The 72,089-nt window shown below is 35.8% G+C and overlaps 2 protein-coding genes and 1 pseudogene across 6 annotated transcripts; 2 read left to right on the plus strand and 1 right to left on the minus strand.

Annotated features, from left to right (window-relative positions):
- Positions 1–4,469: 4,469 nt before the first annotated feature.
- On the minus strand, positions 4,470–4,586 carry LOC136225335 (5S ribosomal RNA; annotated as a pseudogene).
- An 8,920-nt stretch (positions 4,587–13,506) lies between these two features.
- On the plus strand, positions 13,507–19,528 carry LOC136222294 (nucleolin 2-like). Of its 3 annotated transcripts, none has more exons than XM_066009888.1 (19): positions 13,507–13,669; positions 13,758–13,803; positions 14,002–14,174; positions 14,373–14,447; positions 14,536–14,634; positions 14,893–15,033; positions 15,236–15,376; positions 15,615–15,719; positions 16,282–16,386; positions 16,459–16,563; positions 16,970–17,083; positions 17,472–17,546; positions 17,634–17,725; positions 17,803–17,920; positions 18,043–18,140; positions 18,231–18,306; positions 18,395–18,486; positions 18,884–19,173; positions 19,256–19,528. In XM_066009888.1, the coding sequence occupies exons 1-19, from the start codon at positions 13,637–13,639 to the stop codon at positions 19,282–19,284; spliced, it is 2,007 nt and encodes a 668-aa protein (XP_065865960.1). In that variant the 5' UTR covers positions 13,507–13,636; the 3' UTR covers positions 19,285–19,528. The 3 variants fall into 3 exon arrangements, with proteins under 3 accessions (XP_065865960.1, XP_065865961.1, XP_065865962.1); XM_066009889.1 differs by having other exon boundaries at positions 14,005–14,174; XM_066009890.1 differs by having other exon boundaries at positions 13,508–13,669; positions 16,474–16,563.
- Positions 19,529–43,820: 24,292 nt separating this feature from the next.
- LOC136223050 (uncharacterized) lies at positions 43,821–69,039 on the plus strand. Of its 3 annotated transcripts, none has more exons than XM_066010835.1 (12): positions 43,821–44,956; positions 47,438–53,418; positions 55,374–56,884; positions 57,291–57,554; positions 57,968–58,182; positions 60,771–61,048; positions 62,759–65,786; positions 65,869–66,001; positions 66,572–67,095; positions 67,201–68,103; positions 68,284–68,460; positions 68,594–69,039. In XM_066010835.1, the coding sequence occupies exons 1-12, from the start codon at positions 43,874–43,876 to the stop codon at positions 68,789–68,791; spliced, it is 14,295 nt and encodes a 4,764-aa protein (XP_065866907.1). In that variant the 5' UTR covers positions 43,821–43,873; the 3' UTR covers positions 68,792–69,039. The 3 variants fall into 3 exon arrangements, with proteins under 3 accessions (XP_065866907.1, XP_065866908.1, XP_065866909.1); XM_066010836.1 differs by having other exon boundaries at positions 44,818–44,987; XM_066010837.1 differs by lacking the exon at positions 43,821–44,956 and having other exon boundaries at positions 49,246–49,421; positions 49,586–53,418.
- The last annotated feature ends 3,050 nt before the right edge of the window (positions 69,040–72,089 follow it).

Consider the following 72,089-nt stretch of genomic DNA (forward strand, 5'->3'; position numbering starts at 1 on the left):
GAGAAATAAAGACTAATTTAAAGGATGGGGTGGATCGTAGTAAAATACGACAGTCCTCCACAATCATACCAAATTCCGAAATGTCCTGCTTTTCAGAGAGAATAGCATCTACCACTACCTTGGCATCAGATTCAAAAATAACAGCAGAATAGCCCAAATTAGCAATCCACAACAGACTTGTGCGAATTGCCAGGGCTTCAATGACGCGTGGCTCCTTGACACTTGGGATAAGACTGCTACTACAAAAGAGAAATACTCCCCTTTCATCCCTAACAACTGCTCCCATACCGCTGCTGTTTAAATCTTTGAAAATGGCCCCGTCAATGTTACATTTGATAAAGCCTGGACTAGGCAAGGTCCAACTATGTTGGGGATTTGGCGGAAGTTGATTACCTCTCGGCTGTAGTTGCGTTACTTGCATCTGTCGATTGCTTGGAGTCATCTGTTGATAGGCTTTCCAATCTTGAACATCCTCCAGGCTGATGCGCCATGCCGTGTCTGCCGGCCACCATCTCATATGCCACAAGACTCTGTTTCTGTGGTCCCAAATTGCTTTTAGTGCACAACAGATTCTAGCAATTTCTTCAGATTCTGAGTTGCTCAAGACTTGGAGAAGCCACTCGTCAAGGTATCTGTTATCCACTCTAGGCACAGGCATACCTGTTACACGCCAAATGTCACCTGCGAAACAACAGTCAATAAATAAATGGTTATCCGTCTCTTCCTGTTCCACACATACTGGGCATTCAGTTGAAATAGGAACCCTTCTCTGGGCCAACCGGGTTCTAGTGGGTAAACACTTTGAACATAGGCGCCAAATAAACTGCTTTAGTTTTGGAGGTATCCTCAACTTCCATAATCTCTTCCACCCCTCTTGGGTACTGCTGGCTTCAACAAGCCCTATACCTGCCAAATAGCCAGAGTGAACATTGTAGTGTCCATCCCTTGACCAATGCCAGATCCTCATATCTTCCCCTACATTGTATGGCAGGATAATATCACTGATAGCCTGCACCTCTATTTCGCTAAAGCAGCCGTTTAATCTCTGTATATCCCATCCTCTCCCATTTTCAAGAAACAAGTCCGCAACCCTCAAGTTTTCCGTTCCAGAGGGCAATAGGGCGAAAATCCTTCAGCATTCTAGGGTTGTCAACCTTTGGAATCAGAACAATTGTGGTATCGTTTATACCGCTTGGAAACTCCCCCTCATTTAGCCACTTCGCACAGGCTGCTCCCACATCTGCTCCCAATGTATCCCAAAAGGCTTGATAAAATCCCGGATTTAGGCCATCAGGTCCAGGAGATTTATTAGGACTCATGGAAAATAGGGCATGTTTAAACTCTTCCTGGTTAAAAGGGGCCACAAGTGACTCATTCATATCAGGGCTGATACACGTATTAATTACCTGCACAGTATCACTCCTATTCAACATCGAGGCCGAGAAAACATCTTGAAAGTAAGTCTGTGCAAGGTCCAGTAGATCGGCTTGGTTAACAATCTCAGTCCCATTTTCATCTGTCAGCGAGGAAATAGAATTCTGCTGACGTCTGGCTTTGACACTGGCATGGAAAAATTGTGTGTTTCTATCCCCTTCTGACAGCCAGAAGATCTTAGCCCTCTGTCTCCAATAACTTTCCTCAGCTTCCAGGGTCTCATTGAGTTTACGTTTGGCTATAAAGTAAGCGGCTATAGAGCCCCTGCTTCTGCTACCATGCAATCTTTCCATTTGTGTCCTCCATTTCCTAATCTGGCTTTTGAAACGCATATTGAAGTTCTTACCCCAAATCGCCATTTTCTGCACACAATTCTCCAAATTTTCCTGAACTGGTTTGTTCCTCTGGCTTCTCTAGTGACCTCTAACCAGATTACTAAATTCCTGCTCTTTAAGCCAAGCCTCCTCAAAAAAGAATCTCCTTTCTCTACCTCTGCTTCTCTCCCTTACCAGATGAAGGAGAAGCGGAAGATGGTTAGAATAACCAGTCATACAAGTTTTGAGGTGGTGATTATCAAACCGATTCAGCCACCCAGCCGACGCGAAGCCCCTGTCCAGTTTTTCTCTAACCCAGAGATCGGACCCTCTACCTCTTTCCCAAGTAAAGCGGTTACCGTTCAGAATCAATTCACTCAACCCACATTCCTCGATTGTCTTAGCAAAATTCTGCATTAAGGGGGTGGGATAAACTGCTCCACCCACTTTTTCATCAGGGTTCAGAATACAATTAAAGTCCCCAATCACTAGCCATGGGATTGAATCATCCCTAGCTATCCTTCTCAGTAATTCCCAAGACTCTCCATGCCTACTGCGGTCAGCAAACCCATAAAAACCCACTAATCTCCAGTCCCCTTCAGAGGGCTCAGTGATAATCGCCTCGATATGATGCTCAGAGAAACTCTTGATCACTACCTGAATCCCTGCTTTCCATAACAAAGCTAATCCTCCACTACGGCCTCTTCTACTCACTGGGAATGCTCCCTCAAACTTTAACTGTTGTTTTAGCCACCTAACTCTCTGATCCTCTACTAATGTTTCCATCAAGAATACAATGTTAGGGCTTTGGGACGAAACAAGCTCCTTTAGGGAGCGAACTGCCCGGTGGTTGCCCAGGCCACGACAGTTCCAGCTTAGGCAACTCATTCTCCCCGGCGGCCCTGTTCTTTAGGGCTTGCCGAACCAATATCTATGGAAATCCCCTTATCCTTTCCAAGAACAGAGACTTCCCCATCCTGCCTAATCTCTTCCTCCCCCTCCCTTCCCTTTCCCTTTTCCTCCCTTCTTCTTTTCCTGACATCATTCAATTCCATCTCAGTATCCTCCCCCTTATCTTCCTCACCCTCACCCCCCATCCCTTTTCCTTCGTCGTTTTCTAAAGGCTTAAAGAAAGGCCCTGAGTATGGACAAATCAGCACTTCTCTCTCCCCCTCCCTCGATTGTTTATTCCCCCTCCTCACTTCCTTCTCTCTCCCTGTATTTGTTATATTCCTCAAAGCGTACAAAGCCCCTCCCCTACCACCTCCAAATCCCCTCATCCCCCCACCTCCCTTGTTATCAACCAACCATTTTGCTCCACTATTATCCCCACCCCTTCTGACTGGGGCTTTAAGCCATTCCCCCCACTCTCTCTGAATCTCGCCCCCCTGCATATTGAAAACTCTCTCGCAAAAGCGTTCTGTATGCCCCAGACAACCACACACATAGCAGAAAATACCCAATCGTTCATATTTGAAAGTAGCTAAAGACCACACATTTCCAGTGCTTCTTAGTTTTTTAAACCTTTTGATAGGGCGTTCACTGTCCAAACTGACTCTGATACGCATAAACTGTCTATGAATTCCAGAATTATTGTTTAAATCATACTCCTCATAAGTCCCTAGGAAGTTTCCTAGTTGTTTGCCAACCAGTTCAGACATAGTCCCCACAGGAAGACCATAAATTTGCACCCAAATAGAGTAATTTAATAAATTCACATCATCTATGTGCACACCCCAATTCCAGACATTCATAATCAGTATATAGTTATCAAACGACCAAGGACCTCCAGCAATAACCCTATCTCTATCCATCGGGTGAAAGAATTCAAAAGAATATAGGTTGGAGCTTACCTCCTGAATATCGACCCCTCGCATTGGCCTCCATAAAGCCGCCAGTCTGTTTCTCATACTCAAGAAATTGAGAGGCCTGTCAGCCACAAATCTTCCTAAGAACCGAAGACCCGTGCCAACCTCCACTTCTGGCCCAGCCGGTGGGAGCAAATCAAGCAACCCACCTTCATCTCCTTCAATACTAAGCCTTTCTAGATCCCTCTCCATTTGCTGTGATATTTGCAATGAGAATTCCTGTCAAATTAAATTAACAGCAGCCAAATGCCCTTCAATGTTATTCAGCACAAGAATCCCCAATTCTGAATAGCGCCAATCACAGCCAAAAGAAACCGCACCGGATTACCGGCAACATTACCCAATATCCAAGTGCCCTGCAAAATTATAAAGCACAAGGAAACCCAAATCTGATTACCGCCAATCATATTAATCCCTCATATCCAAATGCCCTGCCAAATTATATAGCACAAGGAACCCCCAAATCAGATTACTGCCAATCACAGTCGAGAGACCCGATCCGGTTCGACGGCGAAAATAGCAACGCCGTTTACCAGGAATCCGCCTCCCCCCCTCACTGCGCGCCTCCCGCGCCTCCCTCGCCCCTATCCACGGCCACCACGCAACCCACCTCTTGAAAGAATAACGATCGGAAACCTAGCTCTTCAAGAAATCAAAACCCAACAAACTAACCGCCACCACTGATCGGAAACCAGACACCTTCACCGGCCGCCGAAAAGGACAACTCTCACCGTCGCCGCACACGTCGACCACTCTTCACCGAGGTAGCGCGGCGTCGAGCGATGGACGAGACTTTTTCGAGAGAGACTTTTTATATAAATTTCTTTTGATGTATGAAATGGTCTAAAGTTTGGGGGTGCAACACGAGGACTTCCCAAGAGGTCACCCATGTTAGTACTACTCTCGCCCAAGCACGTTTAACTTCGGAGTTCTGATGGGATCCGGTGCGTTATTTCTTTTTGATGTAATAAATGATGCAGTGGGTTGGAGAAAAAATATGATTTGATGTATAAAAAATAGAAAATGGAGATAGAAATAACGTAATGGGTTGGAGATGGCCTAAGGCAAGCCCAATTCCGCCACTTCCATATCCAAGTTAAACATTCAGGCCCATCCTCCATGATTAATTAATTTGATTAGTTTTTAATTTAGTTAAACAGTTGATTTAACATCCTCCATTCTTTTTTTAAATTCTTATTAGTTAGTTAAAATTAATTTTCATGGATTAATTCAATTTTTCATTTACATTTTAGCCTCAAACTACTCAACTTAGATCAATTTATTATCTCCTAGCTAATTTTTTTATATTAGTTAGCTTAAACTCAATCTATGTGTAATTTCAATTAATTAGTATATAGAATTAGAACATAATTATGTGTAGTTCTAAAAAATAAATAAATCAATTCGAAATGTTATTTCAGATCAACAAAATTAACCAAATTAATTCGAATCGATGTGAAAACATCATTCGAATTCATAAACCAAATTAATTCAGATCGATGTGAAAACGTCATCTGAAGTCATAAACCAAATGAATTTGGATCGATGCGAAATGCCATTCGAATTCATGACCGAATTAATCCGAATCAATGTGAAAACGTCATTCAAATTCATAACTAAATTAATTCGGATCGATGTGAAAACTTCATTCGAATTTGTAAACAAAATGAATTCGGATCGATGTGAAAACGTCAATCGAATTCAAAACCAAATTGATTCGAATCGATGTGAAAACATCATTCGAATTCATAACCATATCAATTCGGCGATGTGAAAACGGCATCCGAATTCATAACTAAATTAATTCAGATTGATGTGAAAACGTCATCCGAATTCATAACTAAATTAATTCAGATCGATGTGAAAACGTCATTCAAATTCAAAACCAAATTGATTTGAATCGATGTGAAAACGTCATCTGAATTCATAACTAAATTAATTCGGATTGATGTGAAAACGTCATCCGAATTCATAACTAAATTAATTCGGATCGATGTGAAAACATCGTTAATTTATAACCAAACTAATTCTTTTTTTTTTTGAATAAAGAAAACATCAATTAAGAATCAAAAGGTAAAGAATCAATACAAATGTCCTCCTCTAACCAACTAGGGAGTAAAAAGACACATAAGAGCTAGCATAAGAACAAGCATTGCGAGCAATATTGTGCGCAACCTTATTCGCTAATCTCGGTACAAACGACACAGAAAAATCAGGCCTAGAATGTAAAATGAGTTTACAGTCAAGAATTATCTGACCAAACTCAGACAAATCAACACGATTTGAATGAATACTATACGCAACAGATTTAGCATCAGTTTCAAAACAAACCCGCTGATACCGCATCGAATTAATCCATTGAAGACATTGACGTAAAGCTAAAGCTTCAAGAAATTTCGGTTCAGCTCTCCCCTCGCAATGAGAACTATATAAAGCCATAAAACCACCATCAGAACCCCTCAAAACAGCTCCAAAGCCACATTTATTAATATCCATGAAAATAGCAGCATCCAAATTACATTTCCAAGTACCTACAGGAGGTGGTCTCCAAATCGCTTGCCCTCCTCTTGATCCAATGCTGTGCGCCGATGATGACAGAGTAGAAGAATTCTGCGCTTTCAACCATTCCGTAAACCAGCCCCTCATTCTTCGAATTAATATAGCCCAATTCTCCTCTTTTTGGTTCCAAATCAGCATATTCCGTTTTTGCCAAATACACCATAGGACAAAGACAATTTTACGTACCTGTTCCTCGGATGCCGTAGAACAGAGATTGAGAAGCCAATCACTAAAAACTTCACTTCCACAAACAAGCGTAATAACCTCTGTTGTCTCCCAACATCGGATAGCATCAGGGCAACCTAAGAAAAGATGAGAATCATACTCTATTTCCGACGAACAATAGATACAGGACGGCTCAATCGGAACATGTCGACTAGATAAACGCCAACGAGTCGGTAACAGATTAGAACACACTTTCCATATGAACATACGAACACGAGGAGGAACTTTTAACCTCCAAACAGCCGCCCAACCATCCTGATAAACCGAAATTTCATTCTGAACTTCAATGGCTCTATAACCAGATTTCGCGGAGTAAATGCTGTCTTTAGTCCAATGCCAAATCAATTGATCTCACAAGCTTTAGTCAGTTAAATCATTGGTTGGAAATTGAGGAACCAAACTAATTCTAATTGATGTGAAAACGTCATTATAATTTAATATTAAACCCAATAACCCCAAAGCACATATGAATACTTGGTTTATATTGACAATTCAAAGCAAAACAAATAGCAAACACGTAATATCACGATAAAACCGATACGTCGGGCGGGGTAGAGTGAGATCATATCTCTTCCCTACACGTAACCGGAAAAACAAACTTTGAATCTCTCCGAAGACCATCCTTATCAAAACCAAACCATACAGAGTCAATCTGAATAGATAGGGCGACCAATCACGCCCATATACATATATTTCCAAGTGATGATTGGTGGCGACTCGAAACCTTAAAACACGAAAAGGCAAATCGAGTCGGCCACGCACCCCGACCTGTGAAAACCGAAAGCCAGGGTGCGACACCATCGATGGCCAAAAGCCAACCTGGGTTCTCCATGTACAATTTCTCCATGTCAGAAATTACCTGTTCGTGAACAATCGCAAGGGGATCCATTATACAATGTAAGTTTTATGGGTTGAATGTATGGACACTGAACGATTGTGATGCTTATTATTTATACTGATATGATAGTGGCTAACTGGAAGGTCGTGAAATGGGAAAGGTCCTTAGTGCGTTTAGGGTTTTGTATAATGATGCTAGTGTATTAATGATCTGCTTTGGGTTTTGCGGATAGCAAGACTTTGGGATTATAAGCCTAACAATGACTCCAAGATATGGAGATACATCAAGGTCGATTTGTTTCAGAATTTGGATATGTATTGGTTATTTTTTTTAGTTTTAATTGAGAAATTTATGTGTACAAATGTAAACAGATTATGAGCATTGGTCTCCAATAAAATTAAAACCATTGATATACATAATTTCATATTCATTTGAGTATGTTTCATTATTCAGGTAAAAACCATAAATTCATACGAAGAAGAAGGCAAAAGGTGACATTTTATTTTTAAAAAATGTCATCTAAACAAAAAAAAAATACATTAAAATAAACGAATCTGTCATCTGAAAATAAATCATTTGACATGATTGATTAAAACCTATGCCATCTAAAACAAGCTATAACAGCAGAAATTATTATACAAATTGTCATCGCAAATTCAATATGCCAATTTCCCACACGTCAACTTGACGGTTTTAATTATTAGTATGTCATGTGATGACATTAAAGGTGACTATAGTAATAAATAAGTTGCATCGTAACAAGAGTAAGATGACAGTACGCAAATAGGCTAATGCCATGTGTCGTGCCTTCACATGACATAACCTAACCGTCGTCTGAATGTGCAACAGACAACAGCGAACCCCGTGACAGTTTTATATCTTGCGGGACGACGGTTTTTAACCGTCGTCTAAGAGGCTATTTGGCGTAGTGTGTGCATACAAGATTTGTAATTGTTAAACCCAACAAGACATTACTTGATCAACATAATGATTGGAAATATGGAAATATTTGATATGCATCAAATATAATCAGCTCTTAAGCCAGATTAATTGGTAATTAGGGTTAAGACTCGATTATCGACTATAAATAAATGGGAAAATTACAAAATCGGATCAAATTGGAGGCTCGTTTACATATTTAGACAAATTACCCAACATATTACATGTCTAAACTATTTATTTGTGTCGTTTCCAAAACACGCTTCATATATATAACAACTTAGAAATTTCTCACTTTGTCTTCTTTATTTCTTCGTTTGCGAACTTGGCACTCTGTTTGTAATTATCGACTCATATATACGTAAAATCTTTCTTCTTGTGATTGGTACTCTGTTTTTTAGTATTTTGTAAATTTTTTCCCATGATAATACTTATCGCATATGATTTTACTTTGCATTTTCGCAAACTGCGAAGCCTGCAAAAAGTTCGTAAAATGAGTTTGTTTCGCAGTTTTCACAAACTACGAAGCAAATTCATGTACTGAAATAGTATTTACCTTCGCAATTTTTGCTCAGGATTAACATTTTGGGGAAAGTGTGAAGTAGTATATTTTGTTATTTACCTAAAATATACACAAGTAAACATGTATAGCAAAATGACATAAAAAAACATAACATTATCAAAATTTACAACAAGATTGCAATAATAATTCAAACTTTAAACCCTAAACCCCAACAATGGCATGAGCACTAGTGTACCACAGTAAACCCTAATTGGAGTGCTTATAGGCTTTACAGAAGCAAGAAAAATTGGCAGCGTCATATAGAATTAATGGCTTTTGGGAGGAAGTTCAGAAGCAAAAGGAACTAGAACATTTGTTCTTAACTTTCTTCATCACATCCCAATCACCACTCACTGTGATTGATGTCTATATATTCAAGCTAAACGGATACTTGAATTTGATGCCTTTGTATTCAACCTTCACAAAAATTAAGTCATTTTAGGGAAATAATGAAAGAAACGCTTCACAGAAAGCGAAACTGCGAAGTCTGTGAAGAGAAATACAACCTGACAAAGGATGATTTTGCTTCGCATATTGCAAAGTCATTTTCTGGAGAAAATACTACTTCAGATGATGATTTTGCTTCACATGTTTCGCAAAATGTGAATCAAACTTATTCTGCGAAGTCATTTTTTGGAAAAAGAGAAAGATGAACGCATAAATATAGTAGATACTTAACTTCTTTCCACCTTTTGCCATTGAAACCAACAACAAATATGTGATAAATGCAGAATAACATCGAAGAACTATATGCCTTCGATTCGCATAAGAAGAAAGAAACAAAGAGAGGAAGATGAAGAACTATGCATTCGATTCGCACAAGAACAGAGAAAAAAGAGAGGAAGAAAAGACATGATAATGAAAAAATGGCCTCGATTCGCACAATAAAAATAAAGGAAGAGAGGAAGATGAAATGACTGGGGCATTTTTGGAAAGTCATAAATAAATAGTCTTGATATGTAATGTGTTAGGTAATTGGTCTGAATATGTTTATGGGCCTCCCATTTGACCCAGTTTTGTAATTTTCCCTGAATAAATAGTTATATCCATAACCTAACTCAAAGATATGTAGCCTCTCTTTCACCTTTATCCATGTCTCTCTCTCTTCTCTCTCAACGACTGCTCTTAGTTCGTGGATCTATCGTGTCTTCCTCCGACTAACCTCGGCGTAGTTGTGACCGTAATACAATTATCGTGGTTTTTGTTCTTCTGTTGTTCTTCCACAGCAATCAACTCAACGGGGTTTGGTACTATAAGAGGTAATCTGATAGCATGTATTCGTATTTTTTTATATGAGTGTTATAAACCTTCATTAGTGTCAAAGCCATAAATTTCTTTATCTGTCAATCTTGATCCACGGTTTTGAAGAAAAACGTAGTTTTTACATGCTAAGACTAATATATATATATATATTAGATCTGTGTTCATTGGACATGTATACGTATTTTTCGGACTATTTTTTTTTATGAAAAACGACACTATAGTCGCATATAATAGTGTGTTTTTGCGATTTAGGGTTTTTGATTCGGAATAGTGCGAATTCTAGTTTCAATCGAGAATGCATATGCCCCAAACCTAGTTTTTGTTCGTCGTATGGACGGACAAACTTCACCAATGTGACTAGCGACATCAAAAATCCTAGACCGGACAAAGTTCGGAGAGCAATGAATGGAGGGAAGGCATGTCGTGGGCCCTAGGCGCCACCTTCGGATCCTATGCGCCTGTAATTAGGCGTCTATCACGTGTCGTGCGTGTGACACGTGGCAATCTATGGCATGTCTGGGTGCGCCATATGACGCATGTGGGCTGCCCTGCAATGGTCCTTTAGCCTCCAATTTTTTTAAGATGCTCCTTTTGCAATCTTTTTTTGTGTGTGTATTTTGAGTAATTTTTGGACAAACATGATATTTATTTTTTTAATATTCTAAAATCATTTTAAAGTAAAAAAAATTGTTTTTTTATTATCGAGAAATTGTGAATTTTTTTAAAAAAATTTTAGAATATCATAAATATTTTTTAGGAGATTTTATATGGATAAAAATTGATGTTGATTATATATGTTAGTTATTTGTATGTGTACAATTAATAATGCTTGTGATTTTGCATAAACATGTGTACTATAAATCACCCAAATTAGCTCGTTTTCCACATCAATTGGTTAAGTTGAAGAACTTATTAAGGAAAATTGGGATGAATGGTCAAATGGGAGTAATTTTGATGAAACTTGAATTGATTAAAATGTGTTTTGATCAATAAAAGATATTCATATACGTAACCTTTTGATTGTTTATAAAAAAATATATTCATATACGTACGTTAATCTTTTAATTATTTGTAATATGTTACGATAATTAGAAGAGTAATCTGAGTTTCGTATATTGCTAGTTTTTCCTTAATAGTTAGCAAAAGTGTAAAGGAAATTGAAAACTATGAAATGGAATAGACTATCAAATGAGACAATTTTGAAGCAATAAGTGTTTCCAAATAACTCAAAATGCAAAAGCTGATGTTCTAGAGCATAGGACAAGATCAAAGATGTTGACGAAATCCATTCAAGCACCAGTGCTCACACACTTGTTAATTTCGTGATGATTCAAAAGCAAAATCATTATAAATGAGTTGTAATTATATTTGTGAAACGGTTGAGCAATTTAAGACATACAACTCTCTTCGGTCTATCTTGCATGACATTTAAACAATAGAAAATTTATGTTTGCACCTTGGTACAAATGAGAGTTTATCTGTTTCTTGATGGGTTTACAGAGTAAGGTTAATACGTTGGTCTAGGTCAAGATAAACGTTATTAATTAGTTAATAACATTAATTTATTAGTTAGTTCCATTGGTGAAGAATTTTGCTTTGGAAACTTTTAGTTAGTTTTTTAAAGTTGTTATTGTTGCTTACATGTGTTTTTAATGTGGTTTATCATTTGTAGTTTATTATTTAAGAATAATTAATCTCAGGATGAAATCAATAAGAATTGAATAATAAACCCAAAGTCCACACAAAGCTATCACAACACCCTTGTAATATGTTACGAGACCAGTTATTTCCCATAATTTGGTTCTTTATACCGAGTTAGGTGGTATTATATTGGACTGTAAATTACTTAGTGCTATTATAGGTGCAAATTGCATCACTTATGTTTATGTTTATAGGCAAGCTAACCGAGTTGCCCATAGTCTAGCTTGGGCGTCCTGTTTTAATGCTAGCTCTTCTTTTTAGCCTAACAGTCTTCCCATGTGTTGACCTTGAACAAAAGATGATGTAATGCTCTATGCTTGATTAGTGAAATCCTTTGTTAAAAAAAGAATATTAAAATTTGATATAATTTTTGTTTTCTAAATACGAAACACTCATAATATTTTGACTTAACTAACCCAAAAATGGGCATGGGCATGGCAAGGACGGGCTCGAGGGAGCCCGGGCCCTTCCAGTCGCCGAAACCACCATGACCAGGGGTAATTTCGGCCTCCTGTCTCCATAAAATTTGAGGGTGTGGTGGTTCCAGTCCATTTCTCCAAGAATTTTAAATGGGGTGTTGAATTAGCATCCCAAAATTGACAAAGGTCCTATTAGGCTCTTTCTAAATCCAAAATTTAAATTTTTTGGTCTGTTAGGCACTCATTAAATCCAAATTTCTAATCCGATTATTTTTATTAGACGCAATGTTTTTTACATGTTAAGAATTTTAAACAAAATGTAGTTTAATTTTAAGAATTTTTTTCATTGTTACTTAAAAATTAGTTCTTGTACACTCAGATTATAACACATACATATGCCTTACTAATGGTAGAATTGCTACAGGAGGAGTCTTGAGAGATGATGGGAGTGCTTGGTTGTCGGGGTTTACTCATAATCTTGGGTTAGGCTCGTCCTTTTTGGCTGAGCTGTGGGGCATTTATTCTGGCCTTAATCTGACAATCAAGATGCTATCAACATGATTTCCAGTAATAAAGCTATTTGCTTAAATAGCCAAAATTTAATTAAAGGTATCAAGAGGCTCTGCCATTCCTTTGTTTCCATTAGTTTCTGCCATGTCTTTAGAGAGCAGAACCGGGTGGCGGATCGTCTGGCGGCTGCTGACCATGAAGAGATGTGGGGAGTCACAACATTTTCTTCTCCTCCTGCGTTTCTTTTTTCGCTCCTTTTGGAGGATGTAGTGGGGGTTAGCTTCCCGAGGCTAATCCCGGGTTAAGGTTTTGTTGTGTTTGTTTTTATTTTTCTTTTCCTACAAAAAAAAATAACACATATATATGCGATAAAAATCTGAACGAGTTCGATTTAACAATTTTTTTTTACACACACGTGTAAAATGAGCCCCCCAACCGACTAATTTTTTATTCGCCACTGGGCATGAGCCAGTCAGATGAATACTAAGTAACCGTTTGTTTTCAATTTCCGAAATTTTTATGCCTCTTAAATCTAAACAGGAATAAAAAAACATGTGGTAAAAATTTGAAATAACATCTACTACTATCAGTAACAACAAATAATAAATAGCTAACAATATAGCAGCAAATGAAACAAACGGCTCTAAGTCAAATTTTCCATACAAATTCAATCGAACCAAAATTAGTGTTTATTTGGTTCAATTTTTAGGTCTGGTTTGAGTGCAACCAAGAAGAGCCTTGGACTTCTTAAACGAAACGGGTGAGCAGAAATAGGGCGCGGTTCCACCGAATCATAGCGTAGGCGAGTGGACACGCTAAAACCCTAAACCCCACTCATGAGGACACGCGTATAAATATTAGCTTCAGCGCCTCTATTCTTCCTCAAAACCCTACTTCATCAAAATTATCTCTGAACTAGGGTTTAGCAGAGGCCGCAGTTCCTCGTTTATTTCTTCCTTTCAATCGTATTCTATCTCAATTCTTTGTTATTTTTTTTGTCAATTATGGGGAAGTCTAGCAAGAAATCAGCTTCCAAAGTACTCTCACTTGTGCTCTACTTTTTCTTTATAGTTTGGTTTTGGTTATTCCTTTGAGTTTATGTTGTTGTTTTTTATTCTTCTCTAGGTTATCGACGTTCCTGCAGTTTCCCCGTTGAAATCTACCAAGAAAGGTATGTTCTTGGGATGTTTATAACTTTTTGTAGGTTTGTTACGATATATGATTTGCTTTTGCGGGATTTTTTTTAGAAGCCTGCTTTTGCTCAAATAGCGAAGTTTATTTTTCTATGCGATGGGCTATATACTTTATATATTATTGTGCCCTGCGTATTTGAAATCCATATGTTTGTGCTTGTTGAAATTTGGATTAGCAGGTAAAAGAGAAGCTGAAGAATCTATTGAAAAGCTTGTTAGTGCAAAGAAACAGAAGAGAGGTCAGGATATAAAACCGGCTGTTCCTGTGAAAAAGCCTGAAGTCAAGACTCAGAAGAAGAAAGTGGATTCCAGCAGTTCTGATGACTCTTCGTCTGAGGAAGAGCAGAAAGTAAAATGCTTTCTATGCTTGAACATAAATTTATTGTTTTTTATTGTATCATCTCGTATGTTATCTTGTTTTTCCATTATTGTGCTATTTATTTTGTGGTTAAATTATAGTACTTGTGAAACCCTTAGGTTGGCAGGGCTTCCCATCTTTTCTCGTCCTGATTATATTGTTTGAGGTAATTGAATTCTTTTTTTGCAGCTTAAAGTTGTAACCAAGAAGGCAGCAAAGCCACCAGTTGAAGTATCTAGTAGTGATGAATCTTCTTCAGATGAAGTAAGGATTAGACCAAACTGAAATTTATTGTTGCATTATTTTCATCTTTTTTTTCTGGTGATTTAATTTGTAGCTTGATTTTTCTCAGGAGCCTCCTTCAAAGGCTACTGTTGTTGTGAAGCAAACACCTGCTAAAAAAGGCAAGGTGGATACCACTTCAGATTCTTCAGACGATGACTCTGATGAGGTAAACTTTCTTGAATTTTGAACATGATTATGAGAAAATGTTAATACTAGTGACAACATGCAGCAAATATTTTTGTTGCAGTCAAATTTTAGGGGTTGCTTGATAACCTAGATTAAAAGGCTAAACTTTCAATAAACGTTGTAGTGCCTCCTAAACCACATTTTGCTCTTCAGTTTTCTGTTCATTTGCATTCTATAAAATTTTCACTGGTGCTGTTTTTGTTTTATTTTTTCATGATATTTTTGTTGTGTAATTCAGGAACCCCCTGCAAAAGCTGCTATTCCTTCAAAGAAGCAGCCAGTAGGTCTCAAGAATGGCTCAGCTATAGCCTCTGGTAAGAAAGTGAAAGCAGAAAGCAGCAGTTCAGATTCTTCTGATGATGAATCTGAGGAGGATGAGGTAAAATTAATATGTGAAGTTATCATGAACAATTTAATTGGCCCTTTTAGTGCAACGAGGTTAAATAATATTTGTATGTTTGTTTGCTGTTTGATCAATCATTTGATGAACATTGAGAATATATTGCTTAAGCCTCAGGAGAGAATTCACATAAATGCTGCTTACTGATTTTATGTAATGTTTTTGTTCAATTTTTGCTCAGAAGCCTAGTGCCAAAACTGCTGCTCCGGTGAAGAAGCAAGTAGGTGCCAGGAATGGGTCAGTTGTAGAATCTGCTGCGAAAGCCAAAGCAAAAAGCAGTTCAGACTCTTCTTCTGATGATAGTTCTTCAGATGAGGAAGCTGTGAGTTGACTTCAACAATCAAACATTGAGTTATATTTTAGAACAAGATTATTCATATTACAGATTTACTTTAAAAATGCTAGAGTTCCAAATATATTCTTTGGCTAGTTACTGTAGTAGTGTCTGTATATCTCATTTGGTGTAATATGTATGTACATGACCTTACTATTAACTGTTGATTGTCTTATGTCAGTCAGAGTTTCCTATGAAAATATCACTTAAATATTTTAATTTGCAGGCATTACCTAAGGCTGCAATTACTAAAACTGTTCCACAAGTAGCAGGCAGCAAAAAGGCTGAATCAAGTGAGAGCTCTGATGAAAGTGATTCTGATGAAGAAAAGGTATATTTGTATATTATTTTTTCTTGTATATTCTTGATTGCATTGAAGATCTGGGTATATTTTTGAATTCTGTTATTCGATTTGATGATATATTTGATTGAACTTTTGAACCATCAACTAGCCTTAATAAGGTTCAAGCTGTGTTTTGCATCTCTTATTTCTTATGAATATGTATACAGCTCCTAGAGATGCTTCCCAAACATGAGACATAATTGGAAAACATGAAAAATATGTTTGGGACTTGTGGTTTCTGCACTTTTGTGGAAGTTGCTTATGTTTTAACCTGTTTGTGGTAGTTTTCTACACCCATTGTTCTTGTCTCTCTTCTCAATGTAATACCTGTTTCACATGTTTGTAATTGTTTGCTCAGCACTATGTTCTGTGGGTCAATTTCTTGGTTCAAAGGGTTTATTTTCTAAGAGACTATAAAGTGTATCTCATATGATACATCCTGCTTAAAGATATTTTGGGGGGAAAACTCTTAGATTTTGTATTATCTAGCCTGATGGATATACCACTAGTGTTGGGATACTGAACTGGTTCCAATTCCTCTTGCATGAAGCTCCCAAATAAAAATACGCAACAGAATAAAATGGCCATTGATAAGGTTGAAAGTGATGATGAATCTTCTGATGAAAGTGAAGATGAAAAACCTCAGAGTAAAAAGGTAACTTTTCTTACTTGAAGCTTTTTTTTAAATCTCAGCATGCCACATATTTCCTGTCCTATAAGCTCTTAGACTTTTGTTGTGCAGACAAAAGTTGCTCCTAAAAAGGAAAGCAGCAGTGACGAAGAGAGCTCTGATGAGAGTTCAGATGATGAAGGGAAGAGTGCTAAGAAAAATGTAAAGTTGCCTTCTCCCATGTATAAATAGAGTACTATGCTTTTGTTAGATTCTGAAAATGAAACAATTTGTTCATGGAATTGGCTGCATTTATTTAATGTTGTTGTCAAATGGGGATCCAATGGTGTTAATTATTCCTAACTGATGATTGATCCAAGCTTAAGAGTATGTAAAGCTTGTGATGCCTGCTTATGCTTTCATTTATGACCTGGGCTGAATGCTATAGGTGATTTTTATGAAACATATATCCAAATGGTGACTTAACTTTGACTAGTTGAATTTTGAGGCTTTATTTCATGCCTGATCAAAATCTTGGCTAGTGAAACTTGATTTGGATGGCTGTGAAGCTGTTGCCTTGGGCTAAGTCCTATAAATGCATTTGGTGTAATGAAATTTTGTTCTTCAGGCAAAAGTAACTGCTTCTAAAAAAAGCAGCAGCGATGAGTCCAGCTCTGAGGAGAGCTCAGATGAGGAAGAAGAAAGTGATGATGAAAAATCTTTCAAGACCCCAAAGAAAAACGTAAATTTCTCTTCTTTAAATTGGTTGTTGTTGTACCTGTTTTTATTTTTCAATGAGATAATTTTGCTTCCTAATGCTGATGTTAAAATATTTCCATTTGAGCATTGTGCATCAATATTACTGCACCCACCCCATTATAGATAACGAAACTGGTGATGGATACACCCGAGTTCTTGTAAGGATGGTTTTTTGGTCTCATTTTGTGACTGAGGATGAATTCTGCAGGGATGTTTGGAATGTCATACTTAAAATTGATGACCTCTGCTTGCGTTTTTTATCAGTAAATTTTTATTGCATTGTTTCATGCCCAGTATCATGATTATGGGGCAAATTCCATTTGATGTGAGGCTGTGAGTTAATCACTAACCCAATTTCTGTATGAAAACAGGCAACTGATGTGGAAATGGTAGATGCTTCTCATACAGCCAAGAAGATGGATGATTTGAAATCTGCTAAGAAAGCTGTATGCCTTCATGCTATATGTTTTTTTATTCTTGTGCATGATTCTTTCCATAATTGTGAACAGTAACTTATTTTACTTATTTTGCAGCATCAAACTCCAGTTTCTCCACAGGTTCATTCCACAGGTTCAAAGACACTATTCGTTGGCAATCTATCATTTCAAGTCGAACGTGCAGATGTGTATGTGTATCTTTGTCTCAATTTTTCTCCTGTGACTATGGGAGCTTCATATTAACTCTGTATCTATGATTCCACAGGGAAAATTTCTTCAAAGATGCTGGTGAAGTTGTTGATGTTCGCTTTTCTGTTGATCAAGACCAGAGGTTTAAGGGCTTTGGGCATGTTGAATTTGCAACAGCTGAAGGAGCACAAAAGGCAAGTTGTCTCTGCTGTTTTTCTTTGGACATATGTTATTATATAGAAGCTTGTTTCCTCAGTTTTGGAATAGTTTTTCTTCCAGATGTGTTACATGTGGTTAATATTGTTTCCTTTTCCAGGCTCTTAAACTCAATGGTCAAACCTTAAATGGACGTGATGTTAGACTTGATTTGGCTCGTGAAAGGGGTGAAAGGACTCCATATACTCCAAATAGCGGGTGATTATTCTCAACCAGAAAATTGAGATTGCTGCTGTAGTTAGCCTCATGAATATTTTACACCTTACGTTTGCATTGTTGTCTATGCAGCAAAGATAACTCCTTCGGAGCCCAAGGTCAGAAGGTATATGTTCGGGGATTTGATACAAACCTTGTTGAAGATGAGGTAATAACACGTTATTTCTTAAGCTGGATTTTTTTTTGCCACTTATACTTTATAGAATATTCAGTGTGCATTTGATTCATATTTACAGATAAGAGGTTCCCTTGGGGAGCATTTTAAAGCTTGTGGAGACATTTCAAGAATATCTATCCCAACTGATCGTGAAACTGGTTCAATTAAAGGGTAAATATTTCTGTTTGTAAATGGATCTTGTCTCCAAGAAAGAAGAGAATGTTTAAAATGCAGCGCATGGGGCTTGTTCAGCATATAATTTTTTGTGCTTTGGTTTTTGTCTTGTTTCTATTGTGGTTCGACAGTATTTCACTTTGTTTCATTTCAGTGGCTTGCTGTTTAATGTGATCCAAATAGTTCGCTGTTAGCTTAGAATTGTTCTTGCATGTCGATTTTGAATAATGAGTGAAATCTGTGTCTAGGCTGTTTAAATGGTTTGTCTGGAGAAGTTGTAGCTGTTTATATGGCAATTAAGGAGTAACAAACATGAGAAATTCTAAATTATGATTTTGAAATGGTAACTAGTCGTCCAGTATATGCTGGGTAGTGATTGTGTGGCTTATTGCAGGATGGCTTACCTGGAATTCCAGGATTCGGGTGGATTCAATAAAGCTTTGGAGCTTAATGGCAGTGAATTTGGAGACCAGTACTTAACTGTCCAAGAGGCAAAACCACCAAGAAGTGATAGCGGAGGAGGTTGGAGTAACAGAGGAGGCAGTGGTGGCAGGAGGGGTGGTAGGGATTTTGGTCGAGGTGGTGGTAGGGATTTTGGTCGTGGCGGTGGTAGGGATTTTGGTCGTGGTGGCAACAGAGGACGTGGACGATTTAATAAGCCTAGTATCACCACAGCTGCGTCAGGTAAATAAGCAAATTATTGTTGTTTAGGCATGGATTCAAATATCTTGTGGATATCTAATTGATTTTACCTTGACAAATGCAGGGAAGAAGACAACATTCGGCGATGATTAGTAAAGAAGCTCGCTAGCGGAAGATTATGTAATGTCATCTGAAGTATTTTTGGTAGCTTGGTCACAGTTTTTTTTCCCTTCCTGTTTCAGTACTTAAAAAGAGTAGTTATATTATTTTGATTTATTCTGTATGTTGAGGGCGATGCAACTGGCTAATTACGTTCTGATCCTTAAATTGCACTATTTATAATAGTGTGTTATCTCTAAATTATTTCCTTGTGGTTATTATGGATTTGTTCTTTCAATGCTTGCTTATCTTGTGCTCATTGATTATTTTTTTCAATTGTTTGAGTTGTCCCAATAGTAAATTATGTTCTTGTGCTGAGTTGAATTAGGTATAACACTCATTTGGCTCTTTACAAAGACTGTTGGGACCTTAAATTATTAAAATCATCAATATGGTCCAATTGAGTTTTTTATTCTATTTTAAAATAAAAAACTGGGACTATTTGATATTGATTTTTGTATTGGTTCAAAATGAGTTTTCGATGTTGATTTTTTGCTTTGGAAGAAGACTTAATTAAATTTATGTTATTTTATAATAATTAACACTTCACCATTGAATTTCTTCAAAAAAAAAACACTTCACCATTGAATACATTTTTAATTCGGAAACAAATATTTACTCAAGTTTATTTTTGAAAGGCCAAACAAATTTAGTTGGTAGGTGGATATGGAATTATTTTTTGTAGTATGTTCTTATCACATTGAATAAGTTTCAATAAGCTGGAAATGTCTAATAGTGAAGTTTGTGTTTCATTGTAAAGATAGTAGCAATGACAAGCACTAGTCATAAGAGACTTTCCAAAAGGAGAGATTACAATCTAGAATTGGCAAAGATGAATGTGCCTTTTGTGGAGAAAAAAGATACGGGAAGAAAGATTGTTTGAAGTTGAAGAGCAAATATGGTAATGGGAAGGTTGTTGTAGATTCGAATGTTGCTGAGTATAATGGCAACTCAGACTTTTCATTGGCAACCATGGCATTATCAAGTGGGTCGTAAGCTTGAATTTTAGATATGGGTTGTAGCCACCATACGTGGCCTAATAGGGAGTGGTTCTTTGACTTCAAAGAGATAGATGATGGGGTTGTTCATGCAGCAGATCACAGTCCTTGTAAGACTGGTTTAATTCAGTTGAGGAATCATGATGGAGCAATTGGAACTTAGACAAATATCAAATATGTGTCGAGTTTGACGAAAAATCTTATTTTAGTGGGAGTTTTGAGCAAAAAAGGTTTCATTCTTGTTATAAAAAAAGATTCTATGAAGGTCATGTTTGGCGCACTTATGGTAATGAAGGGAGTTCAAAGAAGCAACAACTTGTACTATTATCATGGTAGTACAATTAATGGAGCAACAGTAGCAGTTTCTAGTGATGATAAAGAGCTAGAAGCAACCATATGCTGTTGGGACATGCAGGTAAAAAGTCCATGAAAGCTTTGGTGAGTCAATGGTTATTGAATGGAGTTCAGATTTGCAAGGTAGATATTTGTCAGCATTGTATCAAGGGGAAGCAGTCGAGAGTATGACACTGCAATCCATTATACTAAGGGACCTATGGGGACTTTCCAAAACAGTTTCGTTGGGAGGAAAGTCCTATTATGTTACACTTGTTGATGATTTCTCTAGAAGAGTGTGGGTGTTCACTACGAAGTCGAAGGATGAAGTGTTGGGAGTTTTCCCACGTCGAAAAAGATGATGGAAACTCAGACAAGAAGAAAGATCAAATGTCTCCGGTCAGATAATAGTGGAGAGTACAAAAGTGATTGAATACTTTCATTCAAGTTTGTTAAGATGAAGGAATTGTCCGACATTTCACAGCTAAAAACACACCACAACAGAATGGGTTGACAGAACGGATGAACAGAACTCTACTGGAGTTAGTTCGATGTATGTTGTCTAATGCTGGTTTGGGCAGACAGTTCTGTAATGAGGCTGTAATATATGCTAGCCATCTCAGTAATCGATTATCGTCATCTGTTATTAACGGTAAAACACTTTTACAGGTGTGGCATAGAAAACCAGCTAAAGATTATAATTCCTTACGTGTGTTTGGTTCCACTTCATACTGCCATGTTAAGGAATTGAAGTTGGACCCGAGAGCAAAAGAAACGATATTTATGGGCATTTCCTCTGGAGTCAAAGGATAGTTTATGGTGTTGTGAGTCTAAGAAGATAATTTTAGTGGGGATGTTACCTTTGATGAATCCACCATATTGAAGAAGGTAGAAGATAAGCAAACAGATGGTACTCCACAGCAGGTGGAGTTTAAGGGAAGTAGAAAAATTGATCCAGCAACGAAATATGATACTCCTACTGTAGAAGGATCAGATCAAGAAGGCGAGGTTCCAGTAGAAGAATCTCCACAGCAACAGATGCCAATTGCATTGAGAAAGCCATATAAAAATAGAAAAAGCCTGATCGTTATGAAGATATAGTGGCTTGTGCATCTTCAATTGAAGAAATTCTTACCTCTTATTCTGAAGAGTTCAAAAGATGAAAGATGGAGGAATGTTATGAATGAGGAGATGGGGTCCTTTGAAAAGAATCAGACATGGAAGCTAGCAAGTCTACTAAAGGGAAAGAATGCAATTGGGCGCAAATGGATATTTGCAATGAAAGAGGGATTTTCTGACAAGTCTAATGTTAGCTGTAAGGCAAGATTGGTTGCTAAAGGCTGTGTTCAGAAGGAGGCAATTGATTATAATGAAGTATTTTCTCCAGTTGTAAAACACACCTCCATTAGAATATTGTTGGCCTTGGTAGCGCAATTTGATTTTGAACTAGTTCAATTGGATGTAAGGACTGCATTTTTTCATAGGGGCTTGGAGAAGAAAATCTATATGACTCAGCTAGAGGGATACAAGGTTACTGATAAAGAAAATTTAGTGTGCAAGGTGAACAAGTCGTTGTATGGATTAAAGCAATCTCCAAGGCAGTGGTACTAGCGATTTGATAAGTTCATGATGGGGCATAAGTACACCAGAAGCAAATACGGCCACTGTGTATATTTGTGTAAGCTACAAGATGGGTCATTTGTCTATCTTCTCCTTTATGTTGATGAATGTTGATTGCGTCAAAAAATAAAGGAGAGATTGAAAATTGAAGGCTCAACTGAATCAGGAGTTTGAAATGAAAGATTTGGGTGAGGCTAAGAAGATTCTCGATATGGAGATAAGCAGAGATAGGAAATTGGGTAGACTTTGTTTGACTCAGAAAGAATATCTGAAAAAAGTACTGAGACATTTTGGCATAGATGAGAAGAGAAAATCAGTGAGTACTCCAATTGCTCCTCATTTCAAGCTCAGTGCAGATCTATCTCCGGAAAGTGATGAAAAACAAGAATATATGTCAAATGTTCCATATGCGAATGCAGTTGGTAGCTTGATGTATGCAATGGTGTGTAAGCAGTTGGAGTTGTGAGTAGGTATATGTATAATCCTGGTAAAGGACATTGGCAAGCTGTGAAATGGATTCTACGGTATATCCAATATACTGTGGATGTTGGTTTGATGTTTGAGCGGGATGAGAAAGTTAGCAAATACGTAGGATATTGTGATTTTGACTATGCCAGTGATTTAGATAAATGGCAGTCAACTACTAGTTATTTGTTTACCATGGCAAAGACACCCGTTAGTTGGAGGTCTACCTTACAGTGGACAGTTGCTTTGTCTATGACAGAGGCATAGTACATGGCAGTTACAGAAACTGTTAAGGAGGCAATTTGGCTTCAGGGGTTGCTAAAAGATTTGGGAGTTGGTTAGAAGCATGTCAAAGTGCATTGTGACAGTCAGAGTGCTATTTATTTAGCAAAGAACCAAGTCTATCATGCATGGACGAAACATATCAACGTTCTTTATCATTTTGTAAGGTAAATTATTGCAGCAGGTCAAATATAACTTTAGAAGATTCCGACCACTAACAATCCTGCAGATATGACAATGAAGGTGGCAACATTAATCAAGTTTCAACATTGTTTGGACTTGATTAATGTCATCTCTACTTGACATGCATTTTGAAGGCACTACTGAGTATGGGAAATGATAGAGAGATAGTTTGGTTGGGGTTTCTTGGAAGTTCGCCAAGGTGGAGATTGTAGAAAAATTGGTTCTCTTTGAGGAATCTCACATTGAAGGCCAAGATATAAGAAGAGGAAAAAGAGATTATATATTTTTATCCCACATTGAAAAAACACAACTTATTAAAGTTTTTCTAATGCTATATATTGGGTTTTGGGGTTTAGGCTTAAAGCATCCCATAACAAGCCTCCTCTAATTCTAAGGTTTAGTTGTTTTCTATTCCTTTTTCTATTGTAATATTTGCTCATTTGAAAAATTATTTGGTAATGCCTAGGAGATGTAGGCAATATCGACCGAACCTCGTTAAATTCTGGTGTTTTCTCTATTTATTTTATGTTTTAGCTTTCAATTTGTTAGTCGCTTCCGCAACATTTTATACCTATATTATTAGATTAATTTCACTTTTTATTTTTATTTTTATTTGATTTTATTTTTTTATCTTGAAAATATTTTTTATCAAATTTTTTTCTTTATATAATAATAATATCTAGTTCTAATATTTATTTTTAATTATTTTAAAATATATATTTTAAAAAAACATAATGTATATATATACATATATATAATATATTATTTGATTAATTTTATTTTAGTTTTCCTTGTTCATTCTATTTTGATTGTAATGGTCGAAATAATTGATTTATTAATATATATATATATATATATATATATATATAAAATAGCGGAAGCAGAGAGAAATGAGGAAAATTGTTTTAGAGGCATTTTTTATGAGGAGAGTGACGAGAAGATGAAAAAAACACAAAGCAAAGGAAATCCATAAGTCACGAAGAAACTTCTATATAAAGCATGATAGATAGTATTCCACCATTATATTCATTTGCCATTTTAGATAGTATTATATTTCTGAAGGTAATTTTCATATGTTGTAGTTATTTTGTTCTTAATTGTTTTGTTGTTTGATTTTTATTAAACAATAATTGTTATAATTTCATCTTTCATATCCATTTCTGTCGTTACCCATGTTCTATACCTCTCGCTGCCTTATCCATGTTTTCTTTTTTATTTGTCTTTTTTTTAAATCTAATATCTCCAATTGAAGAAATCCAATAGAAATAAAAGATGCATGGACAACTAAAACCGGGAATCACAAAAGTGTAAAAAATTACAAGAAATTCATACGTTTCTCAAGGTAATTATTCAATATTTTTCATATGTTTTAGTTATTTTTGTTCTCAATTGTATTGTTGTTATATTTTTTATTAAACAATAGTTGTTATAGTTTCATCTTTCAGAGATGAAATTCCATTTCTGTCGTTACACAGGTTTCATACCTCTCGCTACCTTATCCATGTTTTATTTATTATTTGTCTTTTTTTTTTCAAAATGACTAAAATAAAGATTTTGTATATTTGTATTTTTTTAGTATATATTGCTAGGTGTTATCGTTTCGATTGTTAACTCTAACTAAAATTTAGAGTTTTGGCTTTATATAAATTCAATTTTTAACTTTAATTGAAGTTAGATTATTTTTTCTAATTCGGAACCTGTTGAAATTCATTCATTTTTTTTAGTTTGAGTTTAACTAACCGATATGGATTGTATTTTTTATGCATTTTGGTACAAATAGATATAAAGTTTCACATAATAGTTGTTCATTGAAGTTGGAGACATATTGAATAAAATATTAAAGAGGTATTGAAATATTATGAGATATTGAGATAATTGCTTTTGCAACATTGGCTTATATAGTTTTTAACTATTATATTATAGTTTGTACAAAATTGTTAATATTTCAAGAGTTTTTAACACATGAAAATGAAACATGATCATAGGACAAGTTGTTGGAAAATATTAATTAAAAAAATATTATTATTTGAATCTCTTCAAATTCTCAAATGTTGAGCATAATAATTCTAATTAATAGAATTAATTTCATATATTAATTATAAAACGTTTTTTGTACTGAGTGGACTTAATACTTCATTAAGAAAAAATAAAAAATTTAATTAATAGGCAAAAAATATTTTCACTCTCCTCTTTATATGCTTATATATTGACATTCTCTCTTATTTTGAAAAAAAAAACGAGAGGGAGATAGTTCTCTACTAATTATCTTTTTTGTCCCTCCATTTTTGTTTTCTATTCTTTTGTTTGTTTTTCTTGCCTACGAAATTCAAGAGTATATAATTATTAGAAAATATTAATGAAGTCAAACAAGTGATATCTGCGAGCGTCACTGATATTCTACACAGTTAAAGAATAAAGAAGAAATTGATTGAGTGTCTTGATGAGATATTACGAGATGAAAATAGGAGAAATCATCATCTTAAGCTGATTCAATTGGATATATTGGGTTATTGTAGCAGAATGAATAATTGAATTCGAATACTTGGTGATCATGAAATTTTATCAAGCAAGATGGTTATAATCAAGATAAATTTGTGACTAATTCTTATGAATTTTATTTTTTTATATGTAACATATTGAATTGATAAAGTTTCTTCAGGTATAACATTAGAAAAGTATTGATTGTAATAGTTTAGAGCATAATATATTGACATTGCTTCCATTTTAACATAGATTGTAATTCTTTTATATCGTAGATATAATATTTAATTTTAATTGTAGTTTAATTCAATTTTTGTTTATCATATATTGTAATTCTTTTGTATCGTAAATATAATATTTAATTTTAATTGTAGTTTAATTCAATTTTTGGTTTTTCATTATATTCTAATATATTTCTTAATTAATCATCTATTTTATTATTATTGGTTTTTCAATTTTTGGTTTCGGCTAGTTATTGTTAAAAACAATCTAGAATTCTGAAATCTCATTTGATCCGAAAAGTAAAAAAGGAATTTAGTTTTATAGTGGTTAGTCACAATCAACACTATCAAATTGATTTCACATGTTATATAATATTTTATTTTTATTATTGTTTAATCAATTAACTTAATTTATAATAATATAAAATTGATAAATGAATTAATATTTATAAATTGTTTACAAAAAAATTACTAGATTTTATAGCATTTAATGGTGACTTTTTTTCTCCGTAGTAAAAAATGAGTCGCATGCTTTGTACTCCTCCTTTCTAAAACTGCAGATATTTGTTGTCCAGACACAATTATGAAGCTTTAGTGGTTGCAAGTCCCTAGTTAACTACAAATTGATCCTTGTATAGTTATTCTTAATTAATGATAGGTGTGTGTTGAAAACCATGACTAATGAACTGAGTTTAAGTCACCAAAGATGTTTTTATAACTGGCATTCAATGGTTCATATGCCTACTTGACGAAGGGGATGGAACTTTGTTTATTGAAATTTTAAATACTATAATTTAGAAAGAACAAACGGAAAACTACAAAGCAAACGTGACAATAATCATAGACTATTTATCATATTTTCTCTTTTATACTTCTCGTCCTTTTAGGCTAGGAGTTGTCAATTTCTCTTCTTCTTCTTTTTTGTACCCAATACATGTTTACTCATTATTATAATTGTATAATATATTATAAATTTTTAAATTTGGTTTAGCCTATATCTATCATTTAAAATATTACTATTACACTAGTGTTACTTAAATGAGAAATAGCTTTAAATAACCGTTACTAGGAAGGATAAAAGAAAGTATCAACTAGAAAGTCAACCATCAACTATCTAGTAGTGTGTAAATTATCATTATTACAAATAAGAAAAAGGTCAATTTCATAGGAGTCTAAGTAAAGCAAGCCATTAGCCTTCTGTAAACTAGAATATTCAGTTTCCGTCTGACCTCCGGTTCTTTATTACAGGTTAATACGAAGCAAGTTCAGACACACGGTTATCATTGGTGTGATGAGCGTGGATAGAACTCAATGATAAATCAGATCATTCAAAGATGGCTGCATCCAGTCAAGTTCAACCAGAGATTCATCAGAATCAGGAAGCAGATGTCAGGCTCAACTTGATCCTCAATACCAACTTCTGGCAGAAGAAGTTTTCCAAAGGTTTAGCCAGAAACTGGTAGCGATGCAGAAGGAGATGGACGATGCAAAAACGGCTCAAGTAGATGGTCGACCTCAAATATCAGTTACAGAGGGTGAATGAGGACCTTCGAAATAGGCATGTTCATACCGCTGAGTCTAGTCGGGAATCTACTAAAACTCCAAAGGAGCGTTCCCAAAACCCTTCTCCCACTAAAAGATATTCTCGATCAAGGACTCCTTCTCGATTTCTGGAATAACAAAAGATCCGAAGGAAAATCAGAGAAACCAATCCAGAGAACGCATCGGGATTAGGTGTCGATCCCCTTCAAAACCCTCAGACAATCAACGTAAACAACCAGAGGTGGATAAGTTAAAGGCAGAGGACGAAACACCACTCAGCAAACAGGATATACTCGAGCTCCTTAGAAAGGAGGCGTTAAGCAGACCGAACCCATGGGATGGATATTCGGCTCTATCTGAGATGTGTACACCTTTGTCTAAAGAAATCCAGTGTCAACCAATATGGCGGCACCGGATGTAACATGTATTGCCCCGAATATAATGATGCCTTAGACTCTTCAACTTCATATCTCCCCAACTTCCCAAATCATTGACTACTCATCAATTCCAATTGGACTTTTGAACTATCTATCTCCGAAACTTTCCAAATCATTGAATACTACCATCAACCTCTACTAGGCTTCTCCACTTTATAATTTACTCTTCACACTTTCCATCGAGACAATTTGAGAGATGGGAAATGCTAAACTTATAGAAATCAAAATTCGTTTTTACTCTTCTTTTGTCAGAATCTCGGTGCCTTCTCTTTTTCCATACATTATTTGTTCCTAAATTATTACTTAGCTTCACAAATCACTAAATGCGAACTTCATTTATAAGCAAGAAATATTTTTATTTCATAAAATGCGAACCAAAACCATAAAATGAAAACCCAATATAGGTTCTCATTTAATAAAATGCGAACCAAATTCATAAAATGCAAACCATTTTGGTTCTCATGTTGTGATTTTGGTTCGTATTTTATGAAATGAGACCCATTAAATTTACTCTAAACATTCAAAGTTATGCAACTTTTCTTATTGTTTCTATAAGCATCTTTATGTAACCTCAATATATGTATTATAATTCTTCCCATTGTCTTCTTCATTGAGATTATAGGGAAATCGAGTTTCGATTCTATTAGTTTTTATTTCTTCGTTGTGCTTAGTTTTTGTTCCTATTTTTTTTGTTGTTCTTAGATTGAAACATGATCGTTTTAGAGTGTTATTTACTCTTCTTCATTTTAAATTGCTTACTAGATTGGGAAGAAGATAGGTTGAAGAAGAAGATGAGGGGTTTGTAAGGGTACTTTGGAAAAATGTATTGAAAAAGTCTAGTTTGGTAGCATATATTTAAATGAGTCTAAAAATATAAATAGACCTCTCTATTAGGTCAATTTTATAAATTTCCCATAAGTTTTGTCTTTTTGGTCCATTTAAATGAGTAAAACAATTTTTTTATTCATAATATTAATTAGAAAATTGTTTTTGATTTTTCTATGCATTGAAATAATTTTTCGTGAGTATTTCAAATCTAATTTCGGTGTAAAATGGCACTCTGTTTGTGTTTAGATACTGTTAATTTTGATTTAGTCTTTTCTGGTACTGTTTAGTATCTGTATCACTCCCACTAGAAAGTATGTGATGTGCAAATCCTCGCTTCTACTCTTCGTATGAACAAATGGATCACACCAATGAGACAGAAGACCCTAAAAATCTTAGGCCTTACCAATTTCGAGTTGATTTGGAGACAGGATGGCGACATGTGGCCCTCACATGTGGCACTCGAGCGCGACGCGTCAGACAAGTGGTATGCCGTGTTACACCACATGTCCTATACGGATTGGGTGAGCCAAGTGACATGTCAGGCAACACACTCTATCAACATATAACACGTGTCACGCGAGCACTGCACGTGCCTAATGTGTGGGCGACGTTTGTTGAGAAACCCTCAATTGTTGTTTTATACCAAACTCCTAATTTACAATTTTTCTGATTTTTGGCGTGTTTTGTTTATTTTATTTTTGAATATTATGAAAATCATTTTAAACTGGATTTTTTAATTACCAAGAAAATATAAAAATTAAATTCCAGAAAACCAGAAATTAATTTATGATATTTTTGAATTGCATTTTGGTTAATTTTTATTATTTGTATTTGTACGATTAACCTTTTTGTTGCTTGTGAATTTGCATAAGCATGATTAAAATACTTAAAATTCCATGTTTTTGTTATCAGTTAGTTAAGTTTGATGACTTAAGAAGGAAAATTAAGAATTGCAAGTGGGGGGGGGGGGGTGGTATTATAAGGTTTTGGAATCTATTCTAGTAATGGTTAAAATTGTTTATTTTTTATGTTTAAGTTATGTTTGTTAGATCAGTTATAAGCCTATGAATAGAGGCTATGATCATTTGTAAAGGCATTAGATGGCAAGTTAATTTCCTTAGCGAGAATACTTGTAATCTTAACCTTTGAAAGCATTTTTTATATTAATAAAGAAGTTATTAATGACTTCAATTTGTGACAAGATCCTTTATTTCCACTTTGCATAGTCCAATTTTGCTTAGAACTAGCTAGCAAGTTCGGGAAAGGCTGACTAGTAATTGGACGGAGAATTACTAGTGCCGCACAATCAATATGTGATAAGGACTATGTTCGTTCTTAAGTCTCAAAGGTAAAAATAAAAAACCTTGTCTATGGGAGAGGTCCACATACGTTGAACCCTACTGTAACAATTCATAAAATTTATACATTAACCGAAGCTAAGTATTTGTCTTTGAAATTTATAAAATATTGGGATGAAAATCTGTTTGTTCGGCATTTGGGGATTTTATTATTTGCGATTAACATTCAAATCTTTGGTTAAATAATAAAAAGTCTCAATGTTTGCATTGGGTGGGAAAATCCGAGCAAAAGAGCAGAACACCGGGACTGAGCCCCACTTAGACGTCAAGAGCTTGATAGGGAATTAAGGATTTCATAAATAAAGCCATCTCAGGCTCTGTTGATATAACAGAAACAATGTCCATTAATCCAAATTAAGTCAAAGCCACTTGTTCAACAAGGGGAGACAATTGAATGGTGTTGTCTTACTATTACAAAAATAAGTCCTTAGTTTAGTTTTCCATTACTCAATGAGTTTAGCTAAGGGGAGTTTACCTTTGGTAAACAATGAGAATGAACATAGTGCTTTTCACTCTACTCTCTATCTTGAATTTCTAGGAGAAGCGAGTTGTTTGCCTAAATAAAAGCTGAGGTCCACCTAAAAGTCAATCAGCCTGTTGTCAATAAAAAAAGTTGTAACTGATGCACTTGTGATTCTGCAAATCACCGTGTCCAACGCGGATAGGAGTATGTGTGACATTAAGGTCTCATTTGACTAGTCTACGTATGGCGGTAATTTTTAGGGGAAGAGGTGTCTCATTGTTCCACGTGTATTTATGTTAAATTGTGTTATACCAGATCCCCCCCCCCCCATCCGAACTCTCCATATTGAAGTGCTTTAGGGCTTCTTTGTAGTGGATGATCGAAGGTCGAATCCTTTTGGATGTTGGCTTGTGTGAGGACCGAAGACAATATTCGGTTGACAATTAGCTTCATTTTTTGTTTGGACAAAATTAACCTTTAGTTGGATATCTATTTAGAGAAATCTTTTGCTGACGTGTTTCACCTTTTTCTATATAAAGCGATAGCAGGTGGAAACATGTTACAGTCTATGTGAATATTGAAACATGACATCATTTTACTGCTTTTACAATTAATAAGCTAAATTATTGACAAGTGTCATTTTAGTGTGTCGTTTCTCATCAATCAATGTCATTGTTACCGTTGTTATAGACTTTTCAGTTTCTTTGGGACTGTTTGTGAGCGCCAAGACCTTTATTTGAAAAAGGTCATTTTTTACAATACACAGTCACTTTAACGTTTTTAAGGACGACACTAGGTGTGTCCCTTCCCGGGCATGCATTACTTAGTTTTTTTTATCATGTTTTAGGTGACATGTTAAATACAAACTTATAGCAAGTGCACTAGATCGTGTGTAGTCGGATAAAGCCAAATGTCATTTCCACATGGGTTGAGTTTTAAGTATAATGAAAAGTTACATTAACGACTAAAGTTCAATAAGTTGAGATTGTTTTAGTGACGATAACATAGGCAAATAAATAACAAGATGTATAAAAATGTGAATATCAGATTTGAACAAGCGCATGCCTAGCACTACACCAAACAGGCAACTGTAAGCACAACTGTTCCATAAAATGAAGAATAACCAAGTTTATTGGTTCGAGTATCTCTGTCTATTTTCACTAAGGCCTGGTGTCCCATTTCCAAAGATTCTAAGAACATAGCTTAACCAAGTGTCCCTGCGTTAAGGATGTTCCAGCATTAGGCAATAGAGAACATTCACAAGTGAAACTTCGATATATGGTCATTTTCGTGTCCGTCCACAACAATACATATCAAATGGTTGTTTCCATAACGTTGGAGCACCATTATGTCATCCATTATTACTAACACATAGATTTGATCTTAATCTAAGGATTTACATATACCATTGATAATAATTCATGGATAGAAATACTTCATTAATGAAACAATAATACTTACAATCACCATTTATGGCTGGCTAGACCGACAAAAGGAAACTACTCACTCATATTCATGAGTGAACATGATGTTCAGACCAAAATATTCTCTAAAAACAGAAACTTTAAGAGCTATAATAAAAGGTGGCTGAAAAAAGTCCACTTCACCAACCACAAAATAAAGTATTTATAGGACAAAGATTTAGCCTTAAACAGTGAGGGCAAAAGAGTAACTAACTACATATCATAACAAAACAATTAAATCTCAGTCCTTCATTGGTACAAGGTGGATGCAAGATGTCATCCATGTTTCCTTCTCTCATTCGTCTTGCTTGACCACCCGCGCTTAAGTCCGTAACCCATCTGCTGGACCCGTTTCTACTGCTTATAATGTTGTTCTACCCTTCTTCATAGCTGTTCAAAAGAAATCCTTGCTAAATTGTTATTTATGGTTGTTTCTCCCTTAAAGGGTTGGACACTTTGTCTTTGATGCTCTTTTCTATGAACGTTTTGCCTCGCAATCTTGTCCATATTGCTCTCATCATTAGCCTAATTCGATATGTTCGGAGTCGCTACCCTAGATTAAAGTCCAGGAACATAAAAGTTAGATGACATACAAGCTCACACTATGCCATCTCTTCAAAGATAGGTTCGTGAATCAAACATTTTAAAGGGTTTGATTAATAAAATCGTAGACTACCAAATATTTCTAAGTCATTTTCATTTTGTACACATTCACCATAAAAATTACAAAAAACGATAAATAAATTCGGAATTATAAATTAAATCCCAATTGAATATTGAAATCCTATACAATTGATCTAGCCCTAAACAAGTCCATTAAACCTGCAAAATAGATAAATATTAGCCACGAGACACTGGGACCCGTCTTTCGAATTTATTCTATGAAGCCAGACTCGATCACATAAGACTTAATGAGATCCTATAATTCTATCAAATTAGCATGACATTTCGATCCGTGAACTATGTCTATCTATTCTAACATATTTAATTAAATAAAAAAACACCTCTTAACTCGTAATTAATTACATTTTATATGTTACACATTTAAACACCTAAATATGCTTACTGGAACGTGAATTTACCGAAACTGTAACTACAAGTAAACCCAACAGAAGCAACGAATGAGGATTTCTGGGTTCCTAAACTTGTAGCCGATCGGCTATAGGTGTGGTGGTCGATCAAGCATAGGGGGTGGTTGATCGGCTATACGTTTATCGATGGTTCTTTACCTATTCCGCCATCGAATGATCCTAATCATGCAATGTGTGAAAGATGTAACACCATGATTTTCTCATAGATAATTAACAAGGTGAGTTATATCTTCTGTTTCTCAAATTGTCCATTGGTTTAATACTTCTTATGAAGTTTGGGAGAATTTGCACAAACCTTTTGTTGGTGTGCCCTAGTTCTTAGGCATTGGTTCATGTATATTGTATTATGCTTTTGACTATTCTTGCATAGATACACTATATGTGTTACATTAATAAAGGCATTAATCTAGTTCATTTATATCTTGTGCTATAATATGAATAGAGAATCCATTGATTGATAATCGTAAAACCATATCCCAAGTCTATTCTATCATGGGAATGATTAGGACCACATGCTTGTATATTCGATGACTGTATGGTAGTAATTGGTACTAGCCATAACACTTGATAAGTCAGTTGTGAATATGGGTACATGTTGTATACATGTGACTGGATCGATTCGCCCGAGAAAACTACATGGTGGTTGTGTCATTAGTTTTCTTAAGCAGGTCTCTAACTGTCTTCAGACCAGATTTCATTATAATATAAATGTGGGATCCGGTTCACTTTGACATACGCCTAACAGGTCTGTAACAGGATGCCAAATACGGGTATGATTGGGTGAGCAGGTGAACACGTTGGTATTGATATTGAAGTGATGGAATTACCGCTCATGTAATAGTGAGATGATATCACAGACCACTTGATAAGTGAGATTGATAAGCGTGTGGCCACACCCTGATAAGTAGTTTACTTATCTGTTTCACCAATCTACTTAAGATCAAGAAATATCATAAACATTAGAGAGGATGACAGCCGCCATGCCTCTAGTTTATAATATCGATATCAAATGGTAAAAGAAGTTAAGAGATAACTACATGGTCTCTGCATCTTTAGACTGCTGAAACTCTGTCTTGGTTAGGGGCAGTAATGGTTTGCTAGAACCCACTTACTGTCTGTGGGCCGTGAGCCCACTGCTAGCTAAGGACAGTCCCATAGGATCGTGCACATCGAACATCTGAGTTAGAACTTTATAGAACGATACATTGGAGAGATTGAATAAATTAATTGATTGACAGTAAAATGTCAAGTTAATTAATTGGTGGTTAATTAATAGATTAATTGATACTTTGTATCAAGGTAATTGATTAATGGTCTTAAGTGTTGAGTATTTAATTGATTAATTAGTTTGCGGGATGTGATTAATTAATTTGTAAATTAATGAAATTGCATTCAGTGAATAATTAATTATATTAATACGTCAATTTATTAATTAGTGTTATTTATTTAATTGGAGTAATTAAATTTAATCTAATCATAATTAATTGCATAGAATAAATATTATTGGTATTTATTTATGTAATTGGATTAGGATTGGATTAGTTTTGTAATTAACCAATTAACCCTAAACTAATTAGGTTTAGGAACACACTATATATATAAATTAAAAACACTAAAGACCTAATTAACTAATGTATGATTTCCGCCACCACTAATCCAGGAAAAAGGATTTTCGGCCACACATATGAGAAGGTGAAGGAATCTTTGGATTTTTACATAATCTCTCCAGTTCTTCATCCGTTTTTCGGCTAGCACCGGTTCTGACTCAATAGCTGTTCGTGCACCTGACTACGGAGATCTTACTACCTTGTGGATTCTTCAGTCGTCTCTAGAAGAGACAGTTCGCGTATGTTTATATCCCTAAATGGATCAAAAGGTTTTTATTCAATTAATGGTTGACGGACAAAGATCAAACTAAAAGGGATTGAAAATAAATTTTAAACCGCAATTCCGCTGCGCTACAGTCGATTAACTGGCAATAATCCCTAACACCTTTTTCCCTAGGGGATTCTTTGAAATTTTTTAAGTTACAAGATGAATTGTTTTCTTTTACACAGGTTTTTTTTTATTGTTCCCGATTATTATACGAAGCAAATGACCTTATGGGAGGAATTACTCAATTATAGGCCTCTTAATGTTTGTTGAAATTTACCTATGTGCAAGTGTGCTAAGTTGCTTAAGAAAGCAAAGGTATCAATAACAAAATTATATGATACATTTTTTTTTGAAAGGATTGAATAAGGAATTCGCTAGAGCAAGGTCATAAATCTTCATGATGAAACCAGTGCAAGATATAACTACTCTTTCTCTGATTTTACAACAAGAGCGTCAGAATGTAGGGAATGGCATGATTGAATCTTCAATCAATTTGGCGAAAGGTCATTTTCAAGACAATAAGAAGCAAGGACCAAAGTGAAATTACTGTGATAAACTAGGACACATAGTAGACCAATGTTACAGAAAGCATGGATATTCCGACTAATTTCAAGTTTACTAAAAAGATAAATCAAGGTTCAAATATAAGAAGTCATCATTCTACTATTATTGCTCATTTTGAAGGAATGGATAAAGATGAAAATATTGGACCTGCTTCTGATGATGTGTCACAAGATGCTACTAGTTATGGTATCACTCTTACTAAGTTGATGTGTCACAAGATGCTATTAATTATGGTATCACTCTTACTAAGTCATAATACAATGGTTGTAAGAACCGAATCGGGTCAGTCGGTTGGTCCCGGTTCAACTGGAACCGGTCACTACTCCAATCCGGAGAGTGCTCTTTTTTAATATCTCTAAAAACCGGTCAGAACCGCTCGGTTCAACAGTGAATCGCTTGAACCAGCCACAGTTAAGTGATCTGACCGAGTCACTTCTAGGTTGATAGGTAATTTTAAAAAAATAGAACTTGTGCAAGCAAGGGTTCAAGCGTAGGACCTTATAGTCCTAAACAAACTCCTTAACCATTGGACTAGCAGACAACTTATGATATTTATCCATAATTAATAAATATATTATAATATTTATAACTTACATATTTGAAATTAATAAAGTTTTTAAACTTTATATATTTATATAAAATAAAATTTAAAAGTATAGTAAAATAACTATTTAATTTAAGAAATATACATGCAAATAATATTATTAATATATAACTAGTCGAAAACCCGTGCGATGCACGGGATATGAGAATTTTATATAATTTAGATAAATAAATAAATTGATATATTTACTTATAAGTAATTTTATATCATGTTATGAAAAAAATTTATATTTTCTTTTTTTAATTTATTACTGAGTTATGTTTCTGTTTCATTGTTACAATTTTGCCATGATTTGGCTCATTAATGCATTGTTTTTTTATTCAAAAAAAAATTAAATTAAATTAATTTTGAAAATAATTGATTAATTTTTTATAGAATTTTAATTAAAAGTGAATGATTTATTTATTTTTTCAGAATTCAATGATTTATAATTTTTAGTAATTTTAATACATTTTCATATTTTTTTATAATTGGAATCCTGTAAAACAATAATAATAAAATAGAAAATTAATTAAGAAATATATTAAAATATAATAAAAAAACCAAAAATTAAATTAAACTACAATTAAAATTAAATATTATATTTACGATACAAAAGAATTACAATCTATGTTAAACAGAAATTGAATTAAACCACAATTAAAATTAAATATTATATCTACGATACAAAAGAATTACAATCTATGTTAAAATGGAAGCAACGTCAATATATTATGCTATAAACTATTAACATCAATACTTTTCTAATGTTGCACATGAAGAAATTTTATCAATTCAATATGTTGCATACAAAAAAAAATAAAATTTATAAGAATTTGTCACAAATTCATCTTGACGATGATAATCATTTTGCTTGATGGAATTTCATGATCACCAAGTATTCGAATTCAATTATTCATTCTGCTATAATAACCCAATATATCCAATTGAATCAGCTTAAGGTAATGATTTCTCCTATTTTCATCTCGTAATATCTCATCAAGACATTCAATCATTTTGTTCTTCATTCTTTCACAGTATATAATATCAGCCACACTCACAGATATCACTTATTTGACTTCATTAATATTTTTTAATAATTATATATTCTTGAATTTCGTAAGCAAGAAAAACAAACAAAAGAATATAAAACAAAAATGAAGGGAAAAAGATAGTTAGGAGAGAACTATCTTCCTGTCGTTTTTTTTTTCGAAAATAAGAGAGAATGTTAAGATATAAGCATATAAAGAGGATGGTGAAAATAATTTTTTCCCATTAATTAAATTTTTTATTTTTCTTAATGAAGTATTAAGTCCATAAATTAATTTTAGTTAAATAGAAATAAATCGCAATTGTAACCACTCAGTACAAAACAAAACGTTTATAATTAATATGTGAAATTAATTCTATTAATTAGAATCATTATGCTCAACATTTGAGAATTTGAAGAGATTCAAATAATAATATTTTCCAACAACTTGTCCTATGATCATGCTTCATTTTCATCTGTTAAAAACTCTTGAAATACTAACAATTTTGTACAAACCACAATATAATAGTTAAAAACTATATAAGCCAATGTTGCAAAAGCAATTATCTCAATATCCCATAGTTAATGTATATTTTTACGATTTTGAGCATCAAAATTTATTTTTATTCACCTTCATTTTGAATTAGCATAATCCAAATTCTCCAAGAATAAACATCTTATTTTTTTTTGGTAGGAAATAAACATCTTATTAAGTGTATTAAACGTTTACAATCTCTTTGTCTACATATCTGGGAAAAAATAACTTCTTAATAATTATAATAATAATGTAACATAATTTATAATTGAAATAAACTTGATCGTAAGTATAATATTTCGATACCTTTTTAATATTTTATTTAATGTGTATCAAACTTCAATGAACAACTATTGTGTGAAATAGTATATCTATTTGTACCAAAATGCATAAAAATAAAAAATACAATCCATATCAGTTAGATAAATTCAAACTAAAAAAAATGAGTAGATTTCAACAGGTTCCAAATTAGAAAAATTAATTTAACTTCAATTAAAACTAAAAATTGAGTTCATATAAAGCCAAAAATCCAAATTTTAATTAGAGTTAATAATCAAAATGATAACACCTAGCACCATATACTAAAAAAAAATACAAATATACAAAATCTTTATTTTAGTCATTTTGAGAAAAAAACATGGATAAGGTAGCGACAGGTATGGAACCTGGGTAACAATAGAAATAATTTTTTTTTCATCTCTGAAATATGAAACTATAACAACTATTGTTTAATAAAAATAAAACAACAATACAATGGAGAACAAAAATAACAAAAATAACTATAACATATGAAAAAAATCGAATAATTACCTTGAGAAACATAAGAATTTCTTGTAATTTTTGATACTTTTGTCTTTCCCGATTTTAGTTGTCCATGCATCTTCTATTTCTATCGGATTTCTTCAATTGGAGATATCGGTTTGAAAAAATAAATAACTACAACATATGAAAAAAAATCGAATAATTACCTTGAGAAACATATGAATTTCTTGTAATTTGTGACACTTTTATGTTTCCCGATTTTAGTTGTCCATGCATCTTCTATTTCTATCGGATTTCTTCAATTGGAGATATCAGTTTGAAAAAAAAAACAAATAAAAAAGAAAACATGGATAAAGTAGCGAGATGTATAAAACCTGGGTAACGGCAGAAATGGTTCTGAAAGATGAAACTATAACAACTATTGTATAATAAAAATAAAACAACAACATAGTTGAGAACAAAATAACTACAACATATGAAAAAAATCGAATAATTACCTTCAGAAATATAGTACCATCTATCATGGCCAATGAATATAATGGTGGAGTACTATCTATCATGCTTTATATAGAAGTTTATTTGTGACTTTTGGATTTCTTTTGCTTTGTGTTTTTCATCTTCCTGTAACTCTTACTTTATTTTATTATTTGAATTAATGGGGTATTAATTGTTTAATATATTATAAATATAAATATGTTATTTTTAATTAATTAATTTTTTTTAATTTTGATTTTATACTACGTTGACAACTCATTAAAAAAGCCTCTAAAATACTTATTTTTATTTCTCTCTGCTTCCGATATTATATATAGTATAGATAACTATTTTATTATATTTACATGCAAGTAATATTAACAATAATAACTATTGTTATGGTATTAAGTTATTTGGGATTGTGTTAAGAAAGTCCGTTATGACTTAAGGATTTTGGATGGGTCCTGGCCTATTTAGGAGAAGGAGGAAGGCTAGTCTTGATCGAAGCTTGGATTGAGATCAAAGCTTCAGTCATCCTAATATGGCTGAATGTAGCCTCCAGAGGCGCATTTGCGAAGGACATATGGACCAATCAAAACACTAGAGTCCAAATGTACGCGCCTCACTTTCATAAACATATTGGCACGCAAAGATAAGATTCATTGACCTATCATAAGCCGCCACGTGTCTAAAAAACAATTCTAATTGCCTATAAATAATAGAAGTATCCCATAATACAATATCTAATTTCTTAATCACTATGATATAGTTCATTCAGTCTTTGATATTCTCGATTATCAATTGACTTTAGCATCGGTGAGGTTCGCCAGTCTATAATCCCTTTTCTAACGGTTATTGTGTTTTCAAGTGATCGGAATTCCAACCGGAGATTTATTACACAAAAGTACGATAACAACTATTTAGTTTAAAAATAAATATTTTATATTTTAAAATTGTTTTGTATATTGAATTGGATTATATTTTTAATTTATAAATTTAATATTTTTAAAAAAATTTAGTTGATATTAAAAAATATTTTATGCTAATATTTCGGCTCAGAGTAGGTTTCCTGGTGTGACAGTTTTAAATCTCCCCTTCCGTCACTCTGATCACTGTCCTATCCTAGTCAAACTAGTCAGAGGTCATCGTACGATAGGGGATAGACCTTTTAGGTATCAGGTGGCTTGGGAATCTCACCCTGAGTTTAAAAACTTTGTTCAGGATAATTGAAAGCTTCACTCAAATGTTTTAAAACCTGCTGAGGGATTTAGTAATAAGGTGATGAGCTGGAATAAAAACATCTTTGGCCACATTATTAGAAGAAAGAATAAGATTTTGAGCAGGATTGAGGGCATCCATCGTACTTTGGAGTTTAGGTATGATCATAGTTTGGATGGTCTTCTTAGAACCCTCCAGAAGGAGTTATAAGTTGTGCTGCGACATGAAGAGTTACTTTGGTTTCAGAAATCTAGGCATGGATTAAAGATGTAGATCGCAATACTAGGTATTTTCATCTGTCTACTGTTATTAGAAGGCAGAAAAATCGGATTGATGCTATCAAAGACCCAAACGGTGATTGGGTTTATGAGGATGAGGATATCCGTCACTTGTCCCTTAATTTCTATAAGGAGTTATTCAAAGAAGATCTTGTGGATCTGGATAGAGCTCTTTCTAGGACTTCGTTTCCCAGATTGTGTGAAGATAAGGCTCTTGAAGTCTTCCATCCTATTGATCAGAAAGAGATTGATCAGGCGATCTTTAGCATTGGGCCTACTAAAGCTCCTGGAATTGATGGTCTCCCTGCCTGTTTCTATCATAAACATTGGGATACGGTTAAGGAAGGTATTTATACCTTTATTAAAGGAGTTTTTAATGGGTCGCAGAATATTAGGCTTGTGAATAAAACTCTTTTGGTCCTGATTCCTAAAGTGGAGAAGCCGTCTTCTTTCTTACAAATGAGGCCTATTAGTCTGTGTAATGTGCTTTACAAAGCCATTACCAAAATTGTGGCCAATGGACTTCGGTGTATTCTCCCTGATATTATTAGCCAGAATCAAGGCAGTTTTATTCCGGGGAGACAGATGGTGGATAATGTAGTTATAGCTCAAGAGATGGTTCACTCTATGAAAGTAAAAAAGGGCAAGAGGGGTATTGTGGCTCTTAAGCTGGATTTGGAAAAAGCTTATGATCGGCTTAACTGGAGTTTTGTCCTTGATAGTCCGAAGAAATCTGGGATTCCGAATACTTGGAGGAGTTTAATTGAGGTTTGTATTACTTCTCATGTGTTTCAAGTCTTGATTAATGGGGATATGTCAGAGGAGTTTACTCCACCCCGGGGTATCCGTCAAGGGGACCCTATGAGTCCTTTCTTATTTGTTATTGCGATGGAAAGATTGACTCACCTTATCCAAGAAGCTGTCTGCACTGGGAATCTCCATCCAGTTTCCATCAATAAATTCTGTCCCCCGGTTACTCATTTGTTATTTGCAAATGATGTTATGATTTTTGTGGAAGGGAGTGAGGAGCAAATTGGTGTGATTATGGATATCCTTAATTGTTTTTGCTCTGCTTCTGGTCAGAAGATTAATATCCAAAAGTCTCGGATGTTATGTTCTAAAAATATGGATCAAAGAGTTTGGAAAAGGTTGAGTGATATCTCTGGTATTCCTCTGACTAAGTCTATGGGTAAATATCTGGGGATTCCCCTCCATAGTGATAGAGTGCCTAAAGTTTCTTTTAAAGAGATTTTCGACAAAACTAATAGCAAATGTGCCAATTGGAAAGCTAAAACCCTTTCTCTAGCGGGCCGTCTTACTTTGATTCAGTCGGTCAATTGTGCGGTTCCTAATCATATTATGCAAGCTTGTCGACTGCCTGAGCCTGTTCTTAATGATCTTGATAAAATCAATCGTCGGTTCCTATGGGGGGACGCAGAGGAGGGGAAAAAAATTCATCTTGTTCCTTAGAAAGAGGTTTGTCAACCTAAAAATACGGGAGGCCTGGGGATAAGACAAGCTAGGGACAATAATAAAGTGTTATTAATGAAACTTCTTTGGAGGATGTGGCAGCTTCCGTCTTCTCTTTGGGTTCGGTTATTGTGCGGGAAATATAGAAAGGATAGGATTTTTGGGGGTCCTAAGGAGAGAGTTGTTAATTGTTCTTTTTTATGGAAAGGTCTTAGTGATGTGTTTTGAGAGTTTTGCTCTGGGATTGGTTGGTCGGTGGGTAATGGAAAATCAATCAGCTTTTGGAATGTTATTTGGATTGGTAAAAAACCTTTATTAGAAGTGTGTAACTCCCCGCCGCCTCTTGAGATTTGTAATTAGAGGATTGCTGATGTTGTGGATTCGGAGGGTGATTGGATTTGGTCAAGGTTCGATTCTTACCTAAGTTTGGAAACGCCACTGAAAATTAGGGAAGTTAAAATTAGTAGTAAGGAGGAAGATGTGGATAGTCACTGTTGGTCTTTGACAAATAACAATGCTTATTCTTGTAAATCTGCTTTCGAGGCCTTCAATCAGAATTTGGAGGCTCCGCACTTAGTTATTTGGAAGAATATTTGGGCCTTGAAAGTTCCGTATCGTATTAGGAGTTTCCTGTGGTTTGGTGTCAAAAATAGATTGCTTACGAATATTGATAGAAAAAGACGTCATTTGGTGGAGTCTGGTGCGTGTAGTAGATGCGGAGGGCATGAGGAAACCATTTGCCATGCTCTTAGAGATTGTGCTAGGAGTAGAGATGTGTGGAGGAAAGTTCTCCCTAACCAGTTGTTGTCGGCTTTCTTATCCCATTCTGATCTTGATTGGTTTGTGGATGGTGTTAGTGGGAAGCTGTTGGCCGATCTAGAGCATGGTGCTATCCTCTTTGCAGTTGTCTGTCACCAAATTTGGAAATGGAGGAATGATGAGATTTTTGAAGGAGAAACTATTGTTATTCCTAATTTGTTTGATTTCTTCTCTAAAAAGATTTTTACTATTGCAGATAGCTTCAAAGAGGATATTTTAGCTAGGTCCATCCAGAGGAAGACTGTTCATCTCTTTGGCTGGAGTAGGCCCGGTGAAGGGGTGGTGAAGTTAAATAATGATGGTTCTTGCCTAAATGAAGGTAAAATTGCTGCCGGAGGGGTTCTGAGGGATGCTAGTGGTGCTTGGGTGTCTGGGTTTGCTCAGAACCTGGGTATGGGTTCTTCCATTTCTGCAGAGCTTTGGGAGATCTTTTCTAGCATCAGGCTTGCTAAGAATCAGAGCTTGAAGAAGCTGCTTGTGGAATCTGACAACCTTGAAGCTGTCAAAATGATCTCTGATAATAATGCTATTTGTTTAAATAGCCAGAATTTAATCAAAGGGATCAGAAGGGTTTGTTCTTCCTTTGATACCATCAGCTTCTGCCATGTCTTCAGGGAGCAGAATCGGGTGGCGGACCGTCTTGCGGCCGAGAGGCATGTGAGGATGTTGGGAGTCTTAACCTTCTCATCACCTCCCGAGTTCCTGTTTTCTCTTCTTTTGGATGATGTTGTGGGGTTAGCTTTCCTAGGCTAATCCCGGGTTAGGTTTTTGGGCTGTTTTTTTTGTTTGTTTTTTCTTTTCCTTTCCTACCAAAAAAATATTTTATTAATATTAATATTTTATTATTTTCTTAAAAATAAAATATTTTATTATATTATAAAGTTGAATATAAATAAAAATATTATATTTTATAGAATTTTGTGAATTCTGACGATTGAATTTTTAACCTTTTATTTTTTCTAGTTCGTTATATCGGACAACCATAGTCATTGCCAAAATAACAAAACAAAACAACACGCTTAACACTTAAAAAAAAACAACAACAAACGTAACACTAAATGTTCCAGACATCACTAAATAAACATTACTGTTCCTTTATAAAAAAAAAAAAAACCATTACTGTAAACACATATAGATTATTTGGGTTACAAGTTGCGACATAATTAAATTACTAATGGTCGAGTTCCGAAATCCCTAAACCTGTACGAAAATGCAGTCATCGTCTCTGCCACCGGAATCTATCGTCCTGGAAGACTTCGGTCAAAAGGTTGACCTTACCCGGCGGATCCGAGAGGTCCTCTTGAACTATCCTGAGGGTACCACCGTTCTCAAGGAGCTTATACAGAACGCCGATGACGCCGGTGCCACTAAAGTTAGCTTTTGTCTCGACCGTCGGCACCACGGCTCCGATTCCCTCTTGTCTAATTCCTTGTCCGAGTGGCAGGGGCATGCGCTCTTAGCCTATAATAACGCCGTTTTCACCGAAGAGGATTTTGTTAGTATTTCGAGAATTGGCGGGAGTGCCAAGCACGGTCAGGCATGGAAGACTGGTCGGTTCGGCGTTGGTTTCAATTCGGTTTATCACTTAACGGATTTGCCATCGTTCGTGAGTGGAAAGTATGTTGTCTTATTCGATCCTCAGGGAATTTACCTTCCAAATGTTTCGACTTCAAATCCTGGAAAGAGAATCGATTTCGTTTCGTCTTCAGCAATTACGCATTACAATGATCAGTTCTCACCCTACATTTCATTCGGTTGCGACATGAGAGCTTCATTTGGGGGAACTCTATTCCGTTTTCCTCTGAGGAATGCAACGCAGGCAGCCATTAGCAAGCTCTCAAGGCAAGCATATTCGGATAACGACCTGTTGTCTATGTTTCTTCAGCTTTTCGAAGAAGGTGTTCTTTCTCTATTGTTTCTCAAAAGTGTGCTTTCTATTGAGATGTATGTCTGGCAGGACGGAGAGACTGAGCCAAGGAAGCTTTATACTTGCAGTGTTTCCCCGGTAAATGATGAAATTATTTGGCATCGGCAGGCACTTCAAAGGATGTCAAAATGGAGCCTGAATGGGCCCAAGGAGGAGGAGTCTGACGCTTATGCGGTGGACTTCTTGAGTGAGTCATTTCTTGAAAATGAAGTCAAAAAGAGGATTGATAAGTTTTATGTAGCTCAAACTATGGCACCTGCTAACAGCAGAATTGTTTCTTTTGCTGCTACTGCTTCTAAAGAATATGATATCCATCTCCTACCTTGGGCTTCTGTTGCAGCATGCATATCTGATGGTTTGTCTGATGTGAGTTGGAATCTCTTTCTTTTCTTTTCTGGTACGTTGGTTTTGTTTAATAATCTCATATAGATCCCAAACTTATTAACCTTAGACTTCTATACTTTGTCCATTTAATATTTACACATGCATGGATGCTATTGAACAGCTAAATAGGAAAAAAGGGGACAATTCGATGGTTCCATGGTTTATTACGCTGATATGCATATGCTAGAAGTTGGTTAATATCGTTCTTAATAATGTGGGGTGTGGGATGCTGCAAGAGAATATTCATGAAATCCATGTTCTTGGGATTAAGGATTTTTTTAGTGGACCTCTAAAAAAGTTATAGGCATTGATACCATCAGACATTCTGCTGTATATGTTTGAAAATGGGATGTTTTATGTATTATTTTTTCTGGTCCCTATTGATACCATTTTGGCGATCTCATGATGTTAGCAATGCTTGCTGTTTCATACTTTTCGGTTTACCCAGTGTCTAGAATGATTACAAATTAGGTACTCACTTTGAAAAGAAGCAAATAGCTAAGGTTTGAAGCATCCAACTTAGAATATCTTTGGAGTCACACCTAAGCTTCCTATAAAAATCACATCCAAGGATAATCAATTAGACACCAAGGGTTTCTTTCCCTAACAACACTAACATGGATAAAACAATAACAATTAAATAAGACTTCACTTCACATTAAAAATAGAGATTCTAATAAATATGAATTACTATTCTAGGAGAGCTGAAAATTACAAAAATAATGTCATGTTTCATTTTTATTGGTATAAGAATCATTATAGTAATTACATTTTATGGTTACATGTGCATTATTTTATAATTACATCTTAAAGATTTGTAATTACGTACATATACTCATAGTTGTTGAAGGCGCAAGGCGCACTAAGGCGCTAAGGGGTCCTGGAGCCTAGGCGCGCCTGAGGAACACAAGGCGCAGAAAATTTAGAAGAAACAAAAGTACTCTTTTACTAGTTAAAGCATAAACCAGAAAAACACACTTATGACCACAAACACACTTATGACCACACAAACAAAACAGAACCACATAAAAACAAAATACTAAATCATAAATGTCAAAAACACCAAGTCAAGTTCATACTTCATAGAGACATTAACATGTACTTAACGTCTTAACCTAAGTACCTAACTAATGCTACTACCATTCATTGTCACTTGATATTCTTCTATATGTCTGTCTGTCGCAGTTTCTGTTTGAGTGAAGTGGAGGAGACTCTTCTTTACGTGACTGCTCTGCTCTTAATCCCTCTCTAATATTTTTATATTTAGCTGTGTCTTGATATTCTTATTTAAATGAAGGGTTAAGATTAATCTTATTTCAATTAGATTAGTGGTTGAGATTAGTCAAACATTTGTTTTACACAAAGCAGCAAAAAAGAAAAAGAAGAAAACCCTAGTGAAAACACAGAGGCGCGCCTTGATTGAGGCTCCAAGGCCCAGTCGAGGCGCACAAGGCGAGAGCCTTTTAAACAGGGTCTCGCTTTCTGCAATCAAGGCTCAGTACCTTGAGCCTTGAGTGAGGCACGCCTTTAACAGCTAAGCATATACTATTTCTATTTATGTTGCCTTGATAGTATACAAACACTATCGTATAATACCAAATTTCTAAGATTATAAATATCATACCTATTAGAATCATGTTACAAAATACTATTGTGGTTGTGGAATATGTTGCTTTTAAAAATTTCTAGTTGTTGTGTAGACTTTCATTTTTAAATTTTAAATTGTTATGTTTAAAGTTTGATGGTTTCAAGTTAGAATGTAATATATTCTTAAAATTTTGACTTCCAGATTAGCTATGCATATTATTAGAATGTAGTTTTACTAATATACTATGTGAGACTACAAAGAGAAAGAAATAACTATATATTTGTTTATCTATTTACAATTTTTGCTAGTAATAATATGGGCATAGTGCCCAGGAAGACCAAAATTACTGATTTAAAAAGCAATAGTGGTTCACTAGCTTGTTCCACCCTTACTGTAACCTTTACTGCCGACGAAATAGTTATTTTAAATCATCAGAGAAGCCTAAAATTGAAATCTTTTATTTTCTTTGGTAGAATATTACTCATACTTCCTTGATATTTAGTTTCGTCTTTAACTTGGTAGTGCATTACTTTCCTTTTATGCATTTATCTTGTTGCCTACACATTCTTGAGAAACAAATTGTTTTGCATCATAGTTTGCTGGTCATTTGTCCGACATATACTGCACCAATGCTGATACTAAATTCTAACTTCCACCTATAATTTAGATTCTTGAATTTAGCTCATGGAAATATTCTCTTGGAAAATAATTTTGTTCAAAGATTGATTGCTGTATTCTTGCATTTCTTTATATTTGCATGAGATAATTGGTGGAAAATCAAAGAGATCATGTGTTTAGTTTGAATACTTGTGTATCTTATGTGTTTGATTTTAACACATTGAAGTCTGACCTTGTAACGATGTGATTATTCCCAGAATGATGATCTGAAGCTTGGTCGGGCGTTCTGTTCTCTTCCACTACCTGTAAGGACCGGACTGAGTGTCCAAGTCAATGGATATTTTGAGGTTTCTTCAAATCGCCGTGGCATTTGGTACGGAGCAGACATGGATAGAAGTGGAAAAATTCGGTCTGTGTGGAATAGGCTTCTTCTGGAAGATGTCGCAGCTCCTACTTTTAGACGTTTGCTGCTTGGTGTGCAACAGTTTCTAGGATCAACTGATTCGTACTACAGTTTGTGGCCCACTGGTTCTTTTGAAGAACCATGGAACATTTTAGTTGAGCATATATACAGGAAAATTGACGATGCTCCTGTATTGCATTCACAATTTGCAGGTGGCAAATGGGTGACAACAGCTGAAGCATTCCTTCATGATGAAGGATTCGCTAATAGTGAGGAACTTGGTGAATCACTACTTAAATTAGGAATGCCAATTGTCAATGTACCGGCTGTCTTGTTTGATATGCTTTTGAAATATGCTTCTGGTATGGAGCAGAAAGTGGTTACTCCTGCTAAAGTTCGTCATTTTCTTAAGGAATGCAAAACCCTTGTGTTGTTGAGCAAATCTTACAAGCTTGTATTGTTGGAATATTGCCTTGATGATTTAGTTGATGCTGATGCTGGTATTCACGCTAAAAACCTGCCACTCCTTCCTTTAGCAGATGGGTCTTTTGGATCATTCTCTGAAGCTTCCAAGGGGATCTCTTATTTTATTTGCGGTGAATTAGAACTCATGTTGCTGGAACAACTTGCTGATAAAGTAATTGATCGTAATATTCCTATGCGCATATTAAACAGGCTTTCTGCTATTTCAGAGGCGTCAAAAACGAATCTGACAGTCTTCAATGTTACACATTTCCTTAATCTGCTCCCCAGATTTGTACCTGCTGACTGGAGACATAAGCATAAGGTTTTATGGGTTCCAGAATCTTGTAGTGATCATCCAACTTTATCATGGTTTGAGTTATTTTGGCAATATCTTAGGAAGCACTGCAAAAAGTTATCCCTGTTTGGTGATTGGCCTATATTGCCATCTACATCTGGGCATCTGTACAGACCTTTAAGGGAGTCAAAACTGATCAATGCAGATAAGCTCTCAGTTTCTATGCGTGATGCCCTTGTTAAGATTGGATGCAAGATGCTTAATACAGCTTATGGGGTTGAGCATCCAGATTTGTCTGTTTATGTATGTGAAGCTAACTATGTAGGTGTCTTGGAATCAATTTTTGATACTCTCTCTTCAAGCGGCGGTGTAGTTCAAGCTTTGTTTCAGAATTTGAGATCTGAAGAAAGGGATGAGCTTCGTAGTTATTTTCTTGATCCAAAATGGTACTTGGGAGATTGCATTGATGACTCTATGAAAAGAAATTGCAAGAAGCTTCCCATCTATAAAGTTTATGGTACTGGATATATTCAAGCTATGGCTTACTCTGATCTAGAGAATCCTCAAAAGTATCTACGACCGTTAGATGTATCTGATAATCTTCTTGGTTCTGAGTTTATTATTGCCTCAACTACTGAAGAAGAAATTTTGATGAGATATTATGGGATTGAGAGAATGGGGAAGGCACGCTTTTATAGACAGCAGGTGTTTCATAATGTCAGGGAGCTGCAACCTGAAGTTCGTGACAGTATTATGCTTTCAATTTTGCAAAACTTGCCTCAGCTGTGTGTTGAGGATTCAGCTTTCAGGGAACATTTGAGAAATTTGGAATTTGTGCCAACCTGTAGTGGTGCTCTCAAGTGTCCTGTAGTGCTATATGATCCTCGTAATGATGAGTTGTGTGCTTTATTGGATGATGCCGATAGTTTTCCTTGTGGTGTTTTCCAAGGGCCTGGCGCTCTTGACATGCTACAGGGTTTGGGCCTCAGAACATCTATCTCTCTTGAGACAGTGATAGAGAGTGCTCGACATGTAGAGCGACTAGTGCATGAGGATCAACAAAAAGCACATTCCAGAGGTAGAGTGCTTCTTTCCTACTTGGAAGTAAATGCAATGAAGTGGTCAACCAACCAATTAATTGACAGTCAACTGACTGTTAACAGAATCTTTTCACGTGCTGCAACTGTATTTAGACCTCACAACTTGAAATCTGACCTGGAAAAGTTCTGGAATGATATGCAGATGATTTGCTGGTGCCCTGTGATGGTTTCTGCACCTTTTCAAACATTGCCATGGCCTGTTGTGTCATCTACAGTTGCCCCGCCTAAGCTTGTTAGGTTACAGGCAGACTTGTGGCTTGTTTCTGCTAGCATGAGAATACTGGATGGTGAATGCTCTTCCACTGCATTGTCATCTAACCTAGGATGGTTATCTCCACCAGGAGGAAGTACACTTGCAGCTCAATTGCTTGAGCTTGGGAAAAACAATGAGATTGTGACTGATCAGGTGCTTCGGCAGGAATTAGCTTTGGCCATGCCGAAGATATACTCAATAATGATGAGCTTGATTGGTACAGATGAGATGGACATTTTGAAAGCTATTCTTGAAGGATCTCGTTGGATTTGGGTGGGAGATGGATTTGCGACCACAGACGAGGTTGTTCTTGATGGTCCTTTTCATTTGGCCCCTTATATACGTGTTATACCCATTGATTTAGCCGTTTTCAAAGACTTATTTTTGGAGCTTGGAGTTCGAGAATGTTTCAAGACAATTGATTACGCTAATATTTTGGTTAGAATGGCAATGAGGAAAGGTTCCAGTACTCTAGATGTTCAAGAAATCAGGGCAGCTCTATTGATTGTCCAGCATCTGGCAGAAGTTCAATTTTGTGAACAAGAGGTCAAGATTTATTTACCAGACATTTCAGGAAGACTCTTTCCTGCCAGTGATTTAGTTTATAATGATGCTCCCTGGTTGCTTGGCTCAGATCATGGAGATAACTCATTTGGTGCATCTTCTTTTGACTTCAAGGCAAAAAGAAAAGTTTGGCAATTTGTCCATGGGAATATTTCAAATGAAGTTGCTGAGAAGCTTGGTGTCTGCTCACTTCGGAGGATATTGCTTGCTGAGAGTGCCGATTCAATGAATTTCGGGTTATCTGGGGTGGCTGAAGCCTTTGGACAACATGAAGCTTTGACAACTAGACTTAAACATATACTTGAGATGTATGCAGATGGTCCAGGGATTCTGTTCGAGCTGGTTCAAAATGCTGAGGATGCTGGTGCTACTGAAGTAATGTTTCTTTTGGATAAAACTCAATATGGGACTTCTTCTGTTCTCTCTCCTGAGATGGCAGATTGGCAAGGCCCTGCGTTGTATTGTTTCAATGACTCAGTTTTCAGCCCACAGGATCTTTATGCTATTTCCCGCATTGGTCAAGAAAGCAAATTGGAAAAGCCTTTTGCAATTGGAAAATTTGGGCTTGGATTTAATTGTGTTTATCATTTTACTGACATACCTGCATTTGTTTCAGGTGAAAACGTTGTTATGTTTGATCCTCATGCCTCGAATTTGCCGGGGATCTCTCCTTCCCACCCTGGCTTACGAATTAAGTTTGTTGGAAGAAAGATTTTAGAACAATTTCCTGATCAATTCTCTCCATTTCTGCACTTTGGCTGTGATTTGCTGAATCCATTTCCTGGTACCCTTTTTCGTTTTCCTCTTAGAAGCTCTAGTATTGCCCAGCGGAGCCAGATAAAGAAGGAAGGATATGCGCCTGAAGATGTCATGTCTCTCTTTACATCCTTTTCTGGGGTTGTTTCTGATGCTTTGCTTTTTCTCCGCAATGTGAAAAAAATATCTATTTTTGTGAAGGAGGGAAATGGTTGTGAAATGCAACTCCTGCATTCTGTGTACAGAAATAACATTGTTGAGCCAGAGACGAAGTCTGGCGCATGGAATGATGCTTTTAGTATTATGAATGGAAGTCAAAGTAGGGGACTGGCTAAAGATCAGTTGCTGAAAAAGTTAAGCAAATCCATAGATGGAGATTTGCCCCATAAATGTAATAAAATTGTGGTGACGGAGCAAACGCCATCTGGTGTTTTTTCACACTGCTGGATAACTGGTGAGTGCATAGCTGATGGGCAAGGCAACAGAGATTCTGTAACTGTTAATGAGAATTCCCACAAATCAATTCCATGGGCTTGTGTTGCTGCACATATACACTCTGTCAAGAGAGATGGTGAATTGGGCCATATCCTGCAAAGTGAAGGTGCTTTTGCTTCTGACTTATTTCATGTTTCTACAGCTTCAATTCAACAAAGGATGAATTTTGAGGGCCGTGCCTTCTGCTTTTTACCACTGCCAATCACTACTGGTCTTCCAGCACATATTAATTCATATTTTGAATTGTCATCCAACAGGAGAGACATCTGGTTTGGTAATGATATGGCAGGGGGTGGGAAAAAACGGTCAGACTGGAATATGTACATCCTCGAAGCTGTCGCTGCCCCTGCTTATGGCCATGTGCTTGAGAAAATTTCCACGGAGATTGGCCCATCTGATCTATTCTTTTCTTATTGGCCAACAGCAACAGGTTTGGAGCCTTGGGCATCAATGGTGCAAAAACTATACAAATTTATTGCGGAATCTGGTCTACGTGTATTATATACAAAAGCTAGAGAAGGCCAATGGATTGCTGCCAAACAAGTGCTTTTTCCAGACTTCAAGTTTCATAAGATACATGAACTTGTAGAAGCATTATCGGATGCTGGTCTACCTCTTGCCACTGCTCCCAAGCTACTTGTAGAGAGATTTATGGAGGCGTGCCCATCTCTGAACCTTCTGACGCCACAATTGTTAAGAAAACTGTTGATTCGTCGGAAACGTAGATTCAAGGACAGAAATGTGATGATCCTGATCCTTGAATATTGTTTACTTGATTTAGAAATTCCCATTCAACCTGATAGTCTCTACGGCTTAGCATTGTTGCCGCTTGCTAATGGCTTATTTGCAACATTTGAGAAAAATGGGGCTGGTGAAAGAATTTATATTGCAAGGGGAGATGAATATGGTCTGCTTAAAGCTTCGATTCCTAACCAGCTTGTGGACCATGGAATTCCAGAAGATGTTTACAAAAAATTATGCCAGCTAGCTGGCAGCAAGAAGTCAAACCTTTGTTTTCTTTCTTGCGATTTACTTGAGAAGCTACTTGTAAAATTACTTCCTCTTGAGTGGCAGTTTTCCAGAAAGGTAACTTGGACTCCGGGTAATGAGGGTCAACCAAGTTTAGAATGGATAACCTTGCTGTGGAACTATCTAAAATCATATTGTGATGATCTCTCAATATTTTCTAACTGGCCAATATTACCTGTTGGAGATGGCTGTCTGTTGCAGCTAGTTCCAAATTCTAATGTGATTGCAGATTATGATTGGAGTGAAAACTTGTCTTCTTTGTTGTTGAAGGTAGGATGTTTATTTGTGAGGCATGACCTGCAAATAGAACATCCAGGGCTGAAGTTTTTTGTTCAATCTCCAACAGCAGCAGGCATATCAAATGCATTTCTTGCAATTGCTGGCACAGCAGAGAACCTTGAGGGGCTATTCATTGATGCATCAGAAGCAGAACTGCATGAACTGCGTATTTTTGTTCTTCAGTCTAAGTGGTTCTTTGAAGAACGTATGGACGACCAATGCATTGATGTCATCAAACACCTTCCTGTGTTTGTGTCATGCAAAACTAGAAAACTAGTAAGTCTGAGTAAACCTACCAAATGGCTTAAACCAGAAGATGTTCAGGAGGATCTCATGAATGATGATTTTGTACGTGTTGAATCAGAAAAAGAGAAAGTTATTTTCATAAGGTACTTGGATATCAGAGAGCCATCAAAGCCTGAACTTTATAAAGTTCACGTTCTTAACCGCATGTCAGAATTCATTTCAAAGAGGGAGACTCTTGCTGCCATTCTAAAAGATGTGAAGGTTTTGATTGACAATGATGTTTCCATCAAATCTGCCATTTGCACTACTTCATTTGTTTTGGCTGCCAATGGAAATTGGCAACAACCATCTCGGTATGTGTTCATTTTCTTATATTTTCTATTTTTGATCCCAAATGTTTGTTTATTTCTAGTGCAAGTGGTTAATGTTCAAAGTTTGTTTGATAAACTGAACTGTTCAATTCATGCATCCAACTTCATTTGTTTTGGCTGCAAATGGAAATTGACAACAACCATCTCAGTATGTGTTTATTTTCTTATATTTTCTATTTTGATCCCAAATGTTTGTTTCTAGTGCAAGTGGTTAATGTTCAAAGTTTGTTTGATAAACTAAACTGTTCAATCCATGCATCCAATCCTGTGATTAGTTCTCTTGATGCTATGTATTCTGGTTTAATACTAATGGTGTAGCACTTGCTTCCTCTATGAAAATGTCTTTCTTTATCTTGCATCTACTTTGTTAATTCAAATGTTGAAATATAAAGGTAAGTGTTTGCTTGAAGAGTTGAGCTTTACCATGTTGCTATAAATAATATTCCTGAGGTTAATTAGCATCATGCTTCTATGCTCAATGAGCACAGCACATGCACAAGATAGTGTTTTTCTTCTTCATTTAGACAAACTGAGGCTCAAAGGGGTCTATTCATGGGCTACTGCAAGCATGTAAAATATTTCATTTTTTTTTCTTTTATTTTTTTGGGTCTTTCCGCACAATGGTGTGATTTTGATTGTACCTTAAGACATAGTATTGAAAGGCGAGGTGAGAGCAAAGGCGTTGGCGACAAAATTTAGAAAAAGTTCAGAAAATAAAAATTAACAAAATCATCAAACTTTAATATCATGTGTTTTACTAGCTCAATAGATTACTAGTTTTAAAGCAAAATAAAACATGCTATTACTCGATTACTAGCTCTAAAGTTCTAAACCAAAATAAAGCTAATAATGAGATCCTAATTCCTAAGAAAACCAAACATCATCTTCCGAATAATCAACATCCTCATCAAGATCAATATTATCTAGATCTTCCTCTTCTTTATCCTCATATTCATCTTCATCTTTTTCCTCATTTTTAATAAATAAATTATAAAAATTTGGAAAAGATTGGGCAGCATAACAACATAGATATGGATTATGGAGAAAAGAAGAGATAAAAAGAAGATGAAGAGAAGAATTGTATAGCTTAAAAGAAAAAAAAGACAGATACTGCCAGAGGATGAACAAAAGCAGAACTGGAAAGAAATCATACCTGCTGTTGCCGGAGGATGTTGCCTGAGTAGAAGAACCAGTCAGTGACAATGGTTACAGGCTGTTGAATTCACCGCAACTTGAAGTATCTGGATATTACATCTTATCTTTTCAAGAATCAATATAATTTTGCACTTTTATAGGATTTTTATTAGCTTCTGCTTATTCTTATTCTTTTTTAATAAATGACCTATATGTACTTATGAATTATGCACATTGATACAACATAATGAAAAATTCTTTAGTGGAAATCTTGGTGCTGTGTTTTGGCACAAGTGAAATAGAAGGATTTTCATTGCACTCTTGATGTGACAACAGCTCACCAATCACATCATGATTTTTATATAATTGATCTTCTTCATGAGCATCTTTTCATAGTTGATCTCAGTGCATCTAATGTTTGTGATATCACCTTCAACATTGCAGTTTGAAATTTTGATAGTCAAACAGAATGAAGTTTCTTTCAACTTCTAATTGGAATTTAGTTATGTGGTTTCCATCATTTTGTTTTATGGAATTGTTTATCTTATTGGATTATGGAGTTCCAGTATGGATAGAGGTGATTCTAGAACTCCACCATCCTAAGAGTAATCAGAATTTTATTTTGACAAAGTTATTCTTAAACGGGGCTGTTATTTACATGATATAACTCAACCAGTGACTTTGTTTTTTGCATTTACAAATTATTTAGGGAAAATATTTAAAACTGCTCAGTGATTAGGGATCTGACACTTCAAGGATTGTAGTTTAGTATCACTTTTAACTTCTTATTATCTTTTTGTCAGGCTTTATGATCCCCGTAGATCTGAGCTACAAAAGGTGCTGCACAGTGGTTTTTTTCCTGCAATGGAATTCACAGATCCCGAAATATTGGATACTTTAGTTAGCCTTGGGCTTAAATGCACTCTGGGTTTAACTGGTTTTCTTGATTGTGCTAAATCAGTATCAATATTACATGAATTTGGTAACTCTGACGCAGTGATTTATGGTAGGAGGTTCATTACCTGTTTAGATGCTCTTGCGTTCAAGCTCTCAGCTGAGGAGAAAGAGGGCCACTTCGCCCAGTCAAAGGTTAATTTGGTTTCTCAGAATAATTGTATCGAAGATGGTGATATTATGCCTCTCGAGTCTCTCAAGAAAGATAAGGATCACTTTAAAGATGCTCTGGACATTGAATATCTCTTATCTAACTTGGTTGATGATAAGCCAGAAGAAGAATTCTGGTCCGAAATGAAGGCAATAGATTTTTGTCCAGTTTGTGTGGATCCACCTTTACAAGGATTGCCATGGTTAAAATCTGATAGGCAAGTAGCATCACCGAACATTGTGAGGCCTATGTCACAGGTGTGGATGGTGTCCAGTGCAATGCATATACTAGATGGTGATTGTGGCTCAAAATATCTAGAAGATAGACTTGGTTGGACGGTTTGCCCTAAGATAAATATCTTATTGATGCAACTAATTGAACTATCGAAGTCCTATGATAAATTAAAGCCAAATTCTGATACGAGACTGGGTTTCGATGCTGCACTGCAGAAGGGGATTCCAACTCTTTATTCTAGACTTCAAGAATATATTGGTACTGATGATTTCATGGTGTTGAAATCAGCTTTAGATGGTGTTCCCTGGGTTTGGATTGGTGATGATTTCGTATCCCCAAATGCACTTGCTTTTGATTCACCAGTGAAATTTAGCCCTTATTTGTACGTTGTCCCATCTGAGTTATCAGAATTTAAGGAATTGCTCTTGGAATTGGGCGTGAGACTTAGTTTTGATGTTTGGGATTACTTTCATGTTTTGCAACGGTTACAAAATGATATGAAAGGGTTCCCCCTATTAACTGATCAACTGAGTTTTGTCCATTGCATCCTTGAAGCTGTTTCTGACTGTTGTCCTGACAACTCATTATTTGAGGCTTCTAATAAATCATTGTTAATGCCAGATTCTTCTGGTTTTCTGAAGTGTTCTGGGGATCTTGTTTACAATGATGCACCATGGATGGAAAGAAGTTCTCTTGTTGGAAAGCATTTTGTTCATCCTAGTGTCAGCAATGATTTGGCAAATAGGTTGGGTGTCAAATCACTCCGCTGCCTCTCTTTGCTAGATGAAGATATGACTAAAGATTTGCCATGCATGGATTTTGCAAAAATAAATGAACTTCTGGCACTATATGGGAACAATGATTTTTTGCTGTTTGACCTTCTTGAGTTGGCAGATTGCTGCAAAGCTAAAAAGGTACAAGTAATTTTTGACAAGAGAGAGCATCCTCGTCAGTCTTTGCTGCAGCACAACCTAGGTAAGTAGTTTTAAGTTTTAGAATATCTTTTAATGGTTTTATGATATAATAATCATAACATAATAAGGATGGCAATTTCTCTGCCCAGTTCCTTTCCTGAACATAGTTGATCAAGCTCCACCCTGAACCATTGCCCAACTCGTTGCCATCTTTGTTGCTTAGAAATTAAGAATGTCCCTTTGTTTCATTACTATTCAGGTGGAAAGACATCTACCCGCTGTTAGATATTTCTTCTGTTTTCAAGAATCTTTATCACTGAAATTAGACCATTGAAAAAGAAACATAAATCTAAAATGATTGCAATATTTTATCTTACTTTTGGACCATGCGTTCCAGATTTTGTCCAGATTGTTTCTTCTTTTGAATTTGGACTTCTCTTTGAATGTTTCTCTAAAATTATCTGCAGGGGAATTTCAAGGACCTGCTGTAGTTGCCATTTTAGAAGGTGTCAGTTTGAATAGAGAGGAAATCAGCAGCCTCCAGCTCCTTCCTCCATGGAGACTTCGAGGAAATACACTTAATTATGGCTTGGGGCTTCTTAGCTCTTTCTTTATATGTGATCTTCTGTCAATTATCTCTGGTGGCCAGTTTTATATGTTTGATCCTTGTTGTTTGGCACTCAGTGCTCCTTCAAGTCATGCTCCTGCAGCAAAGATGTTTTCTCTCATAGGTATTTCACTCTCACAATCAGGTTCATTGGAATTTGTGTAGAAAGATTTGAACAAGCAATTCATATGTGCTAAATGCAAAACAGAAGTCCAAATTAGCTGTGGCCCCTAGGTTAGGGTAAAATTTCTACTCGATGTCAATGCTGAATTTTTTTTTTTCCCATTTTGTTCCCATAAATTATACTAGTCCCTTTATGCAATTAGTGAAACTTTTATTAGTCAATGTAGTTAAGATCTAGTCAAAGGGGATTTTTTTAGAACCTGAAAAATAAGTTGAAAGACAAAAATCAAAGCAAAAGAGATTTTATCTTCTTTCCTCTTCTTCTTTAAACTTCTTCTTGTGTGTATATTTATATATGTATAACAATTTTCATGTACATAAGAACTGACTGATCTCCCTGTGATTTGTTTTCAGGTACAAATTTGACGGAGCGATTTTGTGATCAATTTAATCCTATGCTGATTGGTGAAAACACTTCACTGATAGATTGTACTATTATCCGCATGCCTCTATCCTCAAAATGTGTTAAAGATGGGCTTGAGCTGGGACTGAATAGAGTAAAGCAAATCTTTGACAGATTCATGGAGCATGCTTCTAGTACTCTTATTTTCCTGAAATCAGTTTTGCAGGTAATATCTTTTCCTCAGTCCATGTGAGTGCATGCATGGGAGTACTCAATTAAAATATTCTTTTTGAACATGAAAAACACATTCATCTTTAAATGGTTTTTGAATAAAATTTTCTTGAACTTGGATGTCTCTATTAATAACACCAGCGGCAATTTGGTTTTGTAAGAACTTGTGTAGAAGAATCTCAATGAGTCCTTTATAACTATCGGTACACGAACCTTAGTTTTCTTGGGCACATGAAGTTTTGTATTGGTCCTTTTAATACTTGGAAGACTAGTTTTCTTTGTCTGTAATTTTTAATATTTGGTAGTAGATAGATGAATTGTTTTGGCGGATGATAAGATGTGTACACTAGTTTTTGCTTCAGTGTCATAAAATTTGGGAAATGATATTTCCATATTTTCAATAACCTTGCTTCACCTTGTTCATTGGGATAAGGTGGGTTCTTGGTTTTTTCTAGGCTAATTGCAGTCTAGTTTCTTGATTTGCTGTTGATTTTTTCTTTTGGTTTTCATGTACTAGGAAATCTTATCCTCTGCATTGTACTTGTTTTTCCTCCAAGTCTTATAGAAAAATTTAAAAAGAAAATTAAGAAGACCCTCATATCTAAACTAACATCATAGTTTACCAGAAATCAGTTGATTCATGAACAATTTGGAATAGAGTAAATGATTCCATGCTGTTTCTAATCATAGGTGTTTCCTGTTTTGGACCTGAAACATTTTTTAGAGCAATGTTGGTCAATACTCTAGCATGCAAGACATCTTGATGAGTTAGAGGATACTTTTTTCTGGATTAGGTTATGATGCAGGATTACAACTGGAAATCCGAATTATTTTGCTTACATTTATTGTATTAGGTTTTGTTTTTATATTTTTAAGTTTCAAGGGGTTGAAAGTTTGATGAAGATTGTAGATATTACTAGATGATAAATCCTTATTTATTTCTCAAGGGGTGTGCAAAAACTGTTTTTCGTTAAAAATTTCTTCAGTGTACTTGGTTCATTGTTAGCTTTTGAGTTTGTTATGGCTATGTCTAGACACAGTTAGAAGCAATCAATATTTTGAGAACCTGAAAATAAAAGGATGAAAGACGTAAAACTGTCTTTCTTCAAGAACTTCTTGTGAAAGAAAGAAATGGTTCCTACATTTTTTCTTATTTCATGAACTACATTTTTTTGTACTTGGCTGCTCTATGTTTTATTTTTCCCTTCTAGCTGATAGGGTTTACATTATATTTATAAAGTAAGAACCACAAAGAGTGTTGATGTTAGGATTAAATATTTTTTTATTTTAATTTAGTTCCATATTTAAGGATGTTATAAACAAGTCGAGGGAGCTAAAAGTACCCTTCTGGCTTCTACTTTAGGCTAAAGGCCAATTCAACCCCTATTATTATTTATTTTTTCAAGTCAAACTATTAGACTGAAAACAAAATTTGTCCATATTTCAAAGAACTGGACACTTGAATCTGAACCATTAACACTGTGGAAGAGGTGAATTTTATAAATATGTTCCGAGTGTCTGTAGAGGTAGTTGCACGAGTGGATGAAGAATGTAATGGCTAGTCTAAAAAACTATGTCCATTGTTTGTGTAGGCATTGGTTTATTTCTTGATTTCAAACAATATAAGTAGGTGGGTAGTGAAAGACATTGCTATGATGATAGAAATTTGATTTAGTAAGACTCCTGGAAATTGGAATCTTCATGTGGTGTGGGTATGAAGAAGCTTCTTCGCTTTTGTTTTTATAGCTTACCATTTTCGTTTGTTTTTTGACAAGGCTTAAAAATATCCAGTTATATGAAGAGTGGTACTGCTGCTAGTATTATTATTATTTTTTTTTGCTCGTTTTTCAGATATCTTGTTGTGCGTGTTTTTTATTTTTGTTTTTTTCTTTTCTTCTTTTTGAGTTGCAAATGTCAAATGCATATCAGATTGTAATTTCTAAAATGAAAATCTTGGATAACGTATATAGCTTTTCAATTGTGTATGATGGTTTTTTTAATTTAATTAAGCAGGCCTTTTTTCCTTCTTGATCACATACTGTGATAACCACTTTAGCATTGCACACCTGGGTTGCATTTAGATGGTTGAATCAACAATTTATTGTATTAGATAATTAAGTAGGTGCTCAGCTTTTCAAGGTCCTACAGTCAACCTGATTTAAACAAAAAAAAATATATGTAAGGGCTCAATTTACTGTTGGTCCAAGTTATTTTCTTGTTAAATATCTTTAAGTTCTTTTGCCTATTCAAACCATATTCCTCTTCATCTATTCAAATGTTTTTCCTCTTCATCTCTACCTTTATAAAACATAAACATTTTTCTAGTTTGAAATAGGTTTAATAGCTTTGTTTGCAGGATTCCTTTGATACAGTTATTGCTTCACTAACCATTGTTACCATGTAGATGCCTTTGTTATTGTCCCTCTCTCTCTCTGATGCTTTTTCTTTTTTATGTTCAGAAGTTGAGGAAACAGAAGTTGTTTACTTGTACTACAGAAAGTTTAACCATTTGTACATACTTGTATCCTGTCTGATTATATGTCTTGGTAAATTTAATGATTAATGTGAAAAGTGACAATACAGGTTTCACTTTCTACTTGGGATGAAGGATTTGAACAGCCATGCCTGAACTATTCAATTTGTGTTGGCCCATCATCTGCTGGCATGAGGAACCCATTTTCAGAAAAGAAGTGGAGAAAGTTTCAAATATCAAGGTTGTTTAGTAGCTCAAACGCTGCAGTAAAATTGCATGTGATAGATGTGAACTTGTACGAAGGAGCTACAGCTACCAGAGTTATTGACAGGTGGCTCGTTGTGCTTAGCCTCGGTTCTGGGCAAACAAGAAATATGGCTCTTGATAGGTGTGCTTGCTGATATTATTCTCTGATTTTTCAATGCCATTTTGGAAAGTTATGGTGTGAATTTCATATGTCAATATCATAAGGGTAGGGAAAAATATGGCAAAAAGCATCATTAGGCCTCTGATCTTTCATTTTTTGGTTCATTAAGCCCTTGATCTTTTATTTGGATACATTAAGCCCCTGATCATTTATTTTTGGTCTCATTAAGCCCTTGATGACCAAATCAGTAAGTTGTGAACATCTAATTCTGTTAAAAATACGTTATTGACTTCATCTGTATTTGAAATTATTAAAAAAAATATTTTTTTACAGCTTGGATTAAGATTTTTACAGTTTTCCTATAGCCACATGACACATCCAAAACTGCTTTCAAACAGGGAAAAAATACAAATTTCGAATGGAGGTACAATGAATAACAGTCAGTTAACCAAATTTTATGTTCAAATTTACTTTTTATGGTCATCAAGGGCTTAATGAGACCAAAAAAAAAAAAGATCAGGGGCTTAATGTATCCAAATAAAAGACGAAGGGCTTAATGAACCAAAAAATGAAAGATCAGGGGCCTAATGATGCTTTTTGCCAAAAAATATTGAGCAATTAAGTTCGTTACTGATTTTGGGAAAATATTTTCCATCATTAAATTTGTCTCTCAAAGATATGGCATTAAATTTGATAAAAAGTAGGTTTGCTCAATGTCCAATTTAACATATAACCAATTTTTTTTTTTTTTTTGTCCAATTTAACATGTTAACTAAGTCATTTTTTCGTCATAGAGCAGGGGGTATTTGATGTATACCTTGTAAAGCTTTTCACTAAGGAGAGGGTTATTTTGGTCAACAGGGTATTGTTGTTGGTATAGCTATTACGGAAGTCTGTTTCTTCTTGTGAGCTTTTTTTTTCTGAATTATTAGTAGCTACACTATTTACGATAACTAACCTTTGTAAAACGAGAAAAAATGAAAATAAGAGTGAGATGTTGATCTAGCCTAGGAAAAAACAAAAAGTCATTTTCATATGCTTCTCATCTGGCTACTTTATGGGATGCCAATTTTTTTTTTTTTTTTTTTTTTATGGATGCCTATTCCTAAAGATTGGATAGACTTGAGAAGGGCACAAAATGTTAAATCTATTTGATCATTAGTGCAAAGAAATAAAAAAGACGCAGACAGAGGCAAATACTAAGATCAAATTCTTAAAGAGCTATTTAAGCTAGAAAAGCTAAGGAAACACTTTATTTTTTGTTGTGTTAATTGACAAACGAATAGTGAAGTAACTGAAAAGGACTTGATTGCTTAATTCTTAATGCTGCTAAGTTGCTGTGCTCTGCTATCTCCTGGTTGATGTTGGGTCAAGAGAATCTCGTGGGTAAAAGTTGCATCTAATTTTGTATTTAAGATAGTTCGTATTATCGGTATGTGTGTGAGTATATAGGTTTAGATTTTCTTACATATACAAAATGCATCTTTCATGCTCTCTTGCTTGTTTTGGGAGCCAACATTTGGTAAGTTACATTCCACATGGTACCTTCGTATGTTAGTTACTCTTCCCTTTGTTTGGCATGAAAGACACTTCAAAAGGTCGATGATTATGTTTTCCAATTATGTATTATATGAACCTTTATTTAACAAAATGGAATTCTTAAGATATAATTTTAATGTCTAGCTGATTTTTTTTGTCTGTTTGTGCCTTCTTTTTTTTTTTTCCCTCTAGGAGATATCTTGTGCACAATTTGACACCTGTTGCTGGAGTTGCATTGCACGTATCAAGAAATGGTCATCCTGCTGCCATCCACATGAATAGCTCTGTTATGTCCCCACTTCCTTTGTCCAGTAGTATAAATCTACCAGTTGTTATCCTTGGATATTTCCTTCTATGTCATAATGGTGGTCGTTCCCTATTTAAGTACCAGGACAGGGAATCTTCGTTGGAAGCAAAGCCTAGTGCTGGAGATCAGTTGATTGAAGCTTGGAACAGAGAGTTGATGTCCTGTGTTTGTGATTCCTACGTTGAAATGGTGGTGGAAATGCAGAAGTTAATAAAAGAACCTTTGAGTTCAACCACTGAATCATGTATAGGTCATTCTGTTGCTCTGTCTGTGAAGGCATACCGTGATCAAATTTATTCCTTTTGGCCAAAGTCTTATGTTGATGCACTGAGTAATCGTCATGGAGATGCCAATGACCCAGTACAAACAGAAGTGCGTAAAGCAGATTGGGAATGTGTAATAGAACAAGTGATAAGACCGTTCTATTCTCGTGTTTCTGATCTTCCTGTGTGGCAACTGTATTCAGGAAGTTTGGTCAAGGCTGGAGAGGGTATGTTTCTTTCACAGCCTGGCAATGGGGTAGCTAGTAATTTGCTTCCAACTACAGTTTGTGGCTTTGTGAAAGAACATTATCCGGTCTTTTCTGTACCGTGGACTTTGGTGACTGAAATCCAGGCTGTGGGGTTTACTGTTCGAGAAGTCAAACCTAAAATGGTTCGGGATCTTCTAAGGATGTCTTCAACAACTTTCTCTCTTCAATCAGTTGATACCTATGTGGATGTTCTTGACTACTGTTTGTCTGATATTGAGTTTCCTGGATCATCAAATTTTTCTGGAGAAAATACATTGACAGACATGGTTAACTCAAATTCCTCGCAAAAAGAAGCTAATATGTCAAGCAATGCTTCTTCATCATCATCAATACGTAACATACAGAATTCGCTTGTATCTCGACCCCAGGGCACAGACAGTTCAGGAGATGCACTTGAACTGATGACAAGTTTGGGGAAAGCTTTATTTGATTTTGGTCGAGGAGTTGTGGAAGATATTGGTAACCCTGGAGGGCCCTCAAATCAAAGAAACCATATTTCAGATGGTAGCTATGCAAATGGAGATCCTAAACTTCAATTGGTTGCTGCTGAACTCAGAGGCTTACCTTGTCCAACTGCTGCTAATAAGTTGGTTCGACTGGGAGTCGCTGAACTTTGGCTTGGTGACAAGGACCAGCAGGCCCTGATGCTGCCTTTGATTGCAAAATTTGTCCATTCAAAGTTGTTGGATAGAACTATACTGTTTGATATTTTCTCAAATTGTGCCTTGCAATCATTGTTAAAACTGAAGAGTTTTTCTTGTCACTTACTGGCTGGTCATATGCGATCACTTTTCCATGAGAACTGGGTGGATCACGTAATGGGTTCAAATATTGCACCATGGTTTTCATGGAAGGATACTTCAACATCTGTTGATGGTGGTGGTCCTTCATACGAGTGGATAAAGTTGTTCTGGAAATGTTTCACTGGTTCATCAGAAGACCTCTTACTGTTTGCAGACTGGCCTCTAATTCCTGCTTTTCTTGGAAGGCCCATCTTATGCCGTGTAAAAGAACGGCATTTGGTCTTCATTCCTCCCCCTCTTATTGATCCGGACCGTGGAAATAGTGTTTTAGGTATGAGTGGCACTGGAAGTGATACTACCTGTTTGGCCTTTAATTCTTCTCCTGAATCTGGATTCCAGTTATACCTTTCAGCTTTTGACCAAGCCAAAAATAGGCACCCTTGGCTATTTTCTTTTCTGAACCAGTGCAATGTACCAATATTTGATGCTGCCTTTATCGAGTCTGCAGCCTCATGTAATTGCCTCCCTCCACCCAATCTATCATTGGGCAAAGTAATTGTTGCCAAACTTGTTGCAGCTAAACGTGCTGGCTATTTTGCTGAGCTTACTTCATTTTCAGATTCAGATAGAGATGAACTTTTTAGCCTTTTTGCTCATGATTTTGTTTCTAATGGCTCTAATTATGGAACTGAGGAGATTGAAATACTGCGGTGTTTGCCTATATATAAAACAGTAAAGGGAGCCTACAGCAGATTGCATGGTCATGATCAGTGTACAATCTCTTCAAATTCATTCCTAAAGCCATTTGATGAACATTGTCTTGACTATTCAACAGAAACGATCCAGTGTAAGCTATTACGTGCCCTGTGGGTTCCTGAACTACAAGATCCACAGATTTTAAGAAGGTTTGGGTTGCCTGGATTTGAATGCAAACCTCAGCCTGAGCAGGAAGATATATTAATTTATCTCTATACAAATTGGCAGGATCTCCAAACAGATTCTGATTTACTAGAAGTTCTGAAGGAGTCAAAATTTGTAAGGAATGGAGATGAATTGTCCACAGATTTCTCTCGACCCAAGGATCTCTTTGATCCCTGTGATACTTTATTAGTCTCCGTGTTCAATGGCGAGAGAAAGAAATTCCCTGGAGAAAGGTTTACTAGAGATGGATGGCTTCGCATTTTACGGAAACTGGGCCTTCAAACTGCAAATGAAGCAGATGTAATACTTGAATGTGCCAAAAGAGTAGAGTTTCTTGGAAGTCAGTACATGAGATCCAAGGCAGATTTGGATGAGTTCGAGAGGGACTCTAGTGATGAAGTTTGTTTGGAGATATGGTCATTAGCTGGATCTGTTATTGAAACTGTTATATCAAACTTTGCTGTCCTTTATGGCAATAGTTTTTGTAATGTCTTAAGTAAGATTGCATGTGTACCTGCTGAATTGGGGTTTCCTGGTGCTGGTGGCAAGAGAATACTTACTTCATATACTGAAGCTATTCTGTTGAAAGATTGGCCTTTGGCTTGGAGTTGTTCTCCCATTCTTTCCAGACAAAACGTTGTCCCACCCGAGTTTTCCTGGGGAGCACTCCACTTGAGGAGTCCTCCCGCCTTTTCCAGAGTCCTAAAACATCTACAGGTATGCAATTTGCATCTTCTATATTTTTCTGAAAGTCCTAGAATATTCAAGTACGCATATAATCAATGAGGATCTATCTTAGGTGATTGGGAGAAATGGCGGTGAAGACACGCTTGCTCACTGGCCCACCACATCTGGTGTGATGACAGTTGACGAAGCTTCTTGTGCAGTGTTGAGATACCTGGATAGCGTTTGGGATTCCTTCTCTTCTGCAGGTCACTTTCTGCTCCATTGGAAAAAAAAAAATTCAATAAATGAAATAAAAAGAACTAGAAGTTTTTTTTTGAAACAAGAACTAGAAGTTTTTATTTACTTTTTTTTGTGTCAAATTAGTGATGCTGGGTCTCTCTGCTAGCCGTTTTTTTTATTTATGGCAAAATCATATTTCTCCCCTACTTCTGGAAGACATGTGTTTCTACATCCTTTCTAGTCTTCGCATTTCATTTGCATTATGATTCATTGGCATCTCCAAATGACACGTTTTCTGATAGGACTTGCATCTGAGGAGAATAGAAACTAGAACATAAACTGATGCACTTGGTTTATCGACTGCCTTGTCAGACATAAGTAGTAAGATCATTCTAGTATCATAGTTACTATGATTTGTATTTGGTTTCTGTTTATCAAATGTAGCGTAATTTGCTTCTCACGTGTCAAAAATTTCTATAACCTCTAGATGTGACATTGGTTGAAGTTATGAGCCATACTATTGCCTGTTTGTAATTATTAGTCAAATGGTTCAGCGTCTGTTTATGCGTTTTCTTTATCATTTAATTATAATGCAGATGTAGAAGAACTGCAGAGAGTGGCATTTTTACCCGCTGCAAATGGAACACGCTTGGTGACAGCAAACTCTCTTTTCGTTCATCTAACCATAAACCTGTCTCCATTTGCATTTGAACTGCCTACTTCATATCTTCCTTTTGTGAAAATTCTTAAAGAGTTGGGACTTCAGGACATGCTATCAGTAGATGCTGCAAAGGATCTTCTATTAAATCTCCAAAAGGCTTGTGGATATCAGCGTCTAAATCCCAATGAAATGCGAGCTGTGATGGGACTCCTTTATTTTCTTTGTGGTGCAATTCTTCAGGAAAATGTGTCTGATACTGTCAACTGGAAATCCGATGTTATAGTCCCAGATGATGGTTGCAGACTCATTCATGCAAGATTATGTGTTTATATTGATTCTTATGGCTCCCGATATGTCAAGCATATTGACACATCAAGGTTAAGATTTGTTCACCCAGATCTTCCAGAGAGAATTTGTATAGCCTTAGGCATCAGGAAAGTTTCAGATGTTGTCGTAGAGGTAAACAGATTGCATGTTCTGAAAATTAGTGTCTTCTAATCTTATATGATCTTATGTGTTTCAGATTTTCTCTATTTATTTAGCAATAGAATCTGCTGCTTTCAGGAAATTGATAAGGAAGAAGATTTACAGATGTTGGAATCAATTAGTTCTGTCCCACTGGTACTTCTCAGGAAGAAGCTGTCGAACAGATCATTTCAGAGTGCTGTGTGGACTCTTATGAACAGCATAGCTGGTTACGTTCCTACCTCCGATAATTTACCTTTTGAAACAACAACAGAGTTGCTACAATTTGTTGCAAAAAAGTTGCAGTTTGTTAAATTTCTTCATACCCGTTTTCTACTTCTTCCCAAGTCTATAGACATCACACTCATCAATAAAAATTCCCCTCCAGAATGGGAGGGTCGTTCCAAACACCGGAGTCTATGGTTTATGGACGGGAAAAAGACCTCTATTTTGGTTGCTGAGCCTCCTCCTTGTATATCTGTTGTTGATGTGATTGCCATTGTTGTAAGCCAGGTTTTAGGCTTGCCTATCCCCCTTCCTATAGGTTCCCTACTTTTATGTCCTGAAGGCTCTGAAACTGCAATTCTTAACACACTGAAACTCTGTTCTGAAGAGAGAGCTGAAACTACAAGTAATAAGTTATTAGGCAAGGATATTCTGCCTCAAGATGCTCTTCAAGTGCAGCTCCATCCTTTGAGGCCCTTTTATAAGGGAGAAATAGTTGCATGGAGGTCGCAGAATGGAGAGAAGTTGAAATATGGTAGGGTTCCAGATGATGTCAGACCATCATGTGGCCAGGCTCTCTACAGATTTAAGGTGGAAACTGCACCAGGTGTTGTCGAGCCTCTTCTTTCTTCACATATCTTCTCATTTAAAAGCATATCGACGGCAAACGAGGCTGCCACATCATCTACCGAAAATATTAGTCATGCTATAGCTGATAAGAGGGCTCTCGGTGGAGTTGCAGAAAGTTCTGAAAGGGCAAAAACAAAATCTCATCAGGTTTGGGCCTTCCAATTTATATGCAATAATAAGTATTTGTGCATTTTGACGTTAACATCATAAGCAAAGTTTTAGTCTCAAGTTGTTTGAAAAATCTGTACAAGTTAATCATGCTTCATGGTTCTCCATTCTGTTCATATCTCTACTGTTTTATCAGTAAAATGTTTTGACGGAGTGCAGGATGGTAAACAGCTCCAGTATGGGCGAGTGTCAGCTGCAGAATTGGTAGATGCAGTGCATGAGATGCTTTCTGCAGCAGGGATCAACATGGACGAGGAGAAGCAATCCACTTTGCACAGAATGATAACTCTGCAGGAACAGTTGAAAGAGTCTCAGGCAGCACTTTTACACGAACAGGTTTGTGTGTTGTAATTTGCTGAAACTGTATCATTATCGTATATATTAAAATGATCAGTATGAGTGTCCTTTACTGTAACTTGTTTCTGCAACAACTATTCTGACCAACACTGAACGAAACATATTTGTTTAGGCGAAGGCTGACGTGGCAGTTAAAGAAGCAGATACAGCAAAGGCAGCATGGGTTTGTCGGGTGTGTTTGAGCAATGAAGTGGACATGACATTTATTCCGTGTGGTCATGTTCTTTGTCGTAGATGCTCATCTGCTGTTTCCAGATGTCCGTTTTGTCGGCTTGAGGTCAAGAAAACTATCAGAATCTTCCGGCCTTGAAATAGAGTTGAGAGCAGCAGGTCTTTCTTTTGAAGGAAGCAGCAGGTCTTTCTTTTGTAGATATGATTAAGTACATAATCTTCCTTCCTTTTTTCTTATGTATGATAATTTTTTTCTGCAATGTACACAAGACACTGAAATAATTGGCTCATCTTTTTTCCGAGTACATTGATGATTGTTACAGAATGTAAATATTCTATATTACAGAATATTATAGGTGTAAATAGACATGTTTATTTTGATGTGTATTTTATTGCGCGTGAAATGCTTTACGTTCCGCTTGTAAATAAGAAATTTTATAATACACCCAGCTTACCATATCTCCAACCTGATGGGATTATAATAAATACAATTATATTCCTCTTGTAGATTTTATTGTTATTATGCCTATATATATTTACATTCTAGGGTTGAATCAACACAATTATTATTCTGTATCCCCAATAGTATAGAACCGGACGAACAAAGTAATCAATAAAAAGGACACTGATAATTTAATGTGGTTCACCCTTGTGAGCTACATCCACAACCATATAAGTTAAGTATATCTAAGATAATGCTCTTATGTTATTCAATAGAATAAACCTAATATATATACACATAGAGTCCTAAACCAATATTAATTAGGAGAACCAAAAACCTAACCTAACTCTATCTAGGAGAACCGACTTATACATAGTTCTAACTAGATTTAACAACGTGTAATAACAACAAAGAAACAACATCCTTATCACCCTCCTCAAGCTGTACTGGGTGGGACTGTGCATGTTGTCTGATCCACAGTAGAAATGTATAGTATGACGAGCTTTTGAATGAATTTTAACCCGAACGAAATGGAAATCAATTTCCAAATGTTTGTTGTTGTTATGGAATACCAGATTCACAGTTAAATAAACTGCACTCAAATTATCACACCATAAAATAGGAGGAGAAGCTACAGGAAAACCAACTTCGCGGAGTAAATTTGTATCCAACTTAGCTCTGATGTAGCAGATGCAATCGAACGATATGTTGCCTCGGTGGAGGAACGTGAAACTGTATGTTGCTTATGTGAAGACCACGACAGAAGGCATCTGCCTAGAAAAATGGCATACCCGCTGGTGGATTTTCAATCATATTGATCTCCTCCCCAATCAACATCCGAAAAATAGTGTAATTGGCCAAGTCGGCTGCCTCGATGCAGTGTCAAACCAAACGAACAAGTCCCATTTAGATAACGCAAGATGCGTTTGGCAGCCAACCAGTGTGATTCACGAGGTGCGTGCATATACTCAGAGACTTTATTTACTGTAAATGAAATGCCTGGACGGGTGAAAATGAAATATTGAAGACTTCCCACTATACTTCTGTACATGCCTGGATCGGGTAACAAAACCCCATTCTCGGTTGGATTTGCTGGACTCGAAACAACTTTACTACTTTGCATCTTTCTATATCATGGCAGTGAGAATCCTTGGTTTTAGTGTCCCGACTTGGGATCTAGTGGCCATTCGATGAATGCGAGGAGTGTCTTGAAGAGCTTGAATCATCCGTGAAGAGGAGGCACTATTTTGAGAATCAGGAGATAACTTAGGAGCCATCTCGATTGTGGGCAGCGATGGACTTGCAGTCCAAGTTTATGGACTGGACTGGTCAGACGATGAATTTTGTGACGCTTGCATATTCTGGACTGGACTGACAGTTTGATATACTGGACTAGCGGGTTGAGTTTTTGGACTGGTAGTCCGAGATGCTGGACTGGCAGGCCGAGATGCTGGACTGGACTGATATGTTTGATTTTTACTTGTCGAATGGAGTGTTTGATTCGTAGATGGTAATCTGTTCACTAATAATGGAATTATAATCATAGGGTTGTCGAGGAAGGGGGGGGGGGGTAGCTTGTTTTGTAACACTTTCATATGGAAAATCTTGTTCATAAAAAAGTACATTGCGTGAGACATAGATGAAGCATGTAATCTATTAATAATGTAAACAATAGTATCAAAGGCATAAGACCAGAAAGTAGGTGGCAAACGAGCATGATTTAACATTGCTAAACCAGTTTCAATGATATGACAGTGTTTTCTTTCAGCACAACCATTTTGTTCAGGAGTATAAAGACACGAGGATCGTTGAACTACCATTAGTCGAAAAATATTTTGTGAGAGCCTGAAACTCTCCCCCCCAATTGGACTTGAACGTCTTAATTGGAAGTCCAAAATATTTTTCCACAAGTAGGCGGAATTTCACAAAGATGTCATACACATCAGATTTCTTTTTGAGGAAATAGATCCATGAATATTTTGTGTAATGATAAAAAAGACAACAAAGTACGAATAGCCATTATGAGATTTAATACGAGTATAGGACCCCAAACATCTGAACAAATTAACTCTAACGGTTGTTTAACAACAAAAGTGGATTTAATAAACGAAAGTTTATGAATTTTGCTCAAAGAACATGGTTCACAAATAGAATGCGGTTTATTATCTGAAGCTAAAATAACATTTGAAGAAACTAGTTTTGTAACAACTGGAATTGCTGCGTGGCCGAGACAAGCATGCCATGTTGATAAAGCAACAAAGTTTATTGAGACTGGAACTGATGTTTCAGCAGGAAGATAATATAAGCCATCTTTACTCTATCCCTTGAGGATGATTTGCTTCGTTGCCAAATCCTTTACCAGAAAAAATCAGCAAAAAATTCAACAGAAATATTGTTAAAAGAAGTAAGAGATCTGACAGATATTAAATTTTGAGATGTGGAGGGAACACATAACACATCTTTGAATTTATGGTTTTTACCGTGCATCTGGCAATCGAAAACACCAACAAAGTGAATAGGGAGTTTAGAACCATTACCTATAGTGACTTCCTTAGGACCGTGATATTCAGAGTGAAGAGCAAGATTTTCCAAATCAGAGGTGAGGTGATGAATAGCACTGGTATCCATGAATCAAGGTTGGTTTCGATTTGTGTTTGTAAGGTAATTAGAAGGCTGATTGCTTTATCGCTGATTCTGACTAAAACTTGGTGAAGAACAAGAACGAGAATAATGGCCCTTGCCGTCACAGTTATAACATATCATTATGGAATAATCAATGTTTGTTGAAATTGATGTACCACGTCCAATCTGAGATTGTTGTACATATCCACGAGAAGCACCTTGGTCGTTGGACCGTCCACCTCGGGATTGTCATCCACGTCCGCGCCATCATCCATGATTATTATACTCACCCCCACGAGAAACATACTGAGCAAAAGGGGATGTATGTAAATCTATTGTCGTATCGCGAGCAAGTTGGATTTCTTCACTGATA

The sequence above is a fragment of the Euphorbia lathyris genome, chromosome 3 (assembly GCF_963576675.1).
Source record: "Euphorbia lathyris chromosome 3, ddEupLath1.1, whole genome shotgun sequence".
In the NCBI taxonomy this organism is placed as follows: Eukaryota; Viridiplantae; Streptophyta; class Magnoliopsida; order Malpighiales; family Euphorbiaceae; genus Euphorbia; species Euphorbia lathyris.

Excerpts from the sequence above, each read along its gene's own strand:
- LOC136222294 (XM_066009888.1), top strand. The coding sequence starts at position 13,637 with ATGGGGAAGTCTAGCAAGAAATCAGCTTCCAAA. Across the intron at positions 13,670-13,757 it reads GCAAGAAATCAGCTTCCAAA|GTTATCGACGTTCCTGCAGT; the intron begins GTACTCTCACTT and ends ATTCTTCTCTAG. Across the intron at positions 15,720-16,281 it reads GTGATTCTGATGAAGAAAAG|CTCCCAAATAAAAATACGCA; the intron begins GTATATTTGTAT and ends TCTTGCATGAAG.
- LOC136223050 (XM_066010835.1), top strand. The coding sequence starts at position 43,874 with ATGCAGTCATCGTCTCTGCCACCGGAATCTATCGTCCTGGAAGACTTC. Across the intron at positions 57,555-57,967 it reads AAAGATGTTTTCTCTCATAG|GTACAAATTTGACGGAGCGA; the intron begins GTATTTCACTCT and ends ATTTGTTTTCAG. Across the intron at positions 66,002-66,571 it reads GGATTCCTTCTCTTCTGCAG|ATGTAGAAGAACTGCAGAGA; the intron begins GTCACTTTCTGC and ends ATTATAATGCAG.